The following is a 72,089-nucleotide window of genomic DNA, read 5'->3' as shown; positions in this document are numbered from 1 at the left end:
GAGGTTTTAACTTAAAATTGAAAACACATATATCAATTTGTAACTTTGAATTATCACAATTTATGGCATGCACGTTAGTTACATGTAATTATAAACTTTTTCTTATTTCTTATAGATGATAACAGATTTTCATGTTAATAATGATATTCCTGAAGAGGTGCCGACTATGCATAATCTTCCAAATTCAGAACATGGGAATGGAATTAATGAACTATCATCGGTCGCCCCTGAATTAAACTCAAGTCCAAATAGTGATGACAATTCAATACCTACTGTTACCTCAAACATCTCCTGACACTCGAATGAACGTCATTTCCTCGGTGCAATGGACATAGTTTGTCCTCATTGTCAGTCTTTACATTGGATTGACGAAAGATGGTGAGGTCATTTATTGTTAGACCAAAATTTGGAACATGTTGCTTGCAAGGTAAAAATACGTCTTCGGAGTCTCTTAGAGCCACCTTTAGCTCTAAAGAGATTATACGAAGGAAATGATCATCTTTCGTCCTCATTCCGATCAAATATACGACGTTACAATGCGGCAAATACGTTTACAAGCCTTGGATGCTCATTGCAGCCGAGAATGCTCGAAAACACTTTACTCGTAAAATCAGGACGTAATAAAACCACAACGACGTTAGCCAAGAGGAATCTACCGCGCATGTAGGTAGCAGTGGGAACCTTGTGGGGTTACAATTAAAATCATTTATGCCAAAAAAAGAATCATTTTAACTCATTTGTTGCTTAAAAGTAATAGTGATAGTTAGCGGGATAAATGGGAAAAATATAAGATCCATAACAAAGTTGTCTCAATGAAGTCCGTACATACATATATGTTGTTAGAGCATCTCCAATGCAAAACTCAAAAAAATTTCTATTCGTCCTATTTGTCAAGTTTCAATTAAGATTCTCACTCCTAGGTGTCGAAAATAGAGATCCTCAATTCTTATATGTCTCCAATGCAACACTCTAAACTCTTTTATTTTACTCACGTGTCATGGTTACTTTTGTAAAAAACTAATTAGTTATTTTAGAAATATGCGAAGACTTGATTTCACTCTTGAGATATCACATCATCTTTGAGATCTTAGAGCATCTCCAATGCAACACTCAACAAAAACTCTAAAATTCCTAGGTGTCAAGTGCCAAAAATGGATCTCTAAAGTTTCTCTATCTCAGGTGGGAGATCAAAATTGATTGCTCGTGTCCCAAGTAGAGGAGCTACACTTGAAGCTCTTGGTCTTCTTCAATCAATTCAACTAGTTCGAGGGAAAAGCGATTAAGGTAATCTACTATCTCCATTAGATTAATTACTAGTTTTGCATGTGATCCTGGGGATACTAGTGTAGACATTAGATGTCTTATTTCCGCTATAAACACTAGTATAAGGGTATAAATCCCTACAGCTGAAGGAGTTGAAGGAGATGTCCTTCGACCAAGGTGACAATGCGAACAATTTGTCGGATAGGATAATTGATGTGGAAGATCATCAAGTCCGATTGATTTAGGGATCGTAGAGTTGTAGCTAGAGACCAACTACGAACGTCGAATTACGAAGTAATTCGCGGCTAACTTCGATCGGATCCTACAATGGGTTACACATAAGAGTGACAAATTGATCTAGGATATGACTAGTGGGAGTGAGATATAATCATGGGGGTGTCCCATAAACATATCTCATAGGCCTAAAAAGGAATTAGGCAAAGATAGTACAAAAAGGCCAAAAACAGGGTTTTTGGGCCTAGGCCGATTCGGGCACTTTTAGGCCTCGGATTGGGCTGATTTTTGGAGGGACGTTTCCTTATGTTATGAACATTAAATCTGCCAATTTTGGCTGGGTTTGGACGTCATCTCCTTAGGGAATTGAGAAAATACCAATAGTTGCTATTTTCGACTATTTCCCTAAATCTTATTCTAAAGGGTGTTTTAGGAAACCTAAAAGGAGGTGGATTCTTATTAGGGTTCTATATAAACACTCTTAGGGCAGAGAATAAGGTGTGGAATTTCTCTCTAAGCTTTCTTACTCTACCACATCAAGTAGAGAGGAGAAAGTGAGCTAATTCCCATTACTATCAATCTAGTCAAAGAAGAAGGTGTTCTTCTTTTCCAACCACCATTGGTGTGCTAGCTATACAACAAGGTGGGAGATCAAATTGATTGCTCATGTCCCAAGTAGAGGAGCTACACTTGAAGCTCTTGGTCTTCTTCAATCAATTCAACTAGTTCGAGGGAAAAGCGATTAAGGTAATCTACTATCTCCATTAGATTAATTACTAGTTTTGCATGTGATCCTGGGGATACTAGTGTAGACATTAGATGTCTTATTTCCGTTATAAACACTAGTATAAGGGTATAAATCCCTACGGTGGCGTCAGAGCCTCTTGCAATGAACTAGTTTTTGCTAAGAATCGAACTAGTTCATATTAGATATGATTGATAGTTTGATAAATTAAGTTTATAAAAGTATTTTAAAAGTGTTTTAAAATTATTTAAACTCACAATTTGATATTATTGAATGGGACTCAATGAATTTCAAATTGAGAATCAAATTGATGATTAAAAGTCTTTTAAAAGTCTCAATTTGATTGAATTTCAAACTAATCCATGCTTGATTAAATTGATAGTTATGTTTAAAAAGATTTTAAAACATAAAATTTGATTAATTTTGAATTGGATTTAAAGATTTTTCAAAATTGATTTCAAAATTGTTCTTTGAAAAATTTCAAAAACCTAGACTTTGATCCAAAATTGGTTTGATTAAGAGTTGTTTTTAAGTTTTGGAAACTTTTGAAAAACAAAAATTTGGAATTTTAGAAGTGTTCTAAAAGAAGTGTTTTGAGTTTTAGGAAACTCTCAAAACAAAATTTGGAAATTTTAAAAGTTTCTACAAGTTTTGTAAAATTTTAGAAGTGTTCTAAAAGATTTCAAAATTTAGAAAGAGTTTTAAAATTGGAAGTTAGCAAATAAGATTTGCACAACAAAAAAAAAAATTTGGAAACTAGGGTTTTAGAAACCCTAGTGTCCGGCCAGGAAGCTTCCTGGCCGGACAGAAGCTGTTGGTCGCGTCCACTGGACGCGTCCAGCAGCTGCAACCAGATTGCCACTGGTCGCGTCTAGGACGCATCCAGAGCAGCTGGGACGCGTCTTGGAGACGCGTCCAGGTCGAGTCTAGGACTCGACCACCAGCTGTAATGGAAGCATCTGGACGCGTCTTGGAGACGCGTCCAGAGCTCTCGACCACCAGCTGTAATGGAAGCATCTGGACGCGTCTTGGAGACGCGTCCAGAGCTCTCGACCAGACGCGTCTTAGAGACGCGTCTGGGAGGTTCTGGGTGTCTCGGACTAATCCGAGACACCTAGTGCTGGTCCGGTCCAGCACCAGACACGTCTAGGACACGTTCGGTGCATGGACTAGCGTCCTGGCTCCGGCCAGGACGAGACCAGGCCTTGATAGGCTTCGGCCAGGACATGCCGGCCTATGGGCCGTGCTATGTCCGGACCTTGTCTGAGCCCTTTTGTGGGCTTGGGCCGGGACTTGTCTAGGACTTGACCCGGGCTTTTTCGAGGCTTTTCGGACCACAAAAAGGGACCATCATTCGAGTGGGAGTTTTTTGCCAAAATTTCTTCCGATTCCAACCAAATAATTCCAAAATCGATCCGGGCCATCCAGAAGGCCAAAACGGATTTCTCTTTAAATTGATTTATGAAATCATTAAGAATCGAACCAATATTTTTTTTTCCGAAATTGACCCGGGCTTTCTCGAGCCCAAAACGGAGTTTTTCTTAAAGTTGATTTTAGAAATCATAAAAGATAAAATCGGAACGCACCATTAGTTGAATTCTTCAAATTTAGACTTAAGGTCCGTAATGTGACATGTGATGTCAACAAAAGTATCTCCCAAGATAATCATGCATATATAGTTCTTAGCCTTGATATATTATATGATTACATGTGATGAGAATGCGGGAAACTAGTATGGCCATAGATTTATTTCTTTATTCTTGTTTTAAGCACGGATGGGTGCATGCTTTGTAATTAATTTTAATTTCAAGTTTATACGATCTGCGAATCGTTAGAGTCTTGTAATTAGAGTTTAAGGGTCTGTAAGTCCATTGAAGAAACTCGAGGATGAAATTCAAAGTCGAGTGGGAGAAATCAATGGAGGTTCAAAGATGGCGATCTAAGACGAACCAAAAGGCGAAACAAGAAGAAAACCAAAGGAGATTAGATCTTCTAGGTTAGGGGCCATACTAGGATCCATATCTGCCTGATTTACTTTCTCGCGCGCATTTACTTACTTTTTACGCTTTATGTCGTGGGTGTTAGTTAGGCTAAATAGTTCACTATAACAAATGCCAGACTAGCGTAAAAGTCCCCAAAACGTAATCTTGAGTAATCGCCTATCCAGATTAAGACACTCGTTGCGCCCTTGTTCGAGGAAGGTGGGTCGGCCTTCGCAGAGTACCTCCTCTACCTTGGGACAATGCGGGTAGGTCTATAGAAGAGGCCTACACGTCTAAATGGTTCTACTCAACGAGATCAGCAAGAGAGTCTTGGATACTCGAGGCAAAAGGATAGATTAGTCATTCATTAATGAAATCTATCAACCAAGAGTCATAAGGTATGATCAGTGAAGTAGTTCACTCACCCGGAACGACGGAGTCAAAGGGTAGGGCCTTCGTCCGCTTTACTCCGAAGAACTGGGGTCTTGGAATCACTTATTCAATCGGGGACGATTTTTATTGAATAATGTGGGAAAACTAAGTTTTTTCAAAAATGATAACGAGTTTAAAACTTTGCCATTACTTTATGTAATTTTAAAGATGACACAAGGAAACGTGTTCGACCTTGAAACGTACCTAAGGAAGGTGTTAAACGAAAACATCCATGAAGGAAGGAATCGGGAGATACTTCAAATATTGGATGGAGAGTTTAAAAACAAGCTAGATGTCTCAGACTATCCATTTTCAAAATTGGATTTTTTGACTGCTAAGGAAATAGAGCATCAAGAGGATGATCAAAAGAGGGCAGAACCAGAATCAATGACTTCTCGGTTGTTATCAGCCATGGAGGCTACTCTTAACAAGAAACCTCTGAACATGGAAGTCCCCTCCATTACTCCGAAAACTGAGGATTCAATCCGAAGAAAAGCGAGAGTGGAGAGGTTTGATACAACCAGTAAATTATTGCGTCTGCGCCTCGAGAAAGGAAAACCAGTAGGTCCTCATGTTCGGCAAATGATAGAACTCTTTGCTAAACTAGAAGAGCTGGGTTCTCCTGTTAGCCAATCGGCGGCTAATGATATGATCCTCTATTCACTTCATGAAGGGTTCAATCTATTTAAGATGAAATATGCGATGAATGGATGGAACAAGCCTTTAGAGGAACTTGATGCAATACTTCAGACAGCAGAACGACTAACAATGGACTTGGAGCCAAAGAATGAGATTCTTGTGGCTCAAGAGAACAAGAGGCAGAAGAAGACACCCGCGTTAAAAGGAAAAGGCATACGGATTGCTAAACCTCAAAACAAAGGTATTCATTCTACGTCAAGATGTTTCTACTGCAGTGGCATAGGCCACTGGAAAAGAAACTGCCCTAAGTTCTTGGAGGACAAAAAGAATGGAACAGTGGCTTCCAATTCAGGTATAAACAGTTAACTTATCAAATACTGTAAAATTCCCAAACTTTGGTATGTGATACCTAAAATTGCCCTATCATTGTGAATGGACAGGTGCAACTGGGAACTGAGTATTTGGCTAAGGAAGACAAGATCCAAGAGGGAGCAGAAGCCTCGACTGCTAAGGATGCTGAAAGGGATCGAAGTCTACTTTAGGCACTATTCTAGATTAATCGTTTTTCTAGTTTTTTAACATCATCTCTGTACTAAGTATTATGGAGAATCAATAAAGAACTTTATTTCTAGATTGAGATGTTAATAAGTGCTAAATTTAACAAACTATACCAAAAGATTCTAAACTTGGTTAAAAACCTATAAGATAGGTTCATCCCAATCGGAAAGGGACGAGGACAACAAGTCCACTATAACCAAAACATGAATCAAACTGACAAGAAAGAAAGCCTTGAGTCGGAAACAGAGATTGATCTTCAAACGTACTTCTAACCTATCCATATTTGGAGTGTCCAAAAGGATTAAGATGAAGAACACGAATCAAACTCTATCCTCCAAAATCCATTAGTCTAGACATAGCTTCTCACAAAACTACCAAAATTCCGTCTAAAGCTAAATTTGTACAAAACTAGCTAATATCTGACGCAATTTCTTTTTGAAAGAAATTTGGGCTTCTTCCATAACCAATCAAGAGAACAAAGTGTTTGTTGCTCATGATAGTATTAATCTTCTAATAATTAGCACACCTAGTAGTCTGGGAGAAAAGCACTAATTATTACAAGAATAAGTGGGAGAAAAGTACAAGTCGATTTAATTCGATCATGAGAAAAATCATGAAGAGTCATGAAGAACAATCATGAAAACTTGTACAAGACGATTAAATTCGACCAAGAGTAACAAACTGCGACTCCTTGGAAAAGGAAAGGTTAAAGATATGATCTTGTAAACCCACCGCACAAATGCGAATGTCATTCGCAGGAGAACTCTCAAAGCGAGTGAAAGTGTCTCTAAAGGTATATCTCAAAGTAGTTGAGATAAACTCCAAGTTGTTGTTCAAAAGCCCTGAAAGGTCAAAATAAAATCTCAAAGACACAGAAAATAAAGGTTATTTCTGAAGAGATAAAAGACCTGCGCAGAAACGGAAACTGACTCTAGATTTTGGCTAGAAGCCAAAATCATCGTGGAATCCATATCTCGTCAAGACATAAAGCTTGATAATTTAAGTCAACAGAAGACCTAAATTGGTTTTCCAAAATAGAAAACTGAGAAGGATGGAAACATTCATGTTTCCCGAAACGAGAGAAGAAGAATAAAGATTCTTCCAATCAAGTTATGTCCACAAGCATGCTTCAGAAATCTATCGACGGATTAAAAGCACGCAAGAGTTAGAATCTTCGATTCAAAAGGCAATCAAAGAAGTTTGATTCCTGAGGAATAAAGAAAATCTTGAATCACGAAATTTCAAGAAGGTAAGTGGGAGTAAACAAACCTTCCGGGTCCGTATGCAGAGTACATACAAAAGATTGAGTACGACATAAGGTGTTGTATAACAGTAACGAACTGACTCAATAAAGGACCACACACAAAAGGATAAAATGCCATTTTGGGCATCTGAAGATCTATAAGCATAGATCAAAAGGATGATAGGATTAGAGAGACTCAGTACGCTGAGATGCTTGAGATCCGAAACAGAAAATCTAAGACTCGGAAAGTCTAAAAGATTTCGACCCAAAAACTCATGACAGAGGGCGTTGCAAAACTCGGAGTCTGAAAAGACACCGATGAGCTAGCACGCATGAGAGAGACATTTATGTTCGAAAACATAAAGTCAATCATGTTGGACATGATTAGCATTTAAACATCCGAATTCGGATTGGAAAACCGAAACACTACTTAGTACATCCTAGAAGGCTAAAGGATGAAGTAGTACAAAATTGAACATGTCATCGTAGTAAACTTTCAGACATGGAAGGAAAGAAGGCTAAAAGTGTTTAAGCCGGAAACTGTTGCAAATACTACACAAAGAATTAAAAGCCTTAATTCTAGTAAAAGTTACTAGATATTATCAAGGTTGAAGTTAGCAATCTTCAAATTAATTGATAATAAGCAAAGAAAACTGACTACCACGGTAGTCAAACTAAACTGTCACCTAAGACATAGTATGAGATTCATACACAGTCTAAGGCATGAGGTATAATTTTAAACCTCGACAAAGTAAAATTGAGTGGGTAAAAGGAGTTTTACGGAAGAGGCTCAGATTTACAACTCTCGTTATCAGAAATAATAAGAGTTATTTCACCAGTCGTCTAAATTTGGTTTAGTATTTAAACGACAGTCCATTGATAATAAAACGTTCCGAATAGGTTTGTCAGATACGTGATCTGATGAATGAAACCCTATTAAGTGAACTTGGAATATTTATTATCAAAAACCCTGGTCCAGGTCATTGCATGGACAACAATGACTCACGAAGACTAGCACGGGAGTCGATGGGATAGCGCAGTTTCATGGGCTATAGGAATAGTATATTCTATTCGACTACGTGGGTGTGTAAAAGGTTTATACACTGGATAACCCTCAAATGAGAAGTACATCACTCGTGATGAACGTCAATACTTCTCATAAAGACAATTGGAGAGATTCCTCAAAACATGAGTGCTCCACTCATCTTATGAAAGGAATGTCCGACTTTGGTTCCGTCAAACGCCGCGCCGTAAAAGGAGGTTATAAAGACGGATACTGGGAAGGACAGGATAGACATGAAGTTAAGTGGGAGCGCAAGAATGGATTGTGTCACCTTAATCACATTAGGTACAAAGTGTCTCAAGGCCACTTGATGAGTAGCAACTGAAAATGCGTGGCCGCGCTCAAACGGATTAAAAGTTAATCGTTTGTCTTTTACAGTTGTACTCGGATATCAAGAAAGTCTGAATGACGTGACGTATCAGATGGGATACTAAATTGACACGGGAATCGAGGCATTGCACTTGTTCTAAGTCCAAGTGGGAGTCTGAAGGAGTTGAAGGAGATGTCCTTCGACCAAGGTGACAATGCGAACAATTTGTCGGATAGGATAATTGATGTGGAAGATCATCAAGTCCGATTGATTTCGGGATCGTAGAGTTGTAGCTAGAGACCAACTACGATCGTCGAATTACGAAGTAATTCGCGGCTAACTTCGATCGGATCCTACAATGGGTTACACATAAGAGTGACAAATTGATCTAGGATATGACTAGTGGGAGTGAGATATAATCATGGGGGTGTCCCATAAACATATCTCATAGGCCTAAAAAGGAATTAGGCAAAGATAGTACAAAAAGGCCAAAAACAGGGTTTTTGGGCCTAGGCCGATTCGGGCTCTTTTAGGCCTCGGATTGGGCTGATTTTTGGAGGGACGTTTCCTTATGTTATGAACATTAAATCCGCCAATTTTGGCTGGGTTTGGACGTCATCTCCTTAGGGAATTGAGAAAATACCAATAGTTGCTATTTTCGACTATTTCCCTAAATCTTATTCTAAAGGGTGTTTTAGGAAACCTAAAAGGAGGTGGATTCTTATTAGGGTTCTATATAAACACTCTTAGGGCAGAGAATAAGGTGTGGAATTTCTCTCTAAGCTTTCTTACTCTACCACATCAAGTAGAGAGGAGAAAGTGAGCTAATTCTCATTACTATCAATCTAGTCAAAGAAGAAGGTGTTCTTCTTTTCCAACCACCATTGGTGTGCTAGCTATACAACAAGGTGGGAGATCAAATTGATTGCTCGTGTCCCAAGTAGAGGAGCTACACTTGAAGCTCTTGGTCTTCTTCAATCAATTCAACTAGTTCGAGGGAAAAGCGATTAAGGTAATCTACTATCTCCATTAGATTAATTACTAGTTTTGCATGTGATCCTAGGGATACTAGTGTAGACATTAGATGTCTTATTTCCGCTATAAACACTAGTATAAGGGTATAAATCCCTACAGATCTCACATCATCTTTGAGATCTTAGAGCATCTCCAATGCAACACTCAACAAAAACTCTAAAATTCCTAGGTGTCAAGTGCCAAAAATGGATCTCTAAAGTTTCTCTATCTCAGGTGGCTCTTAAGAGATCCTCAATTTAACAAGCTTCTCCAATGCAACGCTCTAAATATAAAACTTTACTTATGTGACATTTATTTTTCCAATTTAAAATTATACTCACAAAATAATAATTAAAACCTATAAACTAATCCCGCCCAAAAAGAAAAAATCGAACAGTGCTTTGGCGGGGAGGACAACCCAATTTCTTTTGGCGGGAGAACAAAACTTTGTGAGAGGGAACAAAATCTGCAATAAAAGGCATTGATTTTGGTAAGTTTTCCTTGTGGATTCTTTGTAGATGTCTACAAGAAGATTATTCTAGGGTTTATTCAGACTTTTTGCTCTTATTTGCTTTTTATCAGAAGGGAGAATATCAAGTAGCTAGGGTTTTCTTGTTGAAGGAAGAAATTTGATTTTTATCTCAGTTTCTTGTTAATCTCTAAGTGCAAATCATCTCAGGTACTTTGATCTTCTTCCCTAATTTTGTTGACATTTTAATTTGGTTGGTTTTGTATTTGATTGTTCTTGTACTGGATATGTTCATCTTTTTGTTGAATTTTTTTGTCATTTGTAATTTCCCTCTTAGTACTTTGGAATACATGTTTAGTTTGAAATGAAAAATGAATATCAACAACTTTTTAGTTTTATTAATTTGTTCTTGATACAAAAAGTGGAGAGATATCAATGTTATTTATGCATAAAAAATGATAATTGAATATGTTTGACACCCTAAAATTCAATTAGGTTAGCCTTTTGCTTATAGTAATTAGATTCTACCAAAGTCAGGAGAAAGTGAAAACTGATTACTAGTAAAACTTGTCTAGTTGTCTTCATCTCTTCCATTGTCACTAATGGAGCAAGTATATTTTTCAGCAAACTCTATGTAACTTCTATACTTCTAATATCCTTTTCTTTTCTTGTTGCTTCTTTATCTTCCTCCATTAATACGAATATTGCTTCGATGGTATTCTCACAGTCTTTAACAAGCTTCGAGACGTAATGACTCTTGAAGAAAGGTTTTTCAAACACTTTATGTATGAACAATAGGCGTAAACATCAGCTTGTTCTCTTGCCATACTTAAGTATTTTTTATGTTTCTGCATACCCAAGTTCTTAATCATGTAATATTTTGACTTATTATTCAATTATTTTAGAAGGCCATGGATTCACAAGGCTACAACATCACGGAGTCTCAACTATCCGGTAAGGAGAATGAATGTTTAAATGTTAGCGATTATGTTCACGGGGAGAACCATAACACAAGTTTGAACCATCAACCACATCCTATCCTCTATAATCAGTTGCTTAATTCAAATCAATTGAACTCATCACAACATCAATTTCAACCACATTTTGCCTTGAATCGTGTAATTGCTCCATATTGTCCTCCTGCTAAAAAGTTATATGGTAATGGATGTTCGTTCCAAGGCCTTTTGAACGCTTCGTTACCTAATTTGAATCCTCAAACTGCTATTTCTTCTAAAGGAGCCAAAAGAATTAATAATAATTCCAGTCGTCGTTGGACAATAGATGAAGATATTGCACTTACAAAGTCATATTTGTATGTCACCATGGATGCAATTGTCGGAAAGGATCAAACGAGTCAAACAATGTGGAATCGCATCTTTAATGTTTGGAAGGATAACATGGGTACATACGATGAGATAAGAAATGCAAAAGGCTTGCAATGTCGTTGGGGGACCATACAAGGAGCTGTCAACAAATTTCACGGGATATACGAATCACTTGAGAGGGCTCCACAAAGTGGAACCACCATTTCAGATATGGTACGACTGATTTCTTTTCTTTCTTAACTTGTGATTTTATTATTTATGTTAAATGCTATCACTTTAGAGAATGAAACCCCTGAGTACAAAGAAGATTCATATTGTCTTCAACATATCTTCCATTGTGTTTTGCATAAAGTTCATGCGTTTTATAGAAAATGGCAGCAATAGGATATGTGTACTTGTTAATAGTTCTTTGTTAAATTGGTACTTATAGAAACTTTAACTTGTAGTATTTTTAATATTTTATTTTATTTTTGTAGGTTAAAAATGCAAAGCGTATGTACGAGGAAATAGGAGATAAGACGCCGTTTAAATTTGCTCATTGTTGGGAGATAATGAAAAATAGTCCTAAATGGTGTTCACAAAAGCTAACAAAGACGAGTTCTTTGAAGAAACAAAAGTCGACTCATGATAGCTTGACTATCTCCCCTCCATTGACGCCTAATACCTCGACGCCAAATATCTCGTCTTTTGCTACTTCAGATGGAAATGATATTATCGATTTGGATACACCAACAACAGAAAATAATGATGTTGATGTGGTTATCCGACCTCCAGGTCGAAAAGGTTGTAAAGAAAAGAAAAGACGATTAGTTGAGCAAAAGGATGTGGTAAACGTGTTTACGAGCCTCCAGTGCACTCTATGTCTATGTTCTTTTTATTTGTAAGAGTGAGATTTAATAAGAAAGAAGAATTATGATAGCATGCTCTCCTAATTGACTGATTCATGGAGATAAGGGGAAACATAATAAATGCCAGTCACATCCTTCCTGATCCATAAACTAGCATATCTATACATCTTAACCAAATTTGAGTGCTAAAGTTGAAATATCAAAGACGAACTTTGGTACCCAAGAATCTGTTACAAACAGAGGTGAGGGATCAAATGTGTCTGGCACATACCAATCCTCAATACCATCACACCCCTTAACCCAAACACTGCAGCAGGCCTCATGAGCTCAAACACTGTGAGTAGGCCTCATGAACCCAAACATTACAATTAGGCTTCATACCAACATACATAAACTATATCAGAACTACTTAATAGTCCACCGATAAATAAACAAAAAGTAAGGATGATGGTCCATTAAAAAAAATTAATATAAATTCTACTTAAAAAATCAAGTGTAACAATAATACTCAATTAAGTCATTAAAAGTTACATGTCCTACTGAAAAATTAAATAACAAGATAAGCACTGCACTACATTTCTTCATCGCCATAGATTTTCCATAAGTGATTAATAATATCATTCTTCAACTTCTTATGTGTATATGTGTCTCGAATTCGAGTAATTCGATCAATCATATTTGAAACAAGAAACGAGTAATCATGTTCTAATTCAACATGGGTAACGTTTTCATTTGTAGGCGGCTCCCAATCTTCGGGGTCGATTCCTTGATGATGCTCACTTTCAATGATCATATTATGCAAAATGATACATGTCTTCATAATCTTTCCAAGATCCTCCGCCTTCCACATTCGACACGGTCCTTTGATAATATGCCACCTGCTTTGCAAGACCCCGAATGCACGTTCCACATCTTTTCTAACTGCTTCTTGTTGTTTAGCAAATAGTTTTTCTTTGACACCAGACGGCTGAGAAATAGTTTGAATTAGAGTAGCATATTCTGGATAAATTCCATCAGTCAGGTAATATCCCATATTTAACTATTGCCTTCTACCTTAAAATTACATGATGGAGCAACTCCGTGTACAATATCATCGAATAATGGAGATCTGTCCAGAACTGTGATGTCGTTGTGTGTACCTGCCATGCCGAAGAATGCATGCCAAATCCATAAACTTTGTGATGCAACGGCCTCTAAAATAAGTGCAGGAACTTTTTTGAAACCATTTGTGTGTGTACCATGCCATGCTGTAGGACAATTCTTCCAATGCCAATGCATACAATCAAGACTACCAAGCATACCTGGGAAGCCTCGATCTTCTCCTTGTTTAAGCAACATTCTAATATCGTCTTCGTTCGGTTTTCTCAAATACTGTTCTTCAAAAATTTCAATCATAGAATCAAAGAAATGTTGAAGACTTTCAATTGCAGTGCTTTCGCCAATTTGTACATATTCATCAAGAATATCAGCTGAACACCCATATGCAAGCATTCGAATTGCTGCTATCATTTTTTGTAGTGGACTTAGCCCCTGCTTCCCAACTGCATCAACTTTTTGAGTAAAGTATTCATCATGTTTTCCAATCGCCTCTAAAACTTGATTCAAGAGACTGATATCCATTCGGAAACGACGACGAAAATGTTCAGCTGTGTATTTCGAATCCTCACCTTTGAAGTAGTCTTTAATTATTATTTTATGGCGAGACTCTCTATCACGGCGAATATAACGTCTGCCCATAGTAGATCCACCATGAGGACGTTTACTGGGTGTCATAGTAGTTGCCAATAATGGTTGCATATAGATTGCAATTGTTTCCGCCACACTTTGTGTAGTGTCAGTGGATCTTGCGCTATCACACATGTCATCTAACAAACGTTTTGTGTTAGAGAAACAATCATCACTACAAGAAGAAATATCAGACGTCGACGTTGAATTAGATGAAGTCATTAGGGATACCCACGCGTACCTGTCAACAAAGTTATTCTTATTCATTACGTAGATATCTTATGAACAAATTGAAGATCGACATACTTATTTCTTACAAATCAAACCCAAGACATATGTACAAAATTATAAGTTTCTTATTTACTTTGAATCTTTGCCAGCATATCACAAGATCATACATCAAGACAACAAGAAAGTAGAACAAAACCCATATGGATTACTAAGATGCAACATGTGAATGCTGATATAACAAAATCCAAGTGGGCTTCACCATGGTCCTAAACTCTTGTAAGCTTGCTTTGGGAGCTAGTTCATGAATGGATAACATAAAAATCAAAATCTCACAACTACCCACTGAAAGTTTGAGAAAATATTCAACAAATTTTTCTTCTTAATTGAGAAAGTCCATTGTCAAACACTAACTGTTCGCCATAAACCACTATTATCATTTGTAGAGTTTGAGTTTTAGAAATCAACAGCTTCAGAGATTGAGATAGGTACTTGATAGTATATACCAACTACATGGATGGGGTTTATTACTTGTCCAGTGTATAATAATATACTAGCCAAAATCAAATTCTGAAATGTAGAACAAACATCAAGACAACAACAAAGTAGAACAAATTTCATATGGATTACTAAGATCCAACAAGTGAATGATGATAAAGATAGGCCAAATTCTTTAATTTTCCTATGACTTCTGGTATTGTTCCAGTTAATTGATTGATAGGAAGATAAAAGATAAACCAAATTTCCAATATCCAAACACCCACCACATTAAGAACTAAACATTTCATTAATTCTACTTCTACTAACACAACATTAAGAAGAATCAAAACTAACTAAAAACCAAAAAACCAATTTAGGTTCTATAGAAATGGATTGAAACTTGAAAAAATCGATTAAGCTTTTGAAGAAATTACTTGTAAGAACATAAAAATCATATAATATTGAGAACATAAACAAATTGGACTTATTAGGGTTCCTAAAAAAATCTGACCTTATTTCTTCAATTGGGCGACTTGCTTCACAAATATCGTAAGAGAGAGAGAGAAATTTTTAATCAGAAGTTTTGTAGGAATGAATTGATGAAAAAGAAAGTGGGAGAATTGTTTTTCCAGACTTTTCATCAGAAGTTTACGATTTTTAATGGAGGGATGTTGGAGATGAAAGGGGATACGGTGAAGAGGTTTTTTATTTGCTTTCCCTAAAAAAAAGTTTGATTTTCTTAATTTTAATTCAAAAGAAATTATATTAAATTGCTGAGTTGGCACTTAGAGATCCTCAAGAGGGCACTCTAAATTTAGAGTGTCCTCCTAAGAGTCTTTAAAATAACCACCGCCACGTCATTTTAGAGATCATAGTTTTAAGTTTTGCATTGGAGAGGGTTTTTAAGCAAAAACTCTAAAACATCCTATGTGGCACTCTAAAATTTAGAGTTTGAGTGTTGCATTGGAGATGCTCTTAGTTGAGTTTTGCATTGGAGATGATTTTTTAAGAAAAACTCAAAAAAGAAAAAGAAAAAAATCGAAAACATGACAATATGGCCTTGTAACAGAATGAGAGGAGCTTTCATCAAAAAAAGAAACGAAAAACAGAATGAGAGGAGTGGTTCACTCACATGAGACACGACCATCGTGCTTTCTTAATAAAAGGTAACCCCACCATCGTGTAGTTAAAACACTAAACCCTAATTTTCGTTGAAGTAGAAGAGATTAAGGTAAGAGGAAACTACTCCGAGAATAACTCCCCATCACTCCGATCGAGTGAAGGTATTTATCTTCTTCCTCACCTTCTAATTGAACCCTAATTTACTGTGTGTTGTATAAACACTTTTTAATTGAATAATATATGTAGTAAATCCTCTTATATATATATATATATATAAACCCTAATTTTCATTAGAGTGGTTATTAATTTTGAAAAGAGTTATTGTAAGGGAATGCACACATTTCTGTATTTACAATTGGTGTAATACATAAACCCTAATTTTCATGGGATTTTTAATTGATGTTTAGGTTTAGGAATATGTGGAAAGTCATTATTTATTTGGATATAGAAACAAACTTGGAAAACATATAGAGTATTAAATTGATGTTTTTGGGTATTACAAAATTCTAATTTTTATGGGTTTTTTTCACAGAATTATTGCTTATCTTTTTGAATGGACGAGACAAGTATCAAGTTAAAACATGAGATGGGATTTGAAGAAGCTTTCATGAATTCTGTTAAAATAGAAGATGATGATATTAATATGGTTCTACCATTGAAGATACAAGAAGAAGAAAAAACAGAAGAAGAGTTGTTTGCAGAAGGAGTCTCTTTTGTTATCTCCAAATGGACTTTACTTCAGGAGTCAGGAGCAATTAGTGCTGGGATGGATTATGGATATGTAATGAAGTATGTTAGAACTCACCTTTGGTGGGTTGAATCTGAAAAAATGAACAACTATTACACTGATGTCTTCTATTGGTTCATGGATTCAAAAGGTTATGTTTCTCAATTCATTAATTGATGGCTATACTTTTGATTTAAACCATTGAGGTTTTAAAAAAACACTTGATCATACTGTGTTCTTAGAAAGATGCTAAGTTGTCGGTCTCGACTCGAGACTGACTAATGGTCGAGCCTGAGTGTTTTTTTTTTTCAAATAAAAGTGAAAAGTGACACTTCAACTTCTAAGTTAATCTCTACAAGAAAGAAATGTTTCTCTCTTTTTATTTCCTCTCATAGCTAGTTTAGGAATTGACTCTTGTTGAGGTTCATTTGGATGTAGATATCAGTGTTGCCAAGTTATCGACTTATCTCCAAGATAGAAACAGACATATCTTTAAGGGACGCACACCGGGTGGGATCCAGGTATGACTCAACTGCATGTATATGTTAACTCTATGCGTGTTACATGCATAACTTCATTGACGAGAACCATTTTCAAATCCATTTGGTATTTGTGTACATTTCATTGCTTTCGCTATTATAATTCTCGCGGTTTCTCTTTTTCAGATTGCAAAACAATTGATGATTCTATACGAAGTGTTCTTGGAGGGGAAACGTGAATCAAATATTGAAAAACTAAGGGAGTCGGTTAAAAAACTTAGGGAATCAGCCTACCATGGAGCAAGACTCGTGCCTCCAAGCGTTTGGGTAACTCAGTTTGATCATTATAATATCCTAATAATTGGAAAAATACATGTCTGTTACTCATAAAGTTTGTTAATGGTCTCATGTAAACTCGTTGGAAAGTACCTAACTTCAACTAGAATTCAAAAAAATTCCGAAACATGTGAATAAAACTGAAATAACCTATTTATAATGCTGGAAAATAAAGATAAATGTCAGTTTCACTCATTAGGGCTGAAGGTAACTCATCCTTCAACTTCTCTAACTTAAATTCGTCCTAGGAGCTCTTTATATAAATAACTTTATGCAAAACCAATGTATGAAAAGCCCCTGAATGCATGGATTTCCCGCCGAGTAGTCCTCAGTCCCAACTCAGCCGAGTCGACTAGTTCATAAGAAACTAGTCGGAAGGAATTCAGTCCAACTCTTTTTCTGTCTAGAATGAAGATGTTGTTTATTTTTTTTATTTAAAAACTCAAATAAATGTTATTTTTTAGTGTTCCATACTTCATTAATGTTGTAAAACTTGTTTATAATTATATGTATGCTTATTAGGGATGAATTTAGTGTCTATATGAACAGGTTTTGTTGTTTTTCTTGGCTGATTTGAGCCAATAAAACCCTAATTTGACATGTAAATCTTGTCATTTTAGTTTATTAATGTTTGAAGCAAGTTTGTGATTAGATTTATGCTTTAATGTCTATATGAACTGATTTTATTTTGTTTTTGACAGATTTGAGCCAATAAAACTCAAATTTGACATGTAAATCTTGTTTTTACGTATATTTATCAGGGTATGCATTCTCTTCAGGGTATGTAAATATATCTGTATATATACACAAAATATATAATATATTTATCAGGGTATGCATTCTCTTCGCGAAACGTTCCCTAAAATGAGATTAGGTGCACGAAATAACACTTACAACTATTTCCTGCATAGTTTCGACCGAAATTGTTGGAAATATCGAAATTTCCACTGACATGAGGGCAACTTTGACCGACATAGTAGAAATCAAGCAAAAAAATCGAAAAAACTAATTACTAGAAACATATCCCTTCCTTCATCATCTTCATTTCTCTTAGATCTCTCTTTATTATTATGTTATGTTTTTCATGGTTTCTAAATCTATTTGAATGATTTACGCTTTCACTTAACTGCCTAATAATATCTTAGTATCGCTCCTGATATAACTGTGTGATTGACGGTACCTTCTCAAACTATTTTGTGAACTATTAACTATTATCAGTAAGAATGTTATCTTTTGGGTGTTCTAGCCAGAAAGTTATTCAATTTACCCCCTGAAGTAACTGTGTAATTGTTAATACTCTTCAAACTAATAGATATTGTTAAACATCATTTTATGCTTCATTATTGTTTAATAATCTTGTTATACGTAATTGCATTATATTTTTATCATTTATGTAGATCTATAAGATTTCCACACTGACCGAAACATTTCTACGAAACGTTTCCACTTTTGGGCCGACCAGAATTTGTACCGAAACCGAAATTTCATTCCTTGATTTATATTATCTGACTCGTCCCGTGTAAATATGATTAGTATCGACTAAGCCTAGTCCCGCGTAAAAGATACTTAAAAACAACAATTTATGCCCTGTACATTCGAAAATCATGAGAAACAAAATAATAATTCATAATTCTAATTACATTTTAGTAAGGAAACTACCTAAAATTTATACCAAGTCATTAAGCAATTAAAGATGAAATTAAATTGACTTTCTCGATTCACATCATGGTCCCTTGGGTGTTTATTGATATATGTGATTGAGTTTTGCAGAAATCTGACTTGATCACGAAGAGAAGGGAGATGAAGAGAACTAAGAAGAAGAATTCCAACAAGGTTTTTTTTTTGTCCCCTCTTGATGCATGACTGATATAGTTTTATGGGTTTAGTTCACTCTTCTAATTGTAGAACTATTCACCATCGAATTTACATTTACATACACACACACACACATATATAATATATATATGATATATATGGTGCTTATTGGAGAGTTATGGTCCTTTCCCGAAATCCATAGGAGGGTAGTCTCCATGGAATTATGAAGCCTAAGTCCATGAAAGTGATAAGGGGGAAAACACGAGAAAGTGGTCTCACTCTAGGCAAGTGAATGAAAGAGGTGAAGATACCGAACAACTATCATATTAGAGTTTGCTGTCCCCATCCATCAAAAAGGTATTTCTTTTCTTTTTTTCCTTTTCGTATTTTGTTGAAATAGCCATTTCATTTCTTACATAATGTTAATGTTAGTACAAACAACAATAGTAGCGAAAAAGGACCAGCCCTTCTGATAAATAGGATACTGCATGACTTATTTTTTGTATGACATATTTATATTTGTAGGGGAGTTCACTGTTAAAAGTTTATTGTAGATCTCATTTCACTGATTTGATAAAATAAAAACTAATGCCCTAATGAAGTAGTGCTTTCTGTTGTTCTTGTTTTAACGATAATGTGTCCGTTGTCTACTTCCCTGACGGATAGTTGTATTTTGTTTTTCAGATTTAAGTTCTTCCTTTGTCATGCAATGTAGAAGATGAGAATTTTTTATTAAAACACAAAAACATGATTTTAGTTTATGAATTAAGTTGCAATTTCCAGTTTGTTTCCATGCACCTTTTTTTTCTAATTATTATTCGGATGGTATTGATGGTTTTAATGAAATTTAAATCTCGAGGGTAAATAATAGTCATATTGAAGTTCCTCCTTGCTTGATTATAATAATGTCATAACATACTATAATTTACCGTGATGTATATGCATTATGGTATTAACATTTTGAGTTAATTCCTATTTGCCCCCTCCCCCCGTACTTTGTGACCAGCTTCCTTTATGGCCTCCTTTTTTCCGTAAATTCAAATATGGTCTCTTTTTCTTAAAACAGTCAGTCAATTCTTATGGTTAGTCTTTTTGTTTCCATTATTACCCTTGTTTATAAAAGAGTTTTCGGAAATTCAAATTTGACCCCCTTACAAATAAATATGGGTTGGTTCCCAAATAATCTTAACTTGTTTAGAAAAAAATTAGGGACCAAAATAGAATTTATTTTAAAAATACTAAACACACTTCTCTCACCTCCATCTCATCACCAATCTGCCCACGTCATCACTCACCTGCCACCTCACTATCTTCTCCGACGATGGTCGCCGGCCGGAAAATTCCGGCTACTATTTTTTTTTTCTTTTTCTTCTTTCTCTCTCTTTTTTCTTCTTTATTCTCTCTCCCTCCTTTCTACTCTCTTTAAAGTTCCGGGGAAGAGGAGGACCCCTTCGCCGGGGCACTGATTTCCAGACGAAAGAAGAGAGAGAAAGAAGAAGAAGAAGAGAAAAAAAATGGTCGCTAGAATTTTTTCGGCTGGCGACCATCGCTGGAGAAGATGGTGAGGTGGCAGGTGAGTGATGACGTGGGCAGATCTGTGATGAGATGGAGGTGAGAGAAGTGTGTTTAGTATTTTAAAAGAAATTCTATTTTGGTCCCTATTTTTTTTCTAAAGAAGTTATGTTTATTTGGGAATCAACCCATATTTGTAAGGGGGTCAAATTTGAATTCCCAAAATCTCTTTTGTAAAAAAGGTAATAAAGGAAACAAAAGAGTTAACCACTAAAGTTAATTGACGATGTTAACAAAAGGGAGGTCATATTTGAATTTATGAAAACAAGGGGGTCATAAAGGAAGCTGATCACAAAGTAGGGGGCAAATAGAAATTAACTCTAACATTTTTTGACTTGACAAATAATTAGGTGATAAACATGGTATTTGCAAGAATAGAAATGGTTATTTGGGATAAAGAATTACTCATAATAAGTGAAAAACAAGTAATATTTTATATTAATTGAAAATTGTCAAAATATTATGGGTATTAGCAATCAGGTGGCTTTCTAATATTTTTCTCTCTTGAAAATTGGGAAATTAGAGTTTCTCTCTTTAATATGAGTTTAATTTCCCTCTAAACAACTCCACAATTGGTTTGTTTTTCCGCAAATTTCTTTGTAAGCACAAAAAAGAAGAAGAAGAAAAAAATATACAGTATATATCTAGAACTCTTTTGATTAGCGGCTTTTATTATTATGCCACGAAGATAGAGTTCTGCTATTAGGTATATGTTTCAGTTTCTACTATTGGGTATATGCATATGAGGGTAAATAAGTGATTTTTTTTTGCCACGAAGATAGAGTTCTGCTTAAAGATAGGATTTGAAAATTGAGAATAGATGCCATTTGAGATGCTTTAATGTATTAGCTTAATAAGAATAGTAATGGTAATTTCATAAAAAATAATAATAATAATAATAATAATAATAGTAAAACCAATAATTAATAAACGTTGGTAGAGCAGTGATTCCACAAAAACACCTAACATGCATGAAAAGTTGAGGTATTACTAGAACTCTTTTGATTAGCTTAGAAGCTTTTATTAGTATATTATTAGAAAGTGTCACGTACCTAATTTTCTTGACAAAAAATAAAAAAAAGATAGTTAGACCAAAGTAATTATAATTAGATAAGCCCAAAAAGAAAGGTTGATCCAACATAAGGACCAAAATGAAACCACCCATCAAACAAGATGAAAGTCGAAGCTTAGGGGCCTTGAGAATTGGTTGGTTGAGGTCTTGAGGAGCAAGGAAGCCCATCTCAGAGTGAAATATATATATTTCGGTACTAATGGGTATAATATAATATGAAGGGTAAATAAGGAATAAGTCATTCAACAATTTAGTGATCCCAATTTACAAAGATAAGAATTTTGGGTAAAAAGTATAGGATTTGACAATTGAGAATATATGCCATTCGAGATGCTTTGATGTATTAGCTAAATAAGTATAGTAAAACGAAAAACCAATAAACATAAGTTAAGAGAAGTGATTCAACAAAAGGAGCTAACATGCATGAGTAGTTGAAATATTACAAAAGAAAATGCAAAAATTGCAACAAGGAGTTTTGAACTGCTTACCAATCTTCTTTACAATATTTTTTGGGTTGTAGGATCTTTTATTAGTGATTTAATTTAGACAGTTATCGTGCACATTACATCGTAGTTAATTTTTTCAAAAAAGAAATGTTAGTGGAATACTATGGAGTGATATACGTGGCTAAGAAGACACCTGTTTAACATACAAGAATAACAAAACTCACGTGCCACTCAAACCAAAAGATCAATTATCGGCCACCCATTAAATCCTAGGAGATGGACAAAATCAATAATCAAACGAAAAGGAAAGATGAAAAGTAGATAAATAAGTGAATATATAAAAGGGTAAAAAAGGTACTAAAATAAATTTAGACTGCCTTGAGATTAGATAAGATTTTCATTTGCTTTTAGAAGTATATTTTTGTTTCCAATTTTTAAGGGTGGCTCTAAAGGCACCCGGCCAAAAGACTGTTAGCGAGGGACCATTTTGTTAGCTCGGGGCAGTGACTATTGACCCGAGTTTTTTATAAGCACCCGGTCAACTAATTTGGGGGTGAAGTTCACCTTCGTTTTTTTCTTTTATCTTCTTCCTCCAAAACGAAATTTTTTTTTTTCAAACCAAAATCCTAGGTTGTGCACTACTACCAATATTCTCTAGCAACGACATTGACACCTACCAGCGGCCACTCAAATAAACGGAACCATCAATCCGAGTGAGATGTTCATCTTTCAACTATGTTATATCATCTTTTTAAAAGAAGTAAAAGTTCAATCATCGATATTCTTAGGCCCCAGATCAGCTGATCCGTTTTGTCCTCTTAGGTTCCGGATTAGCTGATCCATTTGACCTTCTTAGATCACGGGTCAGCTGATCCGTTTGGTCCTCTTACGTCTCGGACTGGTCCAGTCCGTCTGATAGATTTTTAGGGCAAATTAAAATGTTCATCTTTCGTCACTATCCGTCTTCACCAAATGATTTGTTGTTTATAACACTTAGAGAATGAATGGATTGATTGAGAGCAAAATCTGAGAGAGATTCGTGAGATTATGAGTAATTTGGGGAGGAAAGGTGCGGTTACTCCCAAAATTAGAGAGAGAAAATCTCGATTTGAGAATTTCGTTTGGTTTTGTGAGAAACAGATGGAGGCGTTAGGGTTAACTCATTTGGACCGTTGCTTACAGATGTGGACGGTGTTAATAGATGAAAGAGTCGTTGGGCCTATTTCTAATAGAGGAAAGAGTTGTTGGGCCTGGTGCTAATAAAGTCGCCCGCTAAAAGCTGTTTGGCTTGGTACTTATAGAAGCACCCAATTTTTAATTACAATGGGCCTAAGACCTTATTTCTTATTTGGACCCTTTATTTAGACTTTTCTCCAATTTTTCTTTAGCTTCCTCAATCATCACAATTCTTTTACTGGTCTAACTCACCCAAGTTTTTTTTTTTTGCATGGATAGCTCTTCAATAACAAAAAGAACTAACCTAACTGTTGGTAGAAAAGTGATTGCCCACGTTTTAACTGTGGGCAAAAACTACATAATTATGTGTAAACTTCAACAAGAAAAATAAAATTACTATTGTGTGAACTTCAACCGAAAAGAAAAGTGAATTTTGTGTGATTTTTAGGATGATAATTGCTGGATATAACACATCCCCCATTTTTGTTGGCCAAATCAGAACCATTAGATTTATGATTTTATGTCAATCTTGGAGGCAACAAAAAAAATATAACCTAAAAGCAATTGCAAATTTTATTTAACATCACATATAAATAATATACATTACCCTCATTTCTTCTGGTACCAAACTACACAATGAGTTCTGGATGCGATTACAATCTTGGTAACTATAACAAAAACGAAGTAGAAGATGGTCGTCAATCCGAAGATGATACTCTTGATGTTAGTAATAATGATAATAATGATAAGCCTGAAAGTGAGAATGATAGTGAAAGTGAGAGCGATAAAGAACCCATGATCGACTACATTTGCAACAACTGTCACGTTACAAACAATGTGTGGAACGATAATGATGTAATTTGCCACCAAGAAGATTATTATGATGAGGTTTAAAATTTATTTTATTATATAGTTTGTTGATTTATTAATCATATAATGATATAAATATATAATTTAATCTAATACTACACTTGGTTAATCAAATTTTAGTATGTGATTGATGAAAATGATGTGAGGTATTATCGATTCGCTGATGCTTCACAATATCTGCTCGAAGCTGGGGAAGAGACTGAATTTTTTCTCCCAGACGAAGTAGTAGTCGAAGAAGAGAAGGTCGACATATTGATCGTGCACAGAGGAAGGATTTTACTATGCAACAATTGTGAATCTTCTTTGGGTTGGATATGCGTAAGTTGAATTTTGTTTTGTTTTAGTATAATTTTTTTTTTCATCCACTCCACAATATATGTAATGATTTGGTCCATTAATTACCGGATTTTTTTATTATTATTTTCAGACGGCAATAGATCAAAGAGAACATCATAATAATGGCATCAAAGTGCATAACTACTTAATTATGGGGTAAGAATTTTAAGGAAAATTAGGTTAATTTATTTTTAAATTGCAAATCTTAATATTATTATTCATATAAATACAGCACAAGTATTAGACGTCGCGAGAGCACTGATGGTGGTGAAAGTTACGAAGACAAAGGTCAAATTCCTCCAGATGATTAGTCTCATAATTTAATTTCGCGTCTTGTTTTGGATGACTGTGGTAAATTTATTATTTCGAACTTTTTATTAAGGTTTCTATAGCTCTGCTTAAACTTCTAGTAAGAGTTTTATTAGACTTTATACTTATGAATTTTATTAAGGTTTTTATTGGACTTGATATTATATAAACTCTTATTAAAGTGTTTTATTATAATTGCATGATAAGTTAATCTATAATTTAAAATTAGTATTATGGATTACTGTTAAAATTTCTTTGAATTATTATAATTGCATGATAAGTTAATATATAATTTTGTGTTAGAATGCGTGTTGGATTAGATAACATTACTTATATTTATATATCCACGTGAGTCTATTTGAATTTTTTTTAAAAAGAAAACTTTTTTAACTTCGCCAACGTTTTATCGTTGCCGGTCCCAAGCCCGGAATAAGAAGGAGGGAAAGAGAATTACTAATTTTGATTATAAGCTTTCTTTTTAGTTTCAAAAATTAGTTTTCAATAATTACGAACAGGTCTTCTTTTAGATTTCTTATGATGTACTATTTGAGGAGTTAAATGACAATTTCTCAACTGATTTTGGTTTGTTAGAATCGGAGCCGATTCAAGATTGGTTCGGATAGTCAAACTCTAGATAGACATATCATTGTGTTTGTCTCGTCGAGCTCTTCAATTTAGAATTAAGAATCGCATATTCTCGATCGAAGTTTGACAGAGAGTTATGATTTGATTTAGGCGCTAAGTGGGCTCAATTCGGGGTCATCCTGCGGATGACGTTCATCCCTCTCTTTGCCCTCTCGATCCAAGAGATCTTGCTGAACCGTCACTTCCAGAGTGCAAACCACCACCAATAGTGTCCCAAGTCCAACAAACATGTCCCTAAAGCATGTATCCGTTTAATTCCTATTTATATTACGCAAAACCACTCCAAATTTGAATCCGTTTTTTTTTTTTCTATAGATTTCTCATTAGTAAGAGTATGTTTCAGAGTACTTTAGACAAAATATTTCGTCTAAATTCATGAGTTAATTCATCAAAGAAGTTTATAATGCTTGGTTAAGTTCGTTCGTTTTCAGGCATTCGAAGTACCTTCATCGTCAAACTGAAAGGTAAAGCCGTTGTATCCTGGGAGACAAACACCATACTGGTTTCGGTACTAATACCATGGTGTTCATTGCCTTAAGAAAAGAGACAACTTGTCTCGGCTATTTCTTGTGTATCGGAAATTGTTCTGTGTATTGGCCCTTTGGTTATGTAATACTCATTTTTGTACAGGGAAATTTCTTGTTTCCAGGAAATTGTTCTGTTTATTAGTAATTTGTTATGTATTAGACATTTTTGTATTGGAAATGTTTTTGTTTCCTAGAAATTGTTCTGTTTCCTAGCCATTTGGTTATGTACTACACATTTTTGTACTGGAAATTTTCTTGTTTCGTGGAAATTGTTCTGTGTACTGGTCATTTGGTTATGTACTAGACATTTTTGTACCGAAATTTTTCTTGCTTTTTGGAAATTGTTTTGTGTACTGACCATTTGGTTAATGTACTAGACATTTTTGTACTGGGAATTTTCTTGTGTACCGGAAATTGTTCTGTGTACTAGCCATTTGTTTATGAACTACACATTTTTGTACTGGAAATTTTCATATTTTCCCTCTCTCTAAATTTTATTCATTTTTCATATTTTCCCCCTCTCTAATTTTTTTTTCTTTTTTCATATTTTCCTTCCATCTTTTTCTCTCTCCATATTTCTTTTTTTTTCTTTTTAATTCTGTTTAAACATATTTTCTCTCTTCAATAATACTACTTTCTTTTTCTCAAGCATTGTTGCCTTATATGTTGGTAATCTTTCAAAAAGATTTTTAATGAAAACAATAGATTTTCAGAAGTCGATAATCTTTCAGAAAGATAAATCGGACAAGAATATAATTGATTTCGGAATATTTGTATAGAGATGGAGAAGATAAAATGTGAAACAAAATAAGAATGATGAAGAAGATCTTTGGTGTATAAATAAGAAGAAAAGAAACTTTCAGAGTGAAAAAACTGAAAATTTTGATGGTTTTAGAGATTGAAAAAGATGAAGAAGATGAAATGTAAGATATTCGTTTGTCCATATATTGGTCACCTTCCTTATTTCAACAAAAAAAACATAGATAGCTGATAAATAGGAACTTCGCAGAAAACTTCCTTCTTAATCCATTAGATATTGCAGTAAATTAGCTAAGTCTAAAACGTATTAAGAAGGAAGTTCATATTGCAATCCTTAAAAAAAAGGTCTAGACATACATTCTATGTGGTTTGCTGTGATTTGTGTTTTTGATGATTCTCGTTCACTAGACAACGAATCACGGCAAGCCACATAAGATGTATGTCTAGAGTATGTCTGGATTTTCTTGTTCTCTATCATTATTGTTTATTCTTCCCCATAATCTTCTTCTTCCCTCATCTTTCTCTCCCGATGGAGTTGGATTTTAACTGCAATTCATCATTGAGAAAACTGGTTAAACATGTTTGGTTGAATGAGGCTAAAGATCAAAACTTTGCATTCTCTCCATTTTCCATCTACTCTGCTCTTTCCTTGTTGGCTTCTGGATCAGATGGTAAGACCCTAGAACAACTCGTGGGTTTTCTCAATCGTAAAGATCTCAATGATCTTAACACTTATGTCTCTCAACTCATTCAATCTTTTGATTCCTCCTCAACCAAGAATACCAATAAGAAGAAGGATGATTTATGACGGACCCATAATCTCATTTGTAAGTTGTCTGCTAGTTGATAATTCATGTACTTTACAACCTTCTTTCCAAGAAACTGCTATTTCATTTTATAAAGCTCAAACCAAAGCTGTTGATTTTAAAACTAGGGCAAAAGAAATTAGGGAGAAAGTTAATACATGGGTTGAAAAGAGAACAAAAGGACTAATAAGTGATTTACTTCCACAAGGATCTCCTTCTGAAAGTACAAGGTTATTGTTAGCCAATGCACTTTACTTTAAGGGTTTATGGAAAGAAGATCAATTTAGTCCAGAACTAACTGATAACGATGTTTTCCCGGAGAAGAAGGAAGCTAGGTGGGCGTTGCTTCTAATCATACTTGTTCAACTTTCTTCGACAAGGTCTTGAGTGAAAAATTCATTGCCCTTAAAACTTTCCTTCACTAAATAACAGAGAATAGGCGAAAGATATCTAATGTCATTAGTGTATGCTTCTTTCAGAATGAGCATGGACTGTTGACTCCATGAGCATGCACAAGCTATCGTTTATATCCATCTTCATCAATGAAAGTAAAAGGAGGATGAATCGAACAATGTTCGGCTCGACTCAACTAAAAAAACAATCAACCATCATTGTTTGGTTTGGCTTTGGCTTCAACTTTAAAAACCACCAAAACCGAACTATATATAATTGATCTGTATCTAATTAGATATCATTATATAATACTATGAAAGAATTACCATTACTTAATATGGATTGGTAAATTAAGAAAAAGATTTTTAGTTATTCAAAAGATAATAGTTTAAAAAGTGACATTGAATTTTAACCTTCATTCTTCTGACTTTATTTCACTTTTTCTCCTCATGTGTTTATTTGGTTATGTGAGTCGGACCGACCAACCGAACTCAATCGAGTCGGACCAATCGGGTCGAAATAAGTTGGTTCACGATTTGATCGGCTTGACTTCGGCCGACCAAACCGTTATTGATTGGTTCAGCTTCGGCTTGACCCTAAATGGTCAACAACCGTCCGCTGCTCACCCTTAAGTTCGGTGGTACGGTGGTAGTAATGTGCTGGTAGTTGAGGTGGGTGGTGGTGGTGGTGAATGGTGGTGAGGGTGGAGACAGTGGTAAATAAGGTGCAGTGTTCGTGGTGGTGGTGGTAGTGGTGAAAGTATGGTGGCGAGGGTGGAGACACGGTGGTAAATTAGGTGTGGTGCTCGTGGTGGTGGTGGTGGTGGTGATGAGGGTGGAGACACTTGCGAAAGGTAACTATGGCTACTTCATAACGTTCACAGATGACTTCACTAGATATGGTTACGTATATCTTATGAGGCATAAGTCGGAATCGTTTGAAGTGTTCAAACAATTCCAGAATGAAGTAGAGAATCAGCTTGGCAAGAAAATAAAAGCCATTCGATCGGATCGAGGTGGTGAGTATTTGAGTCAAGAGTTTGAGGATCATCTTCGGAGTTGCGGAATAGTTTCACAACTCACTCCTCCAGGAACACCTCAGATGAACGGTGTGTCCGAAAGGAGAAATCGAACATTGATGGACATGGTTCGATCGATGATGAACTTAGCCGATCTTCCTAACACTTTCTGGAGGTATGCTCTAGAAACAGCTGCTTTCACACTTAACCGAGCTCCGTCAAAAGCTGTAGAAAAGACGCCATATGAGATATGGACTGGAAAGGTTCCAAAGTTGTCTTTTCTCAAAGTCTGGGGTTGCGATGTTTATGTAAAGCGTTTACAAGGAGATAAACTAACACCAAGATCAGACAAGTGTCTCTTCGTCGGATATCCGAAAGAGACAAAGGGGTATTACTTCTACAACCCAGCAGAGAACAAAGTGTTTGTTGCTCGTGATGGTGTCTTCCTTGAAAAGGAGTTCCTTTCCAAGAAGACAAGTGGGAGAAATATAGAGATCGAAGAGGTTCGATCTGACCAACAAACTGACACCATTGTACCGATGTAAGAAGTCGCGATTCCTTACTATTATGAGCCGATAGAAAAGGAAAGAGAGGAAGAGATGGTAGATCTCGGAGATCCTCCCGCGCAGAGCGAATGTGATTCGAAGGAGAACCCTCAAGGAGTTGAGAGTGTCTCACCTGTTGCTCAAGCCCCGTGTAGGTCCGCAAGGCTGATTGAGTTATCTCAACGACAAGAGTTGTTGTTGGTAGAGGATAATGAACCCAGCACCTACAAAGAAGCTATGACGAGCCCAGACTCCGAAAAATGGCTGGGAGCCATGAAATCCGAAATGGAATCCATGTCTGAGAATCAAGTTTGGAACTTGGTGGATTTGCCCGATGGAGTAGAACCTATCGGATGCAAATGGATTTTCAAGATGAAAACAGACAAGGATGGAAACGTGAGCGTTTTCAAAGCTAGACTCGTGGCAAAAGGTTACAGACAAGTCCAGGGTATAGACTACGAAGAAACCTTTTCCCCTGTCGCGATGCTTAAGTCCATTAGGATTATTCTAGCAATTGCAGCTCATTACGATTATGAGATTTGGCAAATGGATGTCAAAACCGCCTTCCTGAACGGTAAACTTGAAGAGGATGTGTACATGACACAGCCTGAGGGTTTTGATGATTCCAAGAATGCTGGAAAGGTTTGCAAGCTTCAAAGGTCCATCTACGGGTTGAACCAAGCAAGTCGGAGTCGGAATCTTCGATTCGACGAGAAAATCAAAGAGTTTGGTTTTCTGAAGAATGAAGAGGAATCTTGTGTATACAAGAAGGTTAGTGGGAGCAACCTAGTTTTCTTGGTCCTGTATGTGGATGACATACTGATCGTTGGAAATGACATTCCTATGCTTGACTCCGTGAAGGAGTGGCTTAGGAAGTGTTTTTCAATGAAAGACCTAGGAGATGCAGAATATATATTGGGCATCAAGATCTATAGAGATAGATCAAGGAGGATGATTGGACTTAGTCAAGAGACTTATATCGATAAGGTTCTTGGGAGGTTCAAGATGGAAGACTCTAAGAGAGGATTCCTACCCATGAGGCATGGTACGACGCTAAGCAAGACTCAGTGTCCCCGAGATCCTGATGAGCTAGCACACATGAAGAAGGTGCCTTATGCTTCGGCAATAGGATCTATCATGTACGCCATGGTCTGCACTCGCCCAGACGTCTCATATGCTCTGAGTATGTGTAGTCATTACCAATCTAATCCAGGTGAGAAACACTGGACCGCAGCCAAAAATATCCTGAAGTACTTGAGAAGGACTAAGGATCACTTCTTGGTTTATGGCGGGAAAGACGAACTAATCGCGGAAGGCCATGTGGATGCGAGCTTCCAAACGGACAGAGATGATTTCCGATCGCAGTCGGGTTATGTCTTTTGTCTAAACGGAGGAGCAGTAAGCTGGAAGAGCTCAAAGCAGACTACTGTAGCAGACTCTACCACAGAAGCAGAATACCTTGCCACTCCGGAAGCAGCCAAGGAAGGAGTTTGGATAAAGAAGTTTATCTCCGAACTTGGTGTAGTTCCTAGAATAGAAAATGGGGTTACTCTGTATTGTGACAACAATAGAGCTATCGCCCAGGCTAAGGAACCAAGGGCACACCAGAAATCCAAACATATCCTAAGGAAGTACCACGTGACTAGGGAAATCATTGAGCGAAAGGATGTGGTCATTTGCAAAGTCGATACGGACGACAACGTTGCCGATCCGTTAACTAAACCACTGCCTCAGCCCAAGTATGAGAGTCAAAGAAGGGGCATAGGTATAAAGCGCATCGATGAATGGCTTTAAGTTGTAATTGGATTAATGAAAAGGCGTTTTCATGTAATCAATTAGCTACATTCAATAAAAGAAATAAATAAGTTATTTCTGTCATTAAATAATGGTTTAGTGTTTAATGACGGTCCAAAATAATGAGGAATTCCAGGTAGGTTTATCAGATACGTGATCTGGTAAATGGAACCCTACTAAGTGAACATGGAATAGATTCATTATTGAGTCCCTAGTCCAGGTCATTGCATGGACAACAATGACTCAAGAAGACTAGCATGGGAATTGACTGATAGCGCAGTTCCATGGGCTATAGGAATATGGTATTTAAGTCAATTACATGGGTGTAGATTGAGGAATCTACACTGGATAACCCAAAGATGAGAGTTTTTCAAGGAGTTGAAAAAACGTCACAAACTCTCATAGGCAAGATTGGAGAGATTCCGTAAACATGAGTACTCCACTCATCTTATGTAAGGAATGTCGAACTTTGGTACCGTCAAACGCCGCGCCGTAAAAGGAGGTTATAAAGGCGGCATACTGGGGGAGACAGGATAGACATGAAGTTAAGTGGGAGTACAAGACTGGATGATGTCCTCCTATTAATTTAGGAATAAGTATCTCCGGGCCACTTGAGGAGAAGCAACTGGAAAATGTGTGGCCACACTCAAATGGATTAAGAGTTAATCATTTGAATTGATAGTTGTTCTCCAGATCAAGAAAGTCTGAACGGTGTGACGTATCAGATGAGATACTAAGCGACATGGGAATCGAGCATTGCACTTGTTCTAAGTACAAGTGGTAGACTGAAGGATTTATCCGTTCGGTCTGAAGGAGATGTCCTTCCGAAGGAGTGTCCTTCGACCAAGGTGGCAATGCGATCAATTTGTCAGTTAGGATAACAATGACCACATGTAAAGATCATCTAGTCCGGTCCAATTAGGGGTCGTAATGCTTTGCTAGAAGCCAACTACGATCGTCGGATCAAGGAGTTGATTCGCGGCTAACATAGACCGGATCCTACAACGGGTTACACATAAGAGTGGTAGCTTGATCGGAGAGAATTGACTAGACGGGAACTGGCTAAAGTTGGATGGGATCCAACTGATGAAAAGGCCGAAAGGGTCCGAATGGAGATTCAGGACAAGATAGAAGGAAGGCTCATTGGGCCGGCCATAAGATGGCCGACTAGAGTAAGTGGGCCGGCCATATAAGGCCCATGGTGGGCTGCCCTGGCCGACCACACTTAAGGGATTATCAAAATACCCCAAAAGGGTATTTTGGTAATTATCTTTTCTGTGACCCGAAAATAGAAAACCTAATCTGAAAGAGATTTTAATTAGGGTTTGTCTATATATTGGGTCAGTTGAGAACAGAAAAGGTGTGGATTTTTCTCTAAGAAAAAATATACAACTCTCTCTCTCTCTAAATATACAGCTATTGGAGAGAGAGGAATATAGAGAAAAAGCTCCCGTTCTATCAATCTAGTCAAGAAGAGTTCTTCTCAACCTTCTAGTAAGTCCTAGCAGTCTGAAAGGAAGGGAGATCAAGTCTATTCACTCGGTGTCTCAAGTAGAGGAGCTACAATTGGAGCTCTCGATCTTTGCATGCGATTGGAATGGTTCGAGGGAAAAACGCGTTAAGGTATTTATCCCTCTTCTAGTTCATTGATTAGTTTATGCATAATGATCCTGGGCAATCTAGTGTTAAATATGTGATGTTTGAGATTCTGCTTAGAACACTAGTTAGTGTATAGGATACACAAAACCCTTCAGTTCGCTGTAGGGTTATGTGTATCCTATACACTAACTAGTGTTCTAAGCGGAAACTCAAACATCACATGTTTTACACTAGATTGCCCAGGATCATTATGCATAAACTAATCAATGAACTAGAGAGGGATAAATACCTTAACGCGTTTTTTCCCTCAAACCATTCTAGTCGCATGCAAAGATCGAGAGCTCCAATTGTAGATCCTCTCTTGAGACACCGAGTGAATAGACTTGACCTCCCTTCCTTTCAGACTGCTAGGACTTACTAGAAGGTTGAGAAGAACTCTTCTACTTGACTAAATTGATAGAACGGGAGCTTTTTCTCTATATTCCTCTCTCTCCAATAACTGTATATTCAGAGAGAGAGAGAGCTGTATATTTTTCCTTAGAGAAAAATCCACACCTTTTCTGTTCTCAACTGACCCACTATATAGACAAACCCTAATTAGAATCTCATTCAGATTAGGTTTTCTATTTTCGGGTCACAGAAAAGATAATTACCAAAATACTCTTTTGGGGTATTTTGATAATCCCTTAAGTGTGGCCGGCCAGGGCAGCCCACCATGGGCCTTATATGGCTGGCCTGTAGGGATTTATACCCTTCTACTAGTGTTTATAGCGGAAATATGACATCTAATGTCTACACTAGTATTCTCAGGATCACATGCAAAACTAGTAATTAATCTAATGGAGATAGTAGATTACCTTAATCGCTTTTCCCTCGAACTAGTTGAATTGATTGAAGAAGACCAAGAGCTTCAAGTGTAGCTCCTCTACTTGGGACACGAGCAATCAATTTGATCTCCCACCTTGTTGTATAGCTAGCACACCAATGGTGGTTGGAAAAGAAGAACACCTTCTTTTTTACTAGATTGATAGTAATGGGAATTAGCTCACTTTCTCCTCTCTACTTGATGTGGTAGAGTAAGAAAGCTTAGAGAGAAATTCCACACCTTATTCTCTGCCCTAAGAGTGTTTATATAGAACCCTAATAAGAATCCACCTCCTTTTAGGTTTCCCAAAACACCCTTTAGAATAAGATTTAGGGAAATAGTCGAAAATAGCAACTATTGGTATTTTCTCAATTCCCTAAGGAGATGACGTCCAAACCCAGCCAAAATTGGCAGATTTAATGTTCATAACATAAGGAAACGTCCCTCCAAAAATCAGCCCAATCCGAGCCCTAAAAGTGCCCGAATCGGCTAAGGCCCAAAAACCCTGTTTTTGGCCTTTTTGTACTATCTTTGCCTAATTCCTTTTTAGGCCTATGAGATATGTTTATGGGACACTCCCATGATTATATCTCACTCCCACTAGTCATATCCTAGATCAATTTGACACTCTTATGTGTAACCCGTTGTAGGATCCGATCGAAGTTAGCCGCGAATTACTTCGTAATTCGACGATCGTAGTTGGTCTCTAGCTACAACTCTACGATCCCTAAATCAATCGGACTTGATGATCTTCCACATCAATTGTCCTATCCGACAAATTGTTCGCATTGTCACCTTGGTCGAAGGACATCTCCTTCAGACTCCCACTTGGACTTAGAACAAGTGCAATGCCTCGATTCCCGTGTCAATTTAGTATCCCATCTGATACGTCACATCATTCAGACTTTCTTGATATCCGAGTACAATTGTAAAAGACAAACGATTAACTTTAATCCGTTTGAGCGCGGCCACGCATTTTCAGTTGCTACTCATCAAGTGGCCTTCAGACACTTTGTACCTAATGTGATTAGGGTGACACAATCCATTCTTGCGCTCCCACTTAACTTCATGTCTATCCTGTCCTTCCCAGTATCCGTCTTTATAACCTCCTTTTACGGCGCGGCGTTTAACGGAACCAAAGTCGGGCATTCCTTACATAAGATGAGTGGAGCACTCATGTTTTGAGGAATCTCTCCAATTGTCTTTATGAGAAGTATTGACGTTCATCACGAGTGATGTACTTCTCATTTGAGGGTTATCCAGTGTATAAACCTTTTACACACCCACGTAGTCGAATAGAATATACTATTCATATAGCCCATGAAACTGCGCTATCCCATCGACTCCCGTGCTAGTCTTCGTGAGTCATTGTTGTCCATGCAATGACCTGGACCAGGGATTTTTGATAATAATTATTCCAAGTTCACTTAATAGGGTTTCATTCATCAGATCACGTATCTGACAAACCTATTCGGAACGTTTTATTATCGATGGACTGTCGTTTAAACACTAAACCAAGTTTAGACGACTGGTGAAATAATTCTTATTATTTCTGATAACGAGAGTTGTAAATCTGAGCCTCTTCCGTAAAACTCCTTTTACCCACTCAGTTTTACTTGTCGAGGTTTAAAATTATACCTCATGCCTTAGACTGTGTATGAATCTCATACTATGTCTAAGGTGACAGTTTAGTTTGACTACCGTGGTAGTCGGTTTTAAACTTTGCTTATTATCAATTAATTTGAAGATTACTATCTTCAACCTTGATAATATCTAGTAATCTTTACTAGGGTTAAGGCCTTTAATTCTTTGTGTAGTATTTGCAACAGTTCCCGGCTTAAAACACTTTTAGCCTACTTTCCTTCCATGTCTGGAAGTTTGCTACGATGACATGTTCAATTTTGTACTACTTCATCCTTTAGCCTTCTAGGATGTACTAAGTAGTGTTTCGGTTTTCCAATCCGAATTCGGATGTTTAAATGCTAATCATGTCCAACATGATTGACTTTATGTTTTCGAACATAAATGTCTCTCTCATGCGTGCTAGCTCATCGGTGTCTTTTAGACTCCGAGTTTTGCAACGCCCTCTGTCATGAGTTTTTGGGTCGAAATTCTTTTAGACTTTCCGAGTCTTAGATTTTCTGTTTCGGATCTCAAGCATCTCAGCGTACTGAGTCTCTCTAATCCTATCATCCTTTTGATCTATGCTTATAGATCTTCAGATGCCCAAAATGGCATTTTATCCTTTTGTGTGTGGTCCTTTATTGAGTCAGTTCGTTACTGTTATACAACACCTTATGTCGTACTCAATCTTTTTTATGTACTCTGCATACGGACCCGGAAGGTTTGTTTACTCCCACTTACCTTCTTGAAACTCGTGATTCAAGATTTTCTTCATTCTCCAGGAATCAAATTTCTCTGATTGCCTTTTGAATCGAAGATTCTAACTCTTGCGTGCTTTTAATCCATCGATAGATTTCTGAAGCATGCTTGTGGACATAACTTGATTGGAAGAATCTTTATTCTTCTTGTCTCGTTTCGGGAAACACGAATGTTTCCATCCTTCTCAGTTTTCTATTTTGGAAAACCAATTTAGGTCTTTTGTTGACTTAAATTATCAAGCTTCATGTCTTGACGAGATATGGATTCCACGATGATTTTGGCTTCTAGCAAAAATCTAGAGTCAGTTTCCGTTTCTGCGCAGGTCTTTTATCTCTTCAGAAATAACCTTTATTTTCTGTGTCTTTGAGATTTGACCTTTTAGGGCTTTTGAACAACAATTTGGAATTTTCTCAACTACTTTGAGATATTCCTTTAGAGACACTTTCACTTGTTTTGAGAGTTCTCCGGCGAATGACATTCGCTTTTGTGCGGTGGGTTTATAAGATTATATCTTTAACCTTTCCTTTTCCAAGGAGTCGCAGTTTGTTGCTCTTGGTCGAATTTAATCGACTTGTACAAGTTTCATGATTGTTCTTCATGACCCTCCATGATTTTTCTCATGATCGAATTAAATCGACTTGTACTTTTCTCCCACTTATTCTTGTAATAATTAGTGTTTTCTCCCAGACTACTAGGTGTGCTAATTATTAGAAGAATACTATCATGAGCAACAAACACTTTGTTCTCTTGATTGGTTATGGAAGAAGCCCAAATTTCTTTTAAAAAAGAAATTGCGTCAGATATTAGCTAGTTTTGTAATGCTTTTACAAATTTAGCTTTAGACGGAATTTTGGTAAGTGTGAAAATAATCGTTTATAGAATATGTCCCAAAATATTCGGAAGACTGGCTTAAACCCATCTTTGATCGAATTATGCATAGCAATGTTCGATTGCTCCCACTGAATCCACCATCCGTCGGATGTGTTCCATGGAGCAGAGTTTTGAAACTGTTTCTCAACTCCTTTAATGGTTATCAAGTGTTTGACTCAAGTTTTCACTATCTTGTCAAAGTGATTCTTTACTTCGGTTTGTACTTTGTTTGAACCTTTCAAACATTCTGACTTATACTTTATGATTTGTACGTTTCCATACTTCATGAAGTTGTCAGAGTACGTATTTGAAGTTTCTCTCGTTAGCTTCTGCAAGTAAACTTATAGGTCTGCATAACACCGTATGAGTCCTAATAGATTACTAGTCTTTATGCTTTTTGAAAAGGGTGACTTTGTCAATTAGTCCTTAAGACCCAATTGACAATGCTGAAGTTTAATGAGTTTGAATCTCTTGATTTTAGCCATTATCAGTGTTAACCTTCAGTTAATTTTATCACTGGTTTAAAACATCAGACGTTTCTAGAAGAACAAAATAATCACTATTAAGTTCTAAGCTAGATCAGTGTCTAAAAGAAGACTTCGATCCCTTTCAGCATCCCTAGCATTACTGCTTCTGTTCCCTCTTGGATCTTTACTTCTTTTAGTCAAGTATGTGATTTCCTTGAGCTCCCACTGAGCCGCTCATCTGGTCTTAAATACCTGATGAAGGAATTTTACGATACTTGTTTTTAACTTTGTTAACAAGGATACGGAATCGGAATTCATAATTCCATTCCTTTTGTCCTCCAGGTGCTAAAGGTAGTTTCCTTTTAAATGGTCTAGCCATTGTTCAGAAACATTCACAGTAATGAGAAATACTCTTGATCATGTACTCGGTAGCTGCTTTTCTTTAATCAAATGTTTGTCTCACTTGACTGATCCTTTTGCCCTTTTGAATCTCAAGAGCTCTTTCTTAGATTCTTTGTACCAAATCTCAAGAACCTTTCTTAGATTGGATATTCCCGTATGTTCTGCTCAGTTTGTCCGTAACAACCTGAGTGACTCATCTAAGGTCTTATCTATCTTTATTCAATCGATATTGAATTGGGTGATAGATGTATTCTGTTGTCTTCCCTTAGGATGACTTTCAGATTGCCTTGGAGGTCTCGTACCTCCCCATTTATGACTTCTGTAGGAATTTCTTCCTCAGTTTGTCTTAATGGTTATGCTAGCATTCATTACTCATCCAAAGAGAATTTTATACGATTGCTTGCAAATGGCTTTTGACCTTCTCATGTAAGAGTCAACATTGGGATTGGGTATTCTAGTGACCTTCCTTTTGAATCTGAGAACTATTCTCAGATTCATTCTTCCATTCTAGGAAGTGGATCAGCACCTCCCTTAGGTGTGATTCAATGTTGAAATCGTTTGTGTCATCTTAAAACTACATAAAGAAATGGCAAAATTTTAAAACTCGTTATCGTTTTTGAAAAACATTAGTTTTCCCACATTATTCAATAAAAATCGTCCCCGATTGAATAAGTGATTCCAAGACCCCAGTTCTTCGGAGTAAAGCGGACGAAGGCCCTACCCTTTGACTCCGTCGTTCCGGGTGAGTGAACTACTTCACTGATCATACCTTATGACTCTTGGTTGATAGATTTCATTAATGAATGACTAATCTATCCTTTTGCCTCGAGTATCCAAGACTCTCTTGCTGATCTCGTTGAGTAGAACCATTTAGATGTGTAGGCCTCTTCTATAAACCTACCCGCATTGTCCCAAGGTAGAGGAGGTACTCTGCGAAGGCCGACCCACCTTCCTCGAACAAGGGCGCAACGAGTGTCTTAATCTGGATAGGCGATTACTCAAGATTACGTTTTGGGGACTTTTACGCTAGTCTGGCGTTTGTTATAGTGAACTATTTAGCCTAACTAACGTCCACGACATAAAGCGTAAATAAGTAAGTAAATGCGCGCGAGAAAGTAAATCAAGCAGATATGGATCCTAGTATGGCCCCTAACCTAGAAGATCTAATCTCCTTTGGTTTTCTTCTTGTTTCGCCTTTTGGTTCGTCTTAGATCGCCATCTTTGAACCTCCATTGATTTCTCCCACTCGACTTTGAATTTCATCCTCGAGTTTCTTCAATGGACTTATAGACCCTTAAACTCTAATTACAAGACTCTAACGATTCGCAGATCGTATAAACTTGAAATTAAAATTAATTACAAAGCATGCACCCATCCGTGCTTAAAACAAGAATAAAAAAATAAATCTATGGCCATACTAGTTTCCCGCATTCTCATCACATGCAATCATATAATATATCAAGGCTAAGAATTATATATGCATGATTATCTTGGGAGATACTTTTGTTGACATCACACGTCACATTACGGACCTTAAGTCTAAATTCGAAGAATTCAACTAATGGTGCGTTCAGATTTTATCTTTTATGATTTCTAAAATCAACTTTTAAGAAAAACTCCGTTTTGGGCTCGAGAAAGCCCGGGTCAATTTCGGAAGAAATATTGGTTCGATTCTTAATGATTTCACAAATCAATTTAAAGAGAAATCCGTTTTGGCCTTCTGGATGGCCCGGATTGATTTTGGAATTATTTGGTTGGAATCGGAAGAAATTTTGGCAAAAACTCCCACTCGAATGATGGTCCCTTTTCGTGGTCCGAAAAGCCTCGAAAAAAGCCCGGGACAAGTCCTAGACAAGTCCCGGCCCAAGCCCAAAAAGGGCTCGGACAAGGTCCGGACATAGCACGGCCCATAGGGCCGGCATGTCCTGGCTGAGGCCTATCAAGGCCTGGTCTCGTCCTGGCCGGAGCCAGGACGCTAGTCCATGTACCAGACGCGTCCTAGACGTGTCTGGTACTGGACCGGACCAGCACTAGGTGTCTCGGACTAGTCCGAGACACCCAGAACCTCCCAGACGACGCATCCAGGAGCTTCTGGTCCGGCCAGGAAGCTTCCTGGCCGGACACTAGGGTTTTTCAAAACCCTAGTTTCCAAAAAGAAAATTTTTTTTTTTTTTTCTTATGCAACTTTAAGTTGCTATTTTCCAATTTTAAAACTTTTCTTAAAATTTTGAAATTCCTTTTAGAACACTTCTAAAATTTTTCAAAACTTTTAAATTTTTTCAAATTTGTTTTGAGAGTTTCCCAAACTCAAAACTACTCTTTTTAGAACACTTCTAAAATTCCAAATCTTTGTTTTTCAAAGTTTCCAAAATTTAAAAAACAACTCTTAATCAAACCAATTTTGGATCAAAATCTATGTTTTTGAAATTTTTCAAAGAACAATTTTGAAATCAATTTGAAAAATCTTTGAATCCAATTCATAATTAATCAAATTTTATGTTTTAAAATCTTTTTAAACATAACTATCAATTTAATCAAGCATGGATTAGTTTGAAATTCAATCAAATTGAGACTTTTAAAACACTTTTAATCATCAATGTGATTCTCAATTTGAAAATTTATTGAATCCCATCAAATTATGAGTTAAAAATACCTTTTAAAACACCTTTTAAAATACTTTTATAAACTCAATTTTCAAACTATCAAGCATATTAATTAGTTCGATTCTTAGCAAAAACTAGTTAATGGCAAGAGGCTCTGACGCCACTGTAGGGATTTATACCCTTCTACTAGTGTTTATAGCAGAAATATGACATCTAATGTCTACACTAGTATTCCCAGGATCACATGCAAAACTAGTAATTAATCTAATGGAGATAGTAGATTACCTTAATCGCTTTTCCCTCGAACTAGTTGAATTGATTGAAGAAGACCAAGAGCTTCAAGTGTAGCTCCTCTACTTGGGACACGAGCAATCAATTTGATCTCCCACCTTGTTGTATAGCTAGCACACCAATGGTGGTTGGAAAAGAAGAACACCTTCTTTTTGACTAGATTGATAGTAATGGGAATTAGCTAACTTTCTCCTCTCTACTTGATGTGGTAGAGTAAGAAAGCTTAGAGAGAAATTCCACACCTTATTCTCTGCCCTAAGAGTGTTTATATAGAACCCTAATAAGAATCCACCTCCTTTTAGGTTTCCCAAAACACCCTTTAGAATAAGATTTAGGGAAATAGTCGAAAATAGCAACTATTGGTATTTTCTCAATTCCCTAAGGAGATGACGTCCAAACCCAGCCAAAATTGGCAGATTTAATGTTCATAACATAAGGAAACGTCCCTCCAAAAATCAGCCCAATCCGAGCCCTAAAAGTGCCCGAATCGGCTAAGGCCCAAAAACCCTGTTTTTGGCCTTTTTGTACTATCTTTGCCTAATTCCTTTTTAGGCCTATGAGATATGTTTATGGGACACTCCCATGATTATATCTCACTCCCACTAGTCATATCCTAGATCAATTTGACACTCTTATGTGTAACCCGTTGTAGGATCCGATCGAAGTTAGCCGCGAATTACTTCGTAATTCGACGATCGTAGTTGGTCTCTAGCTACAACTCTACGATCCCTAAATCAATCGGACTTGATGATCTTCCACATCAATTGTCCTATCCGACAAATTGTTCGCATTGTCACCTTGGTCGAAGGACATCTCCTTCAACTCCTTCACGGCCCACTTACTCTGGTCGGCCATCTCATGGCAGGCCCAATGAGCCTTCCTTCTATCTTGTCCCGAATTTCCATTCGGACCATTTCGGCCTTTCCAGTTGAATCCCATCCAACTTTAGCCAGTTCCCGTCTAGTCAATTCTTTCCGATCAAGCTACCACTCTTATGTGTAACCCGTTGTAGGATCCGGTCTATGTTAGCCGCGAATCAACTCCTTGATCCGACGATCGTAGTTGGCTTCTAGCAAAGCATTACGACCCCTAATTGGACCGGACTGGATGATCTTTACGTGTGGTCATCGTTATCCTAACTGACAAATTGATCGCATTGCCACCTTGGTCGAAGGACACTCCTTCGGAAGGACATCTCTGTTTCAGACCGAACGGATAAATCCTTCAGTCTCCCACTTGTACTTAGAACAAGTGCAATGCTCGATTCCCATGTCGCTTAGTATCTTATCTGATACGTCACACCGTTCAGACTTTCTTGATCTGGAGAACAACTGTTAATTCAAATGATTAACTCTTAATCCATTTGAGTGCGGCCACACATTTTCCAGTTGCTTCTCCTCAAGTGGCCCGGAGATACTTATTCCTAACTTAATAGGAGTACATCATCCAGTTTTGTACTCCCACTTAGCTTCATGTCTATCCTGTCTCCCCAAGTATGCTGCTTTTATAACCTCCTTTTACAGCGCGGCGTTTGACAGTACCAAAGTTCGACATTCCTTACATAAGATGAGTGGAGCACTCATGTTTACGGAATCTCTCCAATCTTGCCTATGAGAGCTTGTGAGCTTTTTCAACTCCTTGAAAAACTCTCATCTTTGGGTTATCCAGTGTAGATTCCCCAATCTACACCCATGTAATTGACTTAAATACCATATTCCTATAGCCCATGGAACTGCGCTATCAGTCAATTCCCATGCTAGTCTTCTTGAGTCATTGTTGTCCATGCAATGACCTGGACTAGGGACTAAATAATGCATCTATTCCATGTTCACTTAGTAGGGTTCCACTTACCAGATAACGTATCTGATAAACCTACCTGGAATTCCTCATTATTTTTGGACCGTCATTAAACACTAAACCATGATTTAACGACGAAATAACTAACTTATTTCTGATAATAAGAGTTTGTAAATCTTGAGCCTTCCCGTGTAACTCCTTACACCCTCAAGTTTACCAGTCTAAGCTTTTCAGAAAAGCTTAATGCCTATGACCTTAGTATTACCTCCATACTTAGTCAAAGGTGACAGTTTAGTTAATAGATCAAATCTATATGGATTTTGTTTGTTATCATCCAATGATAATCTTCAGTATCACCATACCGAATTAAAACTTCCCAAGTTTTAACTATTTTCTTTTATTTGTAAAGTTTGCAACAGTCTCTGCCTGGAACTCTTCCAGCTTATTATTCTTCCAAGTCAAGATTGTCATCTTATTCTGGAAGTTTGCAACATATGACTTTTCAACCTTTTATTTTCATACCGAGATCTCACAAGTTCTTCTCAAGTACATTGTGTGATCCAGATCAACTCATCTGGATTTGATTGGTGACGACCATAAATACTCCAAGTACTTTGTGACGTCGAGGCGAATGCTAATCATGTCCTACATGACCGATCTTATGCCTTTTGCATAACCATCTTTCTCATGCGTGCTTGCTCATCAGAATTCTTCAGATTCTAAATCTTGCTAAGCTGTGTGCCATGAGACTTGGGTAGAAATACTCCGTTTGAGTGTTTCACATTGGACTTTTCAAGACCTTTTCTTGAACAAGTCTTATCACCTTCTCGATCCATCTCCATAGATCTTTGGTGCCCAAAAAACATTTCACCTTTATGTGGTCCTTTTATTGAGTCAGTTCTAAACTGTTTTCAACATCAGAATGTTGTTCTCAATCTCTAGTATGTCGTCTACATACCGGACCAAAGAAAACTGGGTCACTCCCACTAACCTTCTTGAACTTCTTAAATTCAAGATTTCTCTTCATTCCCAAAAAAAACAACTCTTGTATTCTTTGCTGAATCGAAGATTTCAACTCCTACTTGCTCGCTTTAATCCCTTGATGGATTTTGAAGCTTGCATTCTCACTAGCTTTAGAAGAGTTAACTTATTCCTGAATGTGTCATGTACACATTCCTTTGCTAGTAACAGATCATTATGGTCATGCTCTGGGAAACACCAATGTTTCCCTCCTTGTCTGTTTTTCACTTTGAAAAACCTATTTGGACTTAACAGGAACCCTTCCTTTAAGCAAAATAGACCAAGTTCCAAACTTGATTTCAGACATGGATACCATTTTGATCATATGGCTCCAAGCCATGTTTCGGAGTGATTCCGTCACAGCTTCTGTGTAGCTAGCTCATTTTCTTCTTCAGCGGGATCTCCATCATCTGAGACAGATTTATGAGCTTTCAAGGTCTATACGGGGTTTGAACAACTTTGAGACACTCTCAACTCCTTGAGAGTTCTCCGGCGAATCTAATTCGCTTTATGCGGGAGGATCTTCGAGATCTTCCATCTCTACCTCTATTTCCTTGTCTATAGGCTCTGAATAGATAGGAACCGCAATTTTTGACATTCGTACACCACTGTCAGTTTTGTTGCTCAAATCGAATTTCTTCGATATCTAATATTTCTCCCACTTGTCTTCTTGAAATAACTCTTATTTCAAGGAAGACACCACCACGAGCAACAACCTCCTTGTTCTCTAATGTGGAAGAATCCCTAATATTTATTTATCCCATAAATAGATATTATTTCTTTGATATGCAAACTTGGTTCTCGGAAACCATTTACGTTTCATATCTATAGACCTTCAGAAAAGAACACTTTTGGAACCCTTCCAAAACCCATACTCTTATGGTGTCTTTTCAGCTTTTGACGGAATATGGTTAGTTAGGAAGAACGATCGTGTTTGAGAATATATCCTAGAAAGTGTTCGGAAGATTGGCCTTAATACATCATTGATCGACTCATGTCTCACATGTTCGATTACTCCCACTAGACTCATCATCCATATGATGTGTTTGTGGAGCAAGGTGAGAAACTATTTCTCAACTTCCTTTTGATGGTTATCAAATTTCTGATTTCAAATATTTATCATCTCGATCCAATCGAATGACTTATATTTTCGTCAAGTGGATTCAGGTTAACTCTTTGAATCCTTTGATTATAGCCTATAGTATCAGTGTTAACGCTCTTGGTTCTCTAAGAACCTTTTGTTAATTTAGCACTATTTTAAAACATCTGATATTTTAGAAGAACATAATAACGCTTATTAAGTTCTACCTATATTAGTGTCTAAAAGAAGACTTTGATCCCTTTCAGCATCCTTAGCAACTCTTTGCTTCTGCTCCCTCTTGGATCCTTTCTTCTTTTAGTCAAGTATGTAATCTCCTTGGGCTCCCACTGAGCCTCACATCCGGTCTTAAATACCTGATGAAGGGAGTCTACAATACTTGCTAGATTAACTCAGTTAACAAGGATATAAGAATCGGAATTCATAATTCCTTTTCTTTTCTCTTCCAGGTACTCAGGGTAGTTTCCTTGAATGGCCTAGCCAAACTTTTACGTCGACCCTTTAACCTTTTTAATCATAAGAACTCTTCTTATATTCTTTCGGTAACTGAATCTTAAGAACGTTTCTTAGATTCACTTTTCCTCAATGTTCTTTTCAGGACGACTTTATTAGAGGCACCGTCCTCTCCATTCACGACTTCTAGTGGAACTCTTCCTTTAGTTGTCGAATGGTTGTGTATGCATCCATATCATTAATCTCTACGTGAGAGAAGAATTTTATGGATGTTCACAAAAGACTTTGGATAATCATATCCTCAGTCGTCCGAAGAAACAATGAACATTAGGAATGATATATTCTCGGACGTTTTCTTTATTTCGAATTCGAGAACGCTTCTCAGATTCCTTTCCAATCATGAAAATAATTTTCGTTTAATTCCTTCTGAAGGAATGAATGAAGGTTGGAAAACTATTTTCTAATATTCATATATCCTCTACTTTAAAAAGAAAATAAAACAAAATCCTAAAACTTATTATCATTGCAAAAACAAACAAAATCCATATAGATTTGATATATTAACTAAACTGTCACCTTTTACTAAGTATGGAGGTAATACTAAGGTCATAGGCATTAAGCTTTCCTGAAAAGCTTAGACTGGTAAACTTGAGGGTGTAAGGAGTTACACGGGAAGGCTCAAGATTTACAAACTCTTATTATCAGAAATAAGTTAGTTATTTCGTCGTTAAATCATGGTTTAGTGTTTAATGACAGTCCAAAAATAATGAGGAATTCCAGGTACGTTTATCATATACGTGATCTGGTAAATGGAATCCTACTAAGTGAACATGGAATAGATTCATTATTTAGTCCCTAGTCCAGGTCATTGCTTGGACAACAATGACTCAAGAAGACTAGCATGGGAATTGACTGATAGCGCAGTTCCATGGGCTATAGGAATACGGTATTTAAGTCAATTACATGGGTGTAGATTGGGGAATCTACACTGGATAACCCAAAGATGAGAGTTTTTCAAGGAGTTGAAAAGCGTCACAAGCTCTCATAGGCAAGATTGGAGAGATTCCGTAAACATGAGTGCTCCACTCATCTTATGTAAGGAATGTCGAACTTTGGTACTGTCAAACGCCGCGCCGTAAAAGGAGGTTATAAAGGTAGCATACTAGGGGAGACAGGATAGACATGAAGCTAAGTGGGAGTACAAGACTGGATAATGTTCTCCTATTAAGTTAGGAATAAGTATCTCCGGGCCACTTGAGGAGAAGCAACTGGAAAATGTGTGGCCGCACTCAAATGGATTAAGAGTTAATCATTTGAATTGACAGTTGTTCTCCAGATCAAGAAAGTCTGAACGGTGTGACGTATCAGATGAGATACTAAGCGACATGGGAATCGAGCATTGCACTTATTCTAAGTACAAGTGGGAGACTGAAGGATTTATCCGTTCGGTCTGAAGGAAATGTCCTTCTGAAGGAGTGTCCTTCGACCAAGGTGGCAATGCGATCAATTTGTCAGTTAAATAATGATGACCACACGTAAAGATCATCTAGTCCGGTCCAATTAGGGGTCGTAATGCTTTGCTAGAAGCCAACTACAATCGTCGGATCAAGGAGTTGTTTGCGGCTAACATAGACCGGATCCTACAACGGGTTACACATAAGAGTGGTAGCTTGATCGGAGAGAATTGACTAGACGGGAACTGGCTAAAGTTGGATGGGATTCAACTGAAAGGCCGAAAGGGTCTGAATGGAGATTCGGGACAAGATAGAAGGAAGGCTCATTGGGCCGGCCATGAGATGGCCGACTAGAGTGAGTGGGCCGGCCATATAAGGCCCATGGTGGGCTGCCCTGGCCGGCCACACTTAAGGGATTATCAAAATACCCCAAAAGCGTATTTTGGTAATTATCTTTTCTGTGACCCGAAAATAAAAAAACCTAATCTGAATGAGATTCTAATTAGGGTTTGTCAATATATTGGGTCAGTTGAAAACAGAAAAGGTGTGGATTTTTCTCTAGTGGAAAAATATACAGCTCTCTCTCTCTCTCTGAATATACAGCTATTGGAGAGAGAGGAATATAGAGAAAAAGCTCCCGTTCTATCAATCTAATCAAGAAGAAGAGTTCTTCTCAACCTTCCAGTAAGTCCTAGCAGTCTGAAAGGAAGGGAGATCAAGTCTATTCACTCGGTGTCTCAAGTAGAGGAGCTACAATTGGAGCTCTCGATCTTTGCATGCGATTGGAATGGTTCGAGGGAAAAAACGCGTTAAGGTATTTATCCCTCTCTAGTTCATTGATTAGTTTATGCATAATGATCCTGAGCAATCTAGTGTTAAACATGTGATGTTTGAGATTCCGCTTAGAATACTAGTTAGTGTATAGGATACACAAAACCCTACAGAAAATTTTGAGTTTTTGAAAAGAGTTTTCAAAAGAAAATTTTAAAGTAGATGGCTTTTTGAAAAGAGTTTTCAAAATTGCTGGTTTTGGATGAAGATTCATCAAAAACAGCAGCAAAAGGTGGGAAGAAATCGAAAATTGGATGGGAAGATGGTGCTGTCCAGGAGCCGGACTGACCAGGACGCGTCCCAAAACGCGTCTGGCCAGTCGCGGACGCTCAGGTCGCAACCCAGTCCTTCCCAGACTGGGAATCCGAGAGCGTCTCGGATAAGGACGCGTCCGAGTATTTCTCGGACAGGAAGACGCGTCCGAGAGCGTCTCGGACAGGGATCCCGGGAGATCCGCGTCAGGTACTTGAGGCTGCGTCTTCAGGACGCGACCACAGAGAAGTCCGGACGCGTCTCGGATTGAGAATCCGGACGCGACCGGGACTGTTTCTTCCAGAACGCGTCTGGGACGCGTCTGGTGAAACCAGTAGCTGTCTCGGACTGGGAGTCCGAGAGGCATATGCTTGGACAGAGCATCCAGGACGCGTCTGTGGGGCTGGGAAGCGTCTGGCCTAGGGCCAGGATGCGTCCACCCGAGGGACTTGGCACGGCATGGAACGTGCCAATCCGGGTCCGACCTTGGTTCGGACCTTGACCGTGACTTGACTGGGTCTAGTCAAAGGGTTCCTTGACCAAGTTTGACTTAAGTCTTTGGAGTTAGACTCGGGTCTTTTGGGCCTTGACTTAAGTGGGAGGTTTCTATTTTCTTCTTCCAACTTTGACCATATTTTTTCTGAAAGCGACCCGGGCCAACCAAAGCTGAATCGGAGTTTTTCCAAAACGATTTCAAAATGTTTTAAGATAAAACCAAACGAGCCATTAGTTAGACTTAAGGCAAGTTAGATATAGAGATGTCGGTAGTATCTCCCGAATAGCTATCTAGAACATAGCAAACCTAGATTCGACCTAAGGAAGCGAATCTCATACATACTTGGATGTTTTATGAGTGTCATATTATTATGTATGTATGGATGTGAATGCGGGTTCTAGTATGGCCATAGAATTGTTATATCTTGTTTTTAAGCACGGATGGGTGCCCGATGTAATTAATTTAATTTCAAGTTTTATACGATCTGCGAATCGTTGAGTCTTGTAATTAGAGTTAAGGGTACAAAAGAGTCCATTGAAGAGCCAAAGGATGAGATCGTGGTTCGAGTGGGAGAATTCAATGGATGTTCGAGGATGGAGATCCAGGCGAACGGAGCCTAAACAAGCAAAAAGAACCTAAGAAGATTAGATCTTTTAGGTTAGGGGTCATACTAGGATCATGTCTGCTTCATTTATTTTCTTGCGCGCATTTACTTATTTACGTTTTGTGTGGTGTATGATTATGCTAGAGTTCACAGTAATGCATGTAAACAAAAACGTAAGAGTCCTCAAAAAGAATTTTGAGTAATGCCTACTCAGATTAAGACACCTGTTGCGCCCTTGTTCATCGATGGTGGGTCATGCCAAAGCAGGGTGCCATCTTTTACCTCGGGACAATACGGGTAGACCTATGAAGAGGTCTACATGTCTAAATGGTTATTCTCAACGAGTCAGCAAAAGGGTTTTGGATTTCGAGGCAAAAGGATGAATTGAACACATAAGTGTTATTCATCAACCAAGAGTCATATGAGATATGATCATTAAGGAGTTACTCACCCAGGAGGGTGGAGTTAAGGGCAATGCCAAAGTACGCTTAACTTCACAGGAATGGGATCTTGGAATCGTATTATTCAAAGGGGGACGGTTTTCATTGAATAATATGGCAAAAACTGTTTTTGCAATGATAATAAGTTTTAGGATTTTGTTTTATTTTCTTTTAAAAGTAGAGGATATATGACTATTAGAAAATAGTTTTCCAACCTTCGTTCGTTCCTTCGGAAGGAATTAAACGAAAATTATTTTCTTGATTGGAAAGGAATCCGAGAAAGGTTCTCGAATTCGAAATAAAGAAAACGTCCGAGAATATGTCATTCCTAATGTTCATTGGTTCTTCAGACGACTGAGGATATGATTATCCAAAGTCTTTTGTGAACATCCATAAAAATTTTCTCTCACGTAGAGAATAATGATATGGATGCATAAACAACCATTCGACATCTAAAGGAAGAGTTCCACTAGAAGTCGTGAATGGAGAGGATGGTGCCTCTAAGAAAGTCGTCTTGAAAAGAACATTGAGGAAAAGTGAATCTAAGAAACGTTCTTAAGATTCAGTTACCGAAAGAATATAAGAAGAGTTCTTATGATTCAAAAGGTTAAAGGGTCGATGAAAAGTTTGGCTAGGCCATTCAAGGAAACTACCCTGAGTACCTGGAAGACGAAAGAAAAGGAATTACGAATTCCGATTCTTATATCCTTGTTAACTAAGTTAATCTAGCAAGTATTGTAGACTCCCTTCATCAGGTATTTAAGACCGGATGGGAGGCTCAGTAGGAGCGCAAGAGAATTACATACTTGACTAAAAGAAGTGAGGATCCAAGAGGGAGCAGAAGCAAGAGTTGCTAAGGATGCTGAAAGGGATCAAAGTCTTCTTTTAGACACTAATCTAGGTAGAACTTAATAAGAGTTATTATGTTCTTCTAAAAACATCAGATGTTTTAAAATAGTGTTAAATTAACGAAAGGTTCTTAGAGCATTAACAATGATACGATAGGCTATAATCAAAGGATTCGGAGAGGTCAACTCATGTTTTGTCATTGGTCAAATTGACATAAAACACATGAAGAAGATCCAATGGTATGGATTTCTAAGTCTAATGATTTTGAATCATACGACACATGTGAATTTTGTTCAACGTGGCCGTTTGACAAAGTCACCTTTTAGAAAGGAAGAAAGGGCTAGTAAACTAATAGTTTTTGTACATACAGATGTACGTAAAACTATTGGTACACTAACTAGAGTCAACCGGAATCCACTTGGCGAAAATATAAGTCATTCGATTGGATCGAGATGATGAATATTTGAATCAGAAATTTGATGACCATCAAAAGAAGTTGAGAAATAGTTTCTCACCTTGCTCCATAAACACATCATATGGATGATGAGTCTAGTGGGAGTAGTCGAACATGTGAGACATGAGTCGATCAGTGATGGGTTAAGGCCAATCTTCCGAACACTTTTTAGGATATATTCTCAAACACGGTCGTTCTTCCTAGCTAACCATATTCCGTCAAAAGCTGAAAAGACACCATAAGAGTATGGGTTTGGAAGGGTTCCAAAAGTGGTCTTTTCTGAAGGTCTATAGATATGAAACGTAAATGGTTTCCGAGAACTAAGTTTGCATATCAAGAAAGAATATTTATTTATGGGATAAATAAATATTGGGGATTCTTCCACAAGCAATAAGAGAACAAGGAGGTTGTTGCTCGTGGTGGTGTCTTCCTAGAAATAAGAGTTATTTCAAGAAGACAAGTGGGAGAAATATTACATATCGAAGAAATTCGATTTGAGCAACAAAACTGACAGTGGTGTACGGATGTCAGAAATTGCGGTTCCTATCTATTCAGAGCCTATAGACATAGAAACAGAGGAAGAGATGGTAGATCTCGGAGATCCTCCCGCGCAGAGCGAATGTGATTCGCAGGAGAACTTTCAAGGAGTTGAGAGTGTCTCAAAGTTGCTCACACCCCTTATAGAGCTTGAAAGCTCAAAAATATGTCTCAGAGGATGGAGATCCGGCTGGAGAAGAAAATGAGCTAGCTACACAGAAGCTGTGACGGAATCACTCCGAAACATGGCTTGGAGCCATATGATCAGAATGGAATCCATGTCCGAAATCAAGTTTGGAAGTTGGTCTATTTACTTAAAGGAAGGGTTCCTGTTAAGTTCAAATAGGTTTTTCAAGGAGTTGAAAACAGACAAGGATGGAAACATTGGTGTTTCCAAGAGCATGACCCTCGTGGTATGGACCAGAAAAGACCGACCCTCGTGTCACAATGCTCAAGACCATAATGATCTATTACTAGCAAAGGAATGTGTACATGACACATTCAGGAGGAAGTTAACTCTTCTAAAGCTAGTGAGAATGCAAGCTACAAAATCCATCAAGGGATTAAAGCAAGCAAGTTGGAGTTGAAATCTTCGATTCAGCAAAGAATACAAGAGTTGTTTTCTTTGGGAATAAAGAGAAATCTTGAATTTAAGAAGTTCAAGAAGGTTAGTGGGAGTGACCCAGTTTTCTTTGGTCCGGTATGTAGATGACATACTAGAGATTGAGAACAACATTCTGATGTTGAAAACAGTTTAGAACTGACTCAATAAAAGGACCACATAAAGGTGAAATGCTTTTGGGCACCAAAGATCTATGGAGATGGATCGAGAAGGTGATAAGACTTGTTCGAGAAAAGGTCTTGAAAAGTCTAATGTGAAAAACTCAAACGGAGTATTTCTACCCAAGTCTCATGGCACACAGCTTAGCAAGATTTAGAATCTGAAGGATTCTGATGAGCAAGCACGCATGAGAAAGATGGTTATGCAAAAGGCATAAGATCGGTCATGTGGGACATGATTAGCATTCACCTCGACGTCGCAAAGTACTTGGAGTATTTATGGTTGTCACCAATCAAATCCATATTAGTTGATCTGGATCACACAATGTACTTGAGAAGAACTTGTGAGGTCTCGGTATGAAAATAAAAGGTTCAAAAGTCATATGTTGCAGACTTCCAGAATAAGATGACAATCTTGACTTGGAAGAACAGTAAGCTGGAAGGGTTCCAGGCAGAGACTGTTGCAAACTTTACAAATAAAAGAAAGTAGTTAAAACTTGGGAAGTTTTAATTCGGTATGGCGATACTGAAGATTATCATCGGATGATAACCTGCAAAATCCATATAGATTTGATCTATTAACTAAACTGTCACCTTCGACTAAGTATGGTGGTAATACTAAGCTCTTAGGCATTAAGCTTTAAGCTTAGACTGGTAAACTTGAGGGTGTAAGGAGTTACACGGGAAGGCTCAAGATTTACAAACTCTTATTATCAGAAATAAGTTAATTATTTCGTCGTTAAATCAGGGTTTAGTATTTAATGACAGTCCAAAAATAATGAGGAATTCCAGGTAGGTTTATCAGATACGTGATCTGGTAAATGGAACCCTACTAAGTGAACATGGAATAGATTCATTATTGAGTCCCTAGTCCAGGTCATTGCTTGGACAACAATGACTCAAGAAGACTAGCATGGGAATTGACTGATAGCGAAGTTCCATGGGCTATAGGAATATGGTATTTAAGTCAATTACATGGGTGTAGATTGGGGAATCTACACTGGATAACCCAAAGATGAGAGTTTTTCAAGGAGTTGAAAAACGTCACAAAATCTCATAGGCAAGATTGGAGAGATTCCGTAAACATGAGTGCTCCACTCATCATATGTAAGGAATGTCGAACTGTACCGTCAAACGCCGTGCCGTAAAAGGAGGTTATAAAGGCGGCATACTGGGGGAGACAGGATAGACATGAAGTTGAGTGGGAGTACAAGACTGGATGATGTCCTCCTATTAAATTAGGAATAAGTATCTCCGGGCCACTTGAGGAGAAGCAACTGGAAAATGTGTGGCCACACTCAAATGGATTAAGAGTTAATCATTTGAATTGACAGTTGTTCTCCAGATCAAGAAAGTCTGAACGGTGTGACGTATCAGATGAGATACTAAGCGACATGGGAATCGAGTATTGCACTTGTTCTAAGTACAAGTGGGAGACTGAAGGATTTATCCGTTCGGTCTGAAGGAGATGTCCTTCCGAAGGAGTGTCCTTCCGAAGGAGTGTCCTTCGACCAAGGTGGCAATGCGATCAATTTGTCAGTTAGGATAACGATGACCACACGTAAAGATCATCTAGTCCGGTCCTATTAGGGGTCGTAATGCTTTGTTAGAAGCCAACTACGATCGTCGGATCAAGGAGTTGATTCGCGGCTAACATAGACCGGATCCTACAACGGGTTACACATAAGAGTGGTAGCTTGATCGGAGAGAATTGACTAGCCGAGAACTGGCTAAAGTTGGATGGGATTCAACTGGAAAGGCCGAAAGGGTCCGAATGGAGATTCGGGACAAGATAGAAGGAAGGCTCATTGGGCCGGCCATGAGATGGCCGACCAGAGTAAGTGGGCCGGCCATATAAGAGGCCCATGGTGGGCTTCCCTGGCCGGCCACACTTAAGGGATTATCTAAATACCCCAAAAGGGTATTTTGGTAATTATCTTTTCTGTGACCCGAAAATAAAAAACTTAATCTGAATGAGATTCTAATTAGGGTTTGTCTATATATTGGGTCAGTTGAAAACAGAAAAGGTGTGGATTTTTCTGTAGTGGAAAAATATACAGCTCTCTCTCTCTCTCTGAATATACAGCTATTGGAGAGAACGGAATATAGAGAAAAAGCTCCCGTTCTATCAATCTAGTCAAGAAGAAGAGTTCTTCTCAACCTTTTCGTAAGTTCTAGCAGTCTGAAAGGAAGGGAGATCAAGTCTATTCACTCGGTGTCTCAAGTAGAGGAGCTACAATTGGAGCTCTCGATCTTTGCATGCGATTGGAATGGTTCGAGGGAAAAAACGCGTTAAGGTATTTATCCCTCTTTAGTTCATTGATTAGTTTATGCATAATGATCCTGGGAAATCTAGTGTTAAACATGTGATGTTTGAGATTCCGCTTAGAACACTAGTTAGTGTATAGGATACACAAAACCCTACACGTGGAAGTGCAGTGATGCAAGTGGAAGTACAATGATGGTGATGGTTGTGGTGAAGTGTGGTGGAGGTTTAAGTTGTATAGGTGAAGCTGAGGTAAGCAAGAAATAAAAAGGTGGGCAATACGTGGACAACCAATTTTCTTATATGGACAACTATTTTATGTGAACAACTAGAAAAATTAAAAATTTTATATGGACGACAGTTTTTAAGGGGACAACGCTCTATAATTTTTCACTATAGTCGTCCAAGAATTAGAACTTTATTTTTACTCCTCACTCATTTTTTCATAAACCCTAACTTTAGTCTTCTTCTACTACTTCTTCATCACCACCAACAAATTTTTAGAGAGAGAAAATCTTTTGAGCAATATTGTTGATTATGGCTTAAAAAAAAGGGAAGTAACTTGTTTAAGGATCTTCCCAAAGAAAATAAGAACATATATGTTCAAATCGGTAAGGGTAGTTGAGCAGTGATCAGAGACTACATGTTCCTGCTTCGTACTTATTCCTCCTTGAACATGTTCTCCTGTTCACAAAACTGAGGAGACACCGGTGAGATATTTGCTTCGCCCAAAATTTGGTCAAAAAATTGAAATGAGAAGTTGATATACGAAGAACATATTTGGTAGAAGAAGAATGATTTTTTGGTGTAACAGACAATTCCAAGACTGGATCTATCTATCTATGAGTCTTTTGGGAACACACAGTTACATGTTTACTAGCCTGGGGAAGAACCGTCTAATCAAATGTCTTTTGGAATATATATGTTCCTTTAAGTCTTTTGGAATTTTATGAAGAAGTTGATGATGAGAGAGAATAGAAGACGCAGATGACGCCATCTCTCTCTCTCTCTCCAACCTGAGAGTGAAAATTGCTTGGGTTTAGTAAGATCAAATTATCATCAATTTGATAAGATCCAAATCAGAGTAGTTTATGAAGAAGTTAGTGTAAGGAATTTTATAAAGAAGTTGGTGTAAGGAATTTTATGAAGAAGTTGATGATGATCATATTATTGATCTTCTGTTAATAGATTATCTTCATTAATAAGATCCAAATGATCATCAATTTGTACCTTGGGTAAACTCGTTGTTGTTTTCTTGATGGAAAATGATGAGCCAATCTCACATGAAGGTTTATTGGCTTTACTTGCCAAAATAGATAACTCATGTTCTCCATCATAACAACCGGGCAATAGAAGAAGAAGATGATGAAGATGACAATTAGTTTGTTTAATTATTGTTTTTGTTGCTCCACAATTTAGTAACTGTTAATATTTAAGGCCTTGTGAAGTTGTCCCCCTATTAAATCAAAGTCAACTAAGTCAAACATAATTGACTAGTACCGGACCCGAAAATGTTGTCCATATAAGAAAATCGGTTTTCCACGTAATGGCCACCAATAAAAATTACTACTAAAATTTGTGTACATATTGAACTTTGGTAATTCAATTTTAATTCAAAAGCAAGAAAACTGAATTTTAAAAGCATATCAAATTGGATTTTTGAGTGAATAGCCCAAAAAGTAGGGGATAAATAAGTTTTATCCCCAGCCCAATACATAAATAAGAACCCAGTCCAAATTGTCACTTTTTTGTTGGGCCTGGGAAAACAAGTACAAAAAAAAAATGTGCCTTTTTTATCTTACTACCATTAATGCCATTTTTTCTTTATTTTCATTACGTTCTCTATCTCTCTAAAAAAATTTCAGAAGCTCTCTTCTTTCTCTCTCTGGGAAATTTCAAAAGCTCTTTTCTTTCTCTCTCTAAGAAATTTCTTGAACAAATTTAGTGAAGAAATATTGGAATAGTTTAGGGTTTTGGAGTAGTCAGATTCGGTTTGATTTCTTGAACAAATTTGGTGAAAGTTTAATGGTGAAGAAATATTTTGGAAAAACCAGATCTGGAAATATTTTGGAATGGTTTAGGGTTTTGGAGGAGACAGATTCGGTGAAGAAATATTGGTGAAAGTTTAATGGCGAAGAAATTTGGTGAAGAAAGTTTAATGGTAAAGAAATTGGCACAAGAGAGTGCAGTGGCCTGAGAGGCGTTCTTGAACAAATTATGTGAAAGTTTAATGGTGAAGAAATATTTTGAAAAAATCAGATCTGGAAATCTTTTGGAATGGTTTAACGTTTTGGAGAAGTCAGATTCGATTTCAAATTTAATGGGGAAGAAATTTTTCTTTTGAACAGAGATTGATGGGTTTTAGAGAAACTATATCCAGATTTGACGAGATCTAAAGCAACAAATCTGAATCTGAAGCAACTATATCCGGATTTGGCGAGATCTCTTAGTTCTCTTAGATATTGTACCATTTTTTTTATATTTAACGTCATAGATATACGTTTACGTGTTGAAATGTAATTTACATTCCTCAGTTCCCGCTACATTTTATCGTTCTCAATCAATTCCCACGGTTCCTTGTTTTGTGGAAGTTTATTGTACATTTTATAGTTTCCTACACTCAGAAAATCATGTATGTTTAAATTAGATCGAAGATCTGTTAGTTTGGTCTACTATTTGTGATCAAACTTGGGTTTCTTTGTAAGAGGTTTGTAAGGTATGTTATTTTGATTTGTATTTCTATCTCACTCTTTGTCTTTACACAATCTTAATCTAAATAGGAAACTATATCCGGATTTGACGAAATCTAAAACAACAAATCTGGATCTAAAGCAACTATATCTGGATTTGGCGATATCTCCCAATTCTCTTAGATATTGTACCATTTTTTGTTATATTTAACGTTATAGATATACGTTTACGTGTTGAAATGTAGTGTACATTTCTCAGTTCCCGCTACCTATAAAGTTATCCTTAACCTGATCTGCTTTGACTATTTTATTTTTTTACTATAAAATTCCCGGTGCACTAAACACTTCCCGGTACAGAAGTAAATTCCCGGTTCCTAACATCTTAAAGTTTCCTTCATTTTTTTTTAGTTTCTAGTACATAACCAAATGGCTAGTACATAAGATAATTCCTGGTACACAAGAAAATTCCCAATACAAAAAGTGTCTAGTACATAACCAAATGCTGGAAAATAAAACAATTTCCTACATACACAAGAAAATTCCCCGTACAAAAGTGTCTCGTACATAACCAAATGGCTAGTACATAGAATAATTCCCGGTACACAAGAAAATTCCCAGTACAAAAGTGTCTAGTATATAACCAAATGAGTATTACATAAAACAATTCCAGATACACAAAAAACTTTCCAGTACAAAAGTGTCTAGTACATATAACCAAATGGCTTGTACATAAAATAATTTCCGGTAGACAAGGTAATTCCCAGTACAAAAGTGTCTAGTAAATAAAAAAGGTACAATAAAAGAAAGAGTCCATGGGTATATAGTCCAAAATAATGTTCAAAAAGGGTTTAGGATCCAATCATTCAAAAAATGGATTTTTAGTCATTTTACCATATGGACATAAAAACCCTCACTTTCTAAAACAGAGTCCCGTCAATGTCCCACCTTCATATTTGACGGGTTTCTAATTTAGGGGCGGAAAAAATCTGGAAAGGCAAGATTTGGATGTGATTTGGGGTTTTAATAGGAAGTAACGGATCAAGGATATTGCCAACAACCCTTGGCTCAAGTGGTAAGAGGTAAGTCTTCCAACTTAAAGTTCAAGGGTTCGAGGCACGCGCTTAACAATTTAAAAAAAAACGGATCAAGGATATTTTCCAAAACAGATTTTCTCTCTCATCCTTTCAGATTTGGAAACCAAATCTATATATCACTTTCTCTCACTTAACTTTCAGATTTAGAAAGAGTATATTTTCTGAGATCGATTAGCGTGATTTGAGGGTTAATATTCAAAACATATATATCAACTTTCTCTCACTTAACTTTCGTTTTTACTCATACATAAACACACATCGAACACAAATTATGAAACAAGTTCGTAAATTATGTGTTATTTATGACGAGGAAACCATCATTTGTCATGTATACAACGTAATTTATCATATGTATGTGTGTCATGTCCATTATGTACCATTGAATACATAGATTATTTTCTGACATAAATTACTTATTTTTTACGCGTACATTTCCATTATCTATCATATAAAACAGAAGGGAATACGATGACTGGGACAAACATCCCTTTTTAATAATGAATATTGTTTAGAAACCCTTCTCAAAATTTAAAATATAGTCCTTCGTAGAAATAAAGTTACCTATTTAAAAAACAATAATTGTTTCCTTCTTAGAAATAAATATTCTAATGTAAGAAAAAAAAAGAAACAAAATAAATTTCAAGGGTTAAGAAAAGAAATAAAAATCTCTCTCTCTCTTAATAAAATAATAACTAATTTAAGAGAAAAGAAACAAAAAAATAATAACTAATAAGAAAGAAATTAAAATCTTTCTCTCTCTCAATAAAAAGATAACTAATTTAAGAGAAAAGAAACAAAAGGTAATACAAAAAAAAGAAATAACTAATAAAAATCTCTCTCTCAATAAAATATAACAATAAATTTCGTAACATTTGATTTATACAAGTGTCCGTGCCCTTGTATTACTATATCACAATTTTGAAGCTAAGATAATTTACCATCATTGGATCAATATAACAATATCATGAAAAGAAACAAAGATATTATTTTCTCTCTCTAGAAAAAAATGGGTAATTCTTTGATTCCTTTCATAATTTTGAACTTACAAAGTTAGTGTTAATATAAATTTTATGTTTTGCCTTTTTTCCCTTCCGTCTCTAATCATTTTATCACCGTTTATACTGATTATATTTATTATTAAACCCAACTCATTTAAAAATACAAAATCTATTTATTTTTTGTTATCATGTGACGCTGGAAAGGTGGTCTTTAAATCATAATTTCAATGTGGACAAAAAGTAAATAGTGAGGTATTTCTCTTTCGACTTTTTCTTTATGCTTATTTGATTTTCTTAGGTTTAATTTTGTGTTGTAAGAATACCCTATGCCAAGTTTAGTAGAAATTTTTACTACTTGCTTCAAATAAGATAAAATTAACAATAAAGTATGAGGATTTAATTTGTTTACCAAGTATATTTAGTTCCATAATCTATTTCCATTAGTAGCAGAGAGGTTCAGACTACACCAACTTTTTTTTGTTTTATACTTTTGAGTTTGCTTTGTATGTATGCAGTTTTCTTTCCTTCACCGAATTATATTTTATTTCTTACAGAAAAATAGAGCTCATTTTTGTGTTACTATTTTTTATCTCTTTTGTTTGTTGGTCTTTAAGCAGGGAGAGACACAAGAATAAGACGTTATTATTTTGATTCTTCAACGCTGGTGAAGTCTGGAAGAGATTAAGAGAAAAAAAAAGGAAAAGTTATTTATTTTGAAACTATGATCTCTACATATATCTTATACCCTATATTTGTTTGATGGTTGTTGAAATGTTTGTTGCTTCCACGGAAAGTGCAAATGGGTTCTCTTGGAGATCAAGTTTAGGAGTGTTACGAAGAGAAAACAACCACCATTTCTCGTACATTGAAAAAGTTATGCAAGAAATTATATTTGTTTTCTTATTTTCTTAATTTACCTACGCTTGACCCATGACTGATGTATTGCGTGATTTTTCTAAATATACCAACCTATATGTTTTTTTCTTAAGGTTCGAAGAATTTGACACAAGATTGTTGGTTTGTCTTGATATTACTCTTTTGTATGTTTTTAGATAAGATATGTTCATGAAAATTTGATATTCAGTTTGATTTCTTCCATAGTTTTGTAACATGTTAGGAAATGTAATTCTGAAATCATGATTTTTGTTATAAAGTATGTGATTTATCATAAACTATGTGTACTGTGTTAGTATATAACACAACCTTTGTACGACTGAAATGAAATTTTATTGAACAATAATCTGTGTTTTATAGTAAATGAAAAGAACATATTAGACTAGGTAAATTAAAAACAAATAATGTAGAGGAATTGACCGAGAAATACATGGATGAGATCGAAGCGGCCAAATACAAGGGTGACAGTCTAAAACGGCCAAAATCGAAGCTACGGGTGTCGGAATTGGACGAAATTCTGAGGGATGGTGCGAAATAGCGTTCCGGTCATTCGTTGTCGCTTCGCCCCAACGGGCCCACTTTGAGGGGCAAATTCCATCGTTTAGGGCCTCAAAACGGACTTTTACTATTTTTGGTAATTGTTTTCAGTTTAGGATTGCTACTATTCTAGTATTTTATTTTTTTAGGAGTTTCTATTGGAATTTGACCAAGATTAGGAAACCCTAAGTCTATATAAGGAGGGCTTAGAAGTTGTCTCAGTCATTCAATTCAATCAATAAAATTTCAGTATTTTAGTATTACTTCTTATAGTTTTAGTTCTATAGTCTTTAGACGGAGTTCTAAGACTTTTTCTGAGTTTTAAAAGTTTTAGACGGAGTTCTAATTCTTATCAATTTTTCCGCTGCGTCAACAAACTCCGTTGGAATGTTGCCCGAGCTCTCGATCCTTACTGTCTTTGGTCTTCCAGGTCTACGGCGAATCAAATATGGTACATTAAATGTACGTGGTTCATCAAAGTTAGGGGCAGGCCTTATATGTTGCTTGTAAGTCTTCACATAAGACTCCGTTGTCCAAACAGGATCATAGAAACAATCTTCTTCATCGTAATTTATACTTATGATTTATGTGATGATTCTGTAGGAAATTCCATCGGTGTTGGTTTACTACAAGAAAAAAAAAACATATACATTTGTTAGAAAAATTTATAATTTATCATAAACGACATTAAACAATGAATAAATTATCCATAATGTTTGATAAACTTTAACATGTCTTGGAGATAAATAGTATTTTAGTTTGAATCACATTGACACTGTAATATAACACAAATATGTGTAAATAACAAAATTGTGTAAAAGATTTTTTTTCCTTTCTTTGTAAACAAGGAAACAAATCAATGGGTAATATACGAGAGATAATTAAGTGAAAAAAATAAAAAATAAAAAGAAAGAAAATTTGTAAATGGAAAATCTATAAAGAAATCAGTTAGAGAGAGAATTTAGGAGAGATAATTATGGATAATTAAGGGGAGAGAGAATCTCAATTAAAATAGTTAGAGAGAGAGAGAGAATTTATGGGAGATAATTAAGGAGAGAGAATTTACGGGAAGAGATAAGATTGAGAAAGACACGTGTCACGCTAGAAATGGAAGAACGTGGATTTGCACGGATTTTGTAGGAGGGCATATTTTGTAATTTTTGAAAAAGCAAAGCCTAAAACGGTAATTTTGCCCCCTCTTCTGATCTGCTGGACCTGACCCTCATTGTGTTTTCTGACGTGGGCTGGCATTTTATTCTCCCCTTACTTTTGGGCGTTTTGCCCAACCCCTCTAAAATATTTTAGCCTAAGAGAAGTACAACCGTTTTTTGGCGCTACCAAATTAACTTTGTTATTTTTCTACTAATAAATAAAAAAGTTAATCAATTTTGTTTTGTCCAACAACACCTAAATTATTTTCAAAGTTGTGTAGATATGTTAGGGGAAGAATAAATGGCGGCTAATGTTGTACAAAACCTTCCTCTCTCAGAAGGGCTTTGATTCTTTTGATTACCAATTTTTCCTGTCTAGAATGGAAACTCTGACTATTTTTTATTTAAAATTTTTCAAAGACGTCATGTGAGTATTTAACTGGTTAAAGCCCTACGATTATTTAGGTTTAAGGCCACGGCTTTGGGACATCGAAAATAGTCTCAAGAGGCATAAAGACTTAGACGATTAAGATTATACTATCTAATTGATGTCTAAAAAAATAATTTTTGTACCCAGTCATATGCCCCAAAATTACGACCTCTTTTAAAATCAATTGAAACTTATCTTCTTTCTCTTAAGAGAAATACCAAATGTTAGAGAATAACATACGATATTGAGTATATAAAAAATGACGAAACTACGAATAATTTTTAAACGGTGAAAATCGGTTGTGATATTATTTAACTTACTCAAAAGTAAAAGAAATTTAGAAATAAAAGACAACATATATTAAATATACGAAATTAAAAAACAGACCCAACCCACACTTTTTTTTAGTCCGACCAGACTAACCCGTCTGGATCAGAATAGAGGCTCAACCCGATACAAAAACTAGACCCGGGTTGACCTGGCCCATTTTTCTTACGGGCCCAACCCTAGACGGAATTTAGTAACTGAGGGAATTTTTAAACATCAACTAAACCCTAAAAATTCATTCGGACGTGGATGTCCCATCCAACTTGTGCTCAATTCATCAAAAATAATTGGATTACCTTCCCCTCTCCTATCCAAACCAAACTTAACTCCCTGGCTATTAAACTGTCAAAATGGAATAAAGAGGTCTTTGGCCACATTGACACTAACATCAAGAGCCTTACTCAGCAACTGCAATCCATTAATGATGTTGATAGTTTCAAAGCCACCTTCACCCAGATCGAAACCCTCCTCCTCCAGCAAGAGAGCCTGTGGAAAGAAAAATCGAGAATAACCAACATCAACTTAGGTGATAGAAGCACTCATTACTTCCATGCTAAAGCCACCACGAGAAATCGTAAAAATCAAATTCATTCCATCAAACTGGATGATAACTCGTGGACCAATGATGAAGCGGAGATTGCCACTGTCTTTGCTAATCACCTTCAAAATATCTCCTCTTCAGTGGGCTCCACTTTATCTAACAATCTCATTGAGTGTTTCAACCCGCAGATCTCCCAATCCCAAAATGAGATATTAACCTCCATTCCTGAGCTAGAGGAAATCCGAAAAGCCACTTTCTCTCTGAAACCTGGAGCAGCTCCTGGCCCGGATGGGTATCCCCCCCTTATTCTACCAAGCCAACTGGGATACTGTCAAAGAGGATCTCATCCAGATGGTTTCCCTCTTCTTCAGAGAAGCCACTCTCCCTACGATGTCTAATCATACTCACATCTGCCTTATCCCCAAAACTAAAACACCCCAAATTCCGGCAGATTATAGACCTATAAGCCTTCTCAATACTACCTATAAAATCATTACTAAAATTCTGGCTAACAGGCTCAAATCCACTCTCACAGACATCATATCCCCCTTCCAAGCCGCTTACGTTCCTGGTAGGCAAATCACGGACAATATCATAATAAGCCAAGAGCTAATTCACTCCTATAAGAAAATTAAAGGAGCGAAAAGCTATTTCGGCCTTAAACTCGATATGTCCAAAGCTTTTGATCGCATTGAGTGGCAGTATCTGGAGAAAGTTATGCTTATGCTGGGATTCTCCCCTAGTTGGATTAAGCTCATTAGTACTTGTCTCAACACTAGCTCCATGGCGGTCCTGATAAACGGACGCCCCGGTTTAACTTTCAATTCGGGGGATTAGACAGGGTGACCCTCTTTCGCCTTTCCTCTTTGCGATCGCCATGGAAGGTCTTAGCCGTCTTCTTGTTAAGCAGACTAGCCAAGACCCCTTTATCGGCTTCCCTATTGTTAATTCAGATCTTACCATCACTCATCTTCTTTTCGCCGATGACTGCCTTATCTTTGGTCAAAATTCCCTTGATAATATCCACAATCTCAAGAACATTTTGAAAGAATTCAGCGACGCGTCGGGTCAGATGATTAACTACTCTAAATCCAATATCTTCTTCTCTAAAAACTCGCACCCAAAATTCAAGCGTATGATTATTCGGGAGCTTAAAGTTCATCAATCCTCGACCGGCGACAAATACCTTGGCACTAAGCTCTTCATCGACAGAAACAAAAACTCGGCCTTCCAATCTCTTCTCACCCAAATTAAAAACAAGCTTGCCAAATGGCAAACTAACCTCCTCTCTCAAGCTGGTCGCTCGGTAGTCATTTCGACTATCGCAGCGGTCGTTCCCCAATACCAAATGCAGTGCTTTGCTATCCCGAAAGGCATATGTAACAGCATTGAGTCCATCCAAAGGACTTTCTGGTGGGGAAAATCCAAAACTTTCCATACTATCAACTGGTCAGCTATTTGCAAACCTAAGAAGATGGGTGGTCTTGGGCTTCGCCTCCCTCTTCTGGATAATCAGGCCTTCCTTAACAAGATCAACTGGCGAATGATCAATAATCCTAATGCCATATGGGTTCGCGTCCTCAAAAGTAAGTACTATCCCAAAACTCATAAGCCCACTCCTCCGAAAGCCAATCATTCCTGGCTCTGGAAATCGATTACAAAGCAATACAATCATATGGATAGTCTGATTTTCTGGGACATCAATAAAGGTGATAATATTAACATTTGGAAGGATTTTTGGATCCCAAACCACCCCCCTCCAATAACCAACCAAAGTGGGTCTAACCTTAATTGGGTTTCGCAGCTTATTACTAATAACAGTTGGAATTTTCAGATTTTACAGCAATGCTTTAATAATGAGGTTTGCAGAGCAATACTGAGCATTAATATTCAGAATAATCAAGAGGATAAACCGACGTGGACGTTAACAAAATCAGGTAACTATTCCATAAAATCTATGTATAATTATTTGAGAACAGAAAGCACGAATCAAATGCAGGATCAAACCGACTGGTTCTTTATATGGAACATGAATACTATCCCTCGAGTTAAACTATTTCTGTGGAAGTGTTGTACTAATAGCTTACCTGTGAAAGCTAAAATAGGCAAATTCATTGAAAACTCATACTCTTGCATTAACTGTGATGAAAACGAAACTTTAGATCATGCTATGCTTCACTGCACGTTTGCAAAAGCAATCTGGTTTCATTTTCAGGTTAGAACAGATCAAATTAGATCTACTGATCAATGGATTCAACAATGGAAAGACCTAAACGAGGAAATCACTAATCAATATGCCAAAATCCTTTGGTTTATATGGAAAGCTCGTTGTGAAAACTGTTTTAATGCAAACAAACAAAACCCGAGACAAATTATTGACAGAATTAATAATGCTACTATCACCCCTCTCAAGATTGAGACGATTACCACTAACAAAAGCAGGAAGAACACTAAGCAACGCACGTGGAGACCTCCATCGACACCATACTTAAAGCTGAACGTCGACGCCTCTTTTACCAACTTTACAGATCCGGCCGGTATTGGATGTATCATCAGAGATGAAGAGTCCACCTTCATTATAGCAGCAGCGGACTCGGTGCGATGCCAAAATGCGGAAGAATGTGAAAGCCTAGCCATCCTCTACAGTATCCAATGGGCATTACAATTGGATATCACTCACGCTCATATAGAAAGCGATAATCAATCTTTGATAAATTTTATCAACGGTCACAGTGTCGGACTCCACTGGCAAGCAGTAAAGATTATGCAACAAGTAAAGATCCTTATAGATAAATTCGAGGGCATCATCTTCACGTTTATTCCTAGAGAATGCAATACTCCTGCAGACGCGCTTGCCAAATGGGGAAGGAAGAATGCTTGCAGATATGTGTGGAATTCTGTACCTACGTTTATTTCTGATTTGCTTTAGTTTCTTGGTTGTTCTTTGTACTCTTGGTTTTGGTAATGCGATGTTCCTCTCATCAAAAAAAAAAAAAAACTAAACCCTAAAAAATAGTGTCTAATCTTAATAGTTGCTAACCGAGTCTACTAGTTTTTAAACAAAGAACGAAGGAATTAGTAGGAGGATATACCTTTCTCTATTCCCTACTTCTCTTTCTCTTATCTCATTATTTTCTTTTCACCTTAATTAACAAGAGAGAGATTAGTAGTAGTAGTAGTAGTAATTAATGAAGAGGAAGAGAAAACAGTACGGATGAATGAGGTTAAAGATAAAAACTTTGTATTCTCACCCTTTTCTATATACTCTGCTTTATCCTTATTAGCTTCTGGATCAAATGGTCAAACCCTAAAACAACTCTTGGGTTTTCTCAATCACAAAAAACTCAATGATGTTAAAACTTATGTTTATGAAATCCTTAACTCATCAATGTGGGATTATTCAGTCACTACAACTGGGAATAAAGCAAACAGAGTACGACCTATTCTCTCGTTTATAAGTGGGATTTGGGTTAATAATAATAATACTTCATGTGGTGGTGGTGCTCTCAAACCTTCTTTTAAAGAAACTGCTACTTCAATCTACAGAGCTGCAGCTGAAGCAGTCGATTTCAAAACTCAGGTATGATATAAAATCGCTTAACTACCATACTTGTATTTGTTAAGTTTGTGGTTGTCTTAACTCAAAACCAATTAACAATGAGTAGAGAAGACCTAGATATTATATTCTTTGTTATTATTCTCCCACGTGGGACTATTCTCACATTCTCTAACTTTATTTAGTTTTAATATTATGGTTTGATAATAATTTCTTTGTTTCAAGGCCAAAGAAGTGAGAAACAAGGTGAACAAATGGGCCGAGGAGAACACAGAAGGACTAGTTACAAATCTACTTCCCGACGACGGAGTTATCAATAAAGACACAAACATAGTATTGGCGAATGCACTCTATTTCAGAGGTTCATGGAGGAAAGATCAGTTTCAACCATCAAAAACAAAGAAATTAAACTTCTATCTCCTAAATGGAACCTCGGTTGAAGTCCCTTTCATGATTAGCCACTATAATGAATACATTTCATGTTTCGATAGCTTTAAAGTCCTCAAACTTCCTTACAAACAAGCCACCAATGACTCTCAAAAACAACTCATCCTTTCCATGTACATATTCTTACCTAATGAGCGACATGGATTTTATGATCTGATTGAAAAGGTGGGTTCTGAATCAGATTTCTTGGAATGTCATCTTCCAAAACAAATGGTTATAGGGGGGAAACTTTGTGTTCCAAAATTCAATAATCATGAGAAGTTGATAGTCTAGTAAAAATTAATTTAGTCTTGTGGATGATTTGCACTAAAGGCACTTGTAGTGAAGTCAGTAATAAGAGGCATTCCATAATGTGCTGAAAATTAGGAGCCCAAGTGGTAAATCGGTTTGTTTACGAAATCTTTACAATCCGGGAGAGGAGCACCACGTGATATGTTGCACGATTTATTTGGAAGTCATGGAACAAAAGGGTCCCACCACTGAGTTCTTAGGAAATAATAAGTGATTTGGTAAGAGGTATAATCTTCCACCTAGAGGTCAAGGGTTCGATACACACACTGAACAATTGACGAAAAAAAGTGATTTGGTTGAAGTTATGTACTTTAGAATATTGGGTGATGATGACTTGCTAAGGGCAGCAAATAATTTAAAAGAGGAATGGGACCCACCATATTTTTTTTTGGTTAGGAGAGGTAAAGTTTTACTTCCTTATCAGAATAACAAACGATGATGGAAGATTTGGGGTGATCCTATAGCCACTTTCTAGTAATAAAAGAGGGATTTAGAAGGAGCAAAAGGGACACTGGGTTTTGAAGGATAACAACTTGAAAGAGAATCCAGGAGGCAGCCGGGACTGAACGATTACAGTAAGAAGCAGCCGGAAGAGCAATGCATGTTAAAAAATGTAATTTGTAATTTCTAAGTGTGTTAGAAAAATCTAGAGGGGAGTAAATGAGTTGTGGTGGTCTTCAAGATAGATGGGTCTAGAGAAGTTTGACTAGAGATAAGTTTAGACTAGAGATAAGCTTAGACTATTACTTGTAAGTTCCAATGTGGAAGTCTGTAGGCTTTGGTAGATGAGCTAAATCCTCTACTATAAATAGAGGTGTTTTGTAATGTTGTTGATCAAATATCTTTCTCAAGTTATATAAATGCATAATCTTCCTTAGCACCCAACAAATTTGGTATCTAGAGCCAATTATCCCCTTTATCTATTTCAATCTCATGAAGAAATGTCAACACCATCTTCAAATTCCACCTTCAATCTTTCACCTAATTCCAAACCAATTTTTGATGGAAAACACTATGATTATTGGAGAATGCAAATGAGGACAATTTATGTATCACAAGATTTATGGGAATTAGTTGATGAAGGTTATGAAGAAGAAGACAAAACAATAGCTCAATTGAAAGAGTTAATTAAAAAGGATGCAAAAGCATTGCAATACATCCAACAAGGGGTTAGTAAATCGATCTTTCATAGAATTATGGGTGCAACTAAAGCTAAAATTGCATGGGATATTTTGAAAAAGGAATTTCAAGGTTCCGAAAAAGTTATTGTTATTAAGCTTCAATCATTGTGAAAAGAATTTGATAATTTGGGAATGAAGGAGAGTGAAAATATTTAACTTTTTTCATCTCGTGTTACTGAACTTATTAACAAAATTAGAAGTCTTGGAGATACTATCGAAGACAAAAAAATCGTGCCAAAAATTCTTCGAAGTTTACCGCAAAAATTCGATCATGGTGTAGCCGCAATTGAAGAATCTAAAGATTTATCTTCTCTCTCTTTTTATGAAATAATTAGTCCTCTTGAAGCTCATGAAAGTAGAATCAATAGATATCAAAGTAGTCCGGTGGAGCAAGCATTTCAATCAAAGATTAATATTTCAAAACAACAAAAAAAAAGTAAGTTTTTTCAAAAAAGAAATTATTTTGAAAAGCATCAAGAAGGACAAGGTTCTTTCAAATCTCAAGGAAAGAACACAATCGAGGGAAGTTCGTCAACACAAAAAATTCTCAAGGAAATTCTGCTCCTTATTGTTTCTATTGCAAAAAAGTTGGTCATGAATCTAAGGAATGTCGGTTTAAATGCACCAAATGCAAAATTTCCAATCATTCTCAAAGAGATTGTTGGTTTCAAAAAGGAAAAAGTGAAGCTAATTTTACAGAAGAAAAACAAGAAGCACAGTTATTTTCTTGCATGAATGTAGAAACACCCTCATTGGATATTTGGTATTTGAACAGCGGATGTAGCCATTATATGACTGGAAATAGAGATTATTTGTAGAACTTGAAAAAAATGTTTCTACTCAAGTAAAGCTTGGTGATGGAAAATTAAAACCTTGCGGAGGAAAAGGTGTGATTGCAGTAGCTACAAATAAAGGCGATAAATTTATTAATGATGTTCTTTATGTTCCCGGTATAAGACAAAATCTCTCAAGTGTTGGGCAACTCATGAGGAAAAATTACTCTCTTCATTTTGACAATGGAGAATGTGAGATTGTTGATAAAAGAACAAATCTTATTGTGGCCACTGTCCAAATGACCTCAAATAATGTTTTCTATCTTATTATGCCAAAATGTGAGAATGTTTCATTCAAAAGTAAAGTTGATATGGCTCATATTTGGCATTTGATATATGGTCATTTGAATTATAGAGGGTTGAAATTATTAAAAGAGAAAGATATGGTGGTTGGTCTTCCTTACATCTCAAAAAATGATGAAATTTGTGAAGGGTGTATTTACGGAAAAATGCATAGGCTTCCTTTTCCAAAAGTCTCTTCAAGAGCCCGTGCACCACTTGAATTGGTACATGCTGATATTTTGGACCGACTAAAACACCTTCACTTAGTAATAAGAGATATTTTCTCTTATTTGTTGATGATTATACAAGAAAGATGTGGATTTATTTTCTTGAGCAAAAATCAGAAGCATTTGGTTTTTTTCTAGAATTTTTGGCTCTTGTAGAAAGACAAAGCAAAAATTGAAGACTCTCAGAACTGACCGAGGTGGAGAATTCATTTATAAACCCTTCATGGATTATTGCAAAGAAAAAGGAATTAAAAGAGAGCTCACAGTTCGTTATAGTCCACAACAAAATGGTGTGGACGAAAGGAAGAATCAGACAATTGCAGAAATGGCTCGAAGCATGTTGAAGGGGAAAGGGCTTCGTAATAATCTATGGGCTGAGGCAGTAAATACATCGGTATTCTTATTAAATCGGTCTCCAACAAAAGCAATTCAAAATATTACTCCATATGAAGCTTGGCATGGGAAAAAACCTCAAGTAGATTTTTTCAAAATTTTTGGGTGTCTGACATATTCTCACATTCCTTTGAGAAAAGAAAAATTTGATGAGAATGGTGAGAAATTCATCTTCATTGGTTATAGTAATGAATCCAAAGGTTATCGTCTTCTTGATCCCATCTCTAATAAATTGGTAATTTCTCGAGATGTTATTTTTGATGAGATGAAATCTTGGGAATGGGGAGAAAGTTCTTCTCAAATTGAAAATAAATCTGATTTTTTCCAAATTAATGATTGTCAAGAAGATCAAAGTTCTCCTTCATCAAATTTATCTGAGATGCCACAAATTTATGAAAATGGAGGAGTTGAAAATTCTCCAAATTTTGATGAGGATTCTTCGGATTCCAAATCACCTCCAAGAAAGACACGTTCTCTAAATGATATCTACGAATCATGAGTTTTCTTTCTTCACTTATGAACCACAAAATTTCAAAGAAGCAGAAAAAGAAGAAGTATGGAGAAATGCCATGAATGAAGAATTGACAACTATAGAAAAAAATCAAACTTGGGAAATTGTAGATCCTCCAAAAAAAAAAGATGTTGTTGGATTAAAATGGATCTACAAGACCAAATTTGATGAAGATGGATCAATTAAAAAACATAAGGCTCGCCTAGTTGCAAAGGGTTATTCTCAACAACCCGGTATTGACTTTAATGAAACATTTGCTCCGGTATTAAGAATGGAGACAATCAGAATTGTTCTTGCATTAGCCGCTCAAATGAAATTACAAGTTTTTCAACTTGATGTTAAATCAGCATTTTTAAATGGAGAATTGGAAGAAGAAGTTTATGTTGAGCAGCTGGAAGGATACAAAATAAAAGGAGAAGAAAATAAAGTACACAGACTAAAGAAAGCCTTATATGGCTTAAAACAAGCCCCCCGAGCATTGAATAGTAAAATTGACGGATATTTTCAGCAAAATAATTTTCACAAAAGCAAAAGTGAACCATCTTTATATGTGAAGAAAGAAGGAAATAATTTTCTAATTGTCTGTTTATATGTAGACTAGGGTATATCCCGTGTCCTAGGGCACGCACACTTGTATCAATCAAATGTTACGAAATTTATTGCTATATTTTATTAAGAGGGAGAGATTTTTAAGCATTATTATTTTTTTTATTTTTTTTCTCTTAAATTAGTTATTATTTTATTGAGAGAGATTTTCATTTCTTTTTTTAACCCTTGAAATTTATTTTGTTTCTTTTTTTCTTAAATTAGAATTTTTATTTATAAAAAAGAAAGGATATTGCTTTTTAAATAGGTAACTTTATTTCTACGAAGGACTATATTTTAAATTTTGAGAAGGGCTTCTAGACAATATGCATAATTAAAAAAGGATGTTTGTCCTAGTCATCGATTTCCCTTCTGTTTTATTATATAGATGATCTAATTTTTACAGGGACAAATCTAAGGATGGTTGAAGAATTCAAGAAATCCATGATGAAGGAATATGAGATGACAGATTTGGGTCTCATGAAATACTTTCTCGGAATTCAAGTTCGTCAATCAAAAGGAGAAATCCTTATTTCCCAAGAGAAATATGTTGAAGACCTACTAAAAAGATTTCAAATGTCAAATTGCAAGTCTGTTGCTACACCTATTGGTGTAAATGAAAAATTGCAATTAAATGACGGAGCACCTAAGGTCGATCCTAAAATTTATCGAAGTCTGATTGGGTCTCTTATTTATCTTACAAATACAAGGCCAGATATTGTTTATCCCGTCAGTCTCATCTCTAGATTCATGAGTGAGCCGAGTAAAATTCACTTTGCCGCTGCCAAGCGTATTTTACGCTATATTCAAGGAACAAAAAAGCATGGAATAAAATATGTGACTGAAGACGAAAACAAATTAGTCGGTTTTACTGACAGTGATTGGGCTGGTTCTCTTGATGATAGGAAAAGTACATCCGGATATGTTTTTAAGTTGGGATCTAAAGTTATTGCTTGGGCATCAAAAAAGCAAAAGACTATTGCTTTATCATCCGCGGAGGCTGAG

General features: G+C 36.6%; 2 protein-coding genes across 2 annotated transcripts; both read left to right on the top strand.

The window, feature by feature from the left end:
* Positions 1-15,604: 15,604 nt before the first annotated feature.
* LOC147568147 (uncharacterized) lies at positions 15,605-19,902 on the top strand. Its single transcript, XM_086654582.1, has 7 exons — positions 15,605-15,841; positions 16,213-16,558; positions 16,846-16,928; positions 17,073-17,213; positions 18,993-19,055; positions 19,240-19,394; positions 19,722-19,902. Exons 2-6 carry the CDS (start codon positions 16,234-16,236, stop codon positions 19,327-19,329), a joined length of 702 nt encoding a protein of 233 aa, XP_086510708.1. The 5' UTR covers positions 15,605-15,841; positions 16,213-16,233; the 3' UTR covers positions 19,330-19,394; positions 19,722-19,902.
* A 3,898-nt stretch (positions 19,903-23,800) lies between these two features.
* On the top strand, positions 23,801-25,008 carry LOC147568146 (uncharacterized). Its single transcript, XM_086654583.1, has 4 exons — positions 23,801-24,191; positions 24,294-24,491; positions 24,601-24,665; positions 24,742-25,008. Exons 1-4 carry the CDS (start codon positions 23,940-23,942, stop codon positions 24,818-24,820), a joined length of 594 nt encoding a protein of 197 aa, XP_086510709.1. The 5' UTR covers positions 23,801-23,939; the 3' UTR covers positions 24,821-25,008.
* Positions 25,009-72,089: the final 47,081 nt, after the last annotated feature.

This window comes from Eschscholzia californica, unplaced genomic scaffold (assembly GCF_041429995.1).
Source record: "Eschscholzia californica isolate CP2 unplaced genomic scaffold, dmEscCali1.0.p SCAF_1, whole genome shotgun sequence".
Classification (NCBI taxonomy): Eukaryota; Viridiplantae; Streptophyta; class Magnoliopsida; order Ranunculales; family Papaveraceae; genus Eschscholzia; species Eschscholzia californica.
The sequence above is the reverse complement of the archived record's forward strand: the minus strand, read 5'-3'. Positions and strand labels throughout refer to the sequence as shown.

Coding starts and splice junctions, on each gene's coding strand:
- LOC147568147 (XM_086654582.1), top strand. CDS start 16,234: ATGGACGAGACAAGTATCAAGTTAAAACATGAGATGGGATTTGAAGAA. Junction 16,559..16,845: donor TTGGTTCATGGATTCAAAAG/GTTATGTTTCTC, acceptor ATTTGGATGTAG/ATATCAGTGTTGCCAAGTTA. Junction 16,929..17,072: donor GCACACCGGGTGGGATCCAG/GTATGACTCAAC, acceptor TCTCTTTTTCAG/ATTGCAAAACAATTGATGAT.
- LOC147568146 (XM_086654583.1), top strand. CDS start 23,940: ATGAGTTCTGGATGCGATTACAATCTTGGTAACTATAACAAAAACGAA. Junction 24,192..24,293: donor AAGAAGATTATTATGATGAG/GTTTAAAATTTA, acceptor ATCAAATTTTAG/TATGTGATTGATGAAAATGA. Junction 24,492..24,600: donor CTTCTTTGGGTTGGATATGC/GTAAGTTGAATT, acceptor TATTATTTTCAG/ACGGCAATAGATCAAAGAGA.